General features: G+C 42.0%; 3 protein-coding genes across 4 annotated transcripts in view; 1 reads left to right on the forward strand and 2 right to left on the reverse strand.

Moving 5' to 3' along the window:
* plvapa (plasmalemma vesicle associated protein a) overlaps positions 1-5,588 on the reverse strand; it is a 6,655-nt gene extending 1,067 nt beyond the window's left edge. Inside the window, 7 exon segments of the mRNA XM_078263957.1 lie at positions 345-402; positions 1,074-1,308; positions 1,310-1,978; positions 3,436-4,154; positions 4,322-4,379; positions 4,895-5,381; positions 5,500-5,588. Of these exon segments, the coding sequence (XP_078120083.1) occupies positions 345-402; positions 1,074-1,308; positions 1,310-1,978; positions 3,436-4,154; positions 4,322-4,379; positions 4,895-5,272 (2,117 nt within the window). The 5' untranslated portion in view covers positions 5,273-5,381; positions 5,500-5,588.
* Positions 5,589-20,181: 14,593 nt separating this feature from the next.
* nr2f6a (nuclear receptor subfamily 2, group F, member 6a) lies at positions 20,182-30,515 on the forward strand. 2 transcript variants are annotated; one of them, XM_078263531.1, is made up of 6 exons: positions 20,182-21,010; positions 21,321-22,136; positions 24,027-24,121; positions 25,663-26,000; positions 26,713-26,959; positions 28,020-30,515. In XM_078263531.1, the coding sequence occupies exons 2-6, from the start codon at positions 21,868-21,870 to the stop codon at positions 28,292-28,294; spliced, it is 1,224 nt and encodes a 407-aa protein (XP_078119657.1). In that variant the 5' UTR covers positions 20,182-21,010; positions 21,321-21,867; the 3' UTR covers positions 28,295-30,515. The 2 variants fall into 2 exon arrangements, with proteins under 2 accessions (XP_078119657.1, XP_078119659.1); XM_078263533.1 differs by having other exon boundaries at positions 25,666-26,000.
* Positions 30,516-30,948: 433 nt separating this feature from the next.
* On the reverse strand, positions 30,949-60,575 carry ocln1 (occludin1). Its single transcript, XM_078264275.1, has 16 exons — positions 60,438-60,575; positions 54,572-54,606; positions 50,870-51,851; positions 50,086-50,273; positions 49,766-49,937; positions 49,185-49,235; positions 48,724-48,836; positions 47,622-47,631; positions 44,095-44,634; positions 41,800-42,003; positions 41,561-41,722; positions 37,058-37,212; positions 34,528-34,788; positions 33,551-33,722; positions 32,789-32,830; positions 30,949-32,223 (listed from the first exon to the last, which is right to left on the reverse strand). The coding sequence occupies exons 1-16, from the start codon at positions 60,573-60,575 to the stop codon at positions 32,122-32,124; spliced, it is 3,327 nt and encodes a 1,108-aa protein (XP_078120401.1). The 3' UTR covers positions 30,949-32,121.
* Between the last annotated feature and the right edge of the window lie 373 nt (positions 60,576-60,948).

The raw sequence follows: 60,948 nt of genomic DNA on the forward strand, positions 1-60,948 counted from the left end.
ATGCACTATTTAGATCCTGTTGTGTAACATGTGCTAAAAACTACAGTGCCCAGCTGTTTTAGAAAATCTTGAAAAAAATTTAAAAAAATAAAACTATATATTGGTGACCCGTTACGTCATTTACACATTTATGTCTTCAGTGGGAACCAGTGGGTTTGTGGCTGGGTGCCACAGACAGGGTACGGACATCAAAGCATTGAGAGACATTTCAAGGGATTTGCCGACAATATCAAAAATATAGAGAATATCTCTTCTGTGCACCCACTGTTCAGCCTGCAACAAAAACACCAGCAACACTTTAACATTCACTCTCAACCTACAGCTCAAAGACACTTGATACTCACTCTGGGCCAGGGGGGTTGATGAGGCGTTGCAGATCTATAAGGTGCTGAGCGACGCCCACTGTTGGTTAAATACAAGAAGTTTGTCATTACTTAGCCATGATCCAATCAATCAAGCTGCATTTATGCTTAACAATACTACATAAATGCTAACAGTTAGCATTTCTAATCTAAGGCTACAAACATTAGAGCCATTCATTCAAGGCTTGAAGAGGAATTGTTAATAATGGAGTTTGAACCCAAATACATACTTTGAATACAAATGAATGGTTGCAAACTGATTACTCCTGATGTTTGTTTAAAGGGTCAGTTCACCCAAATTGTCAATCTATCTTGCAGATAGTTTTGGGTTTTATCAACCCAGGTTTTGAGATATCTGTCATCCCTGAGAATGGCGATGAATGGAATTTCACTTGTGCTACCTAAAGCATTTTAAAAGATAAATAATCAACAGCAGCTTGAGATGCTTCTGCAGAAATATTTTATTCAAAACTTTCAACGCTTTAAGAACAACAAATACATTTCCATTCGCCTCTGTTGTACTGGGGTGGGAGCAGAATTGGTGGATTTCTCAAAACCTGGGCAAATAAAACCAAATGTATCTGCATGGCTGGATACCACCTGGGGTATGAGGTACGTGAGAAAATATTTTTTGGGGAATCTGGGTAATCCATACCTTTATTTAAAAATGCCCCAGCATAGTAATGATAAACTGCAGGTATATATTCTTACCTGAGCCACCTCCTCCCAGTCCACTCGTTCTTCCTGCACCAAATGACGACCCAGTTCCACCATAACTATTCCCAGTGGATGGTGCTTTCCCTGTTCCACTTCCTGGCTTACTCTGTCCTGAGTTACCGATCGCAAACCAAGCAAATGGGTTGCTGGCTGGCCCACTTTTACTCGTTGCCCCAGTCGCCCCAGAGGACGACCCAGAGGAAGAACCTGAGGAAGAACCAGAGGAAGAAGCCAGAGGATGACCCAGAGGAAGAGCCAGAGGATGACCCGGAAGATGACCCAAAAGGGTTTGAACCTAAGCCTGAGGAGCTTTTCATGCTTGATGTTGGCTTATTCAAGCCTATCCCGCTTGACCCAGAGGATGACCCAAAAGTTGGAGAGCCTCTCCCACTCTGTGCTGGGTTATTGGAACCTGTCCCACTTGGGCTAAGATTTGGATTTGACGCTGAGCCAAAGCTTGGGTATCCTCCCCCAGTATTGAACCCTGACCCGGTGGAGCTACCTGACCCAGGTGACAAGACGGACGAACTTGAAGAGCCTGCCCCGATTGATCCTTGTCCTAGCCTATTAAATCCTGACCCGCTGGAGCTACCTGACCCGGATGACAAGACGGACGAACTTGAAGAGCCCACCCCATTCGATCCTGGCTTATTGAATGCTGACCCAAAGGAGCTACCTGACCCACTTGACAAAACAGATGAGCTTGACGAGCCCGCCCCATTCAATACTGGCTTATTGAAATCTGACCCAAATGAGCTCAATCCCCCTGACCCTGCCCTACTAGGCTGACCCCCAATAGAAGAGCTGGACGAGGCAGAGCTGGATCCACCACCGAAGCTCCACCCAGGCTGGGACTGTGTGCCTGACCGAGAGCCTCCTGCAAATCCACCAAAACCTGTCTGAAATAAAATAAGAGCAATGTTAATATGGGGAAAAACTGATTATAAACCATTTGTTAAAACTAACTGGTTTTTTTTTTTGGTTAAAACTTGTCTACTTTGATCAGACACAAAACGTGATAATATCGACTTACACTACCGGTCAAAAGTTTGGGGTCACTTAGAAATTTCCATTCCACTCCATTACAGACAGAATACCAGCTGAGATCAGTTGCATTGTTTTTTTAACCAGGGCAGCAGTTTTCAGATTACATTACGTGCTTACATAATTGCAAAAGGGTTCTCCAATGTTTTCTCAGTTAGCCTTTTAAAATGATATCAGATCAGTAAACAGAATGTGCCTTTGGAACATTGGATGAATGGTTGCTGATAATGGGCAATGTAGATATTGCATTAAAGATCAGCCACCCACTCAGATCAGCTGGCATTCTGTCTATAATGGAGTGGAATGGAAATATCCAAGTGACCCCAAACGTTTGACCGGTAGTGTACATTTTCGGTTTTAAGATGCAAAACCCCTGACTTAAAGAGCATCATAGAGCTTCTTCATATCTAAGTATAACTGACAGAAATATTTACCCAGTTCTCACCCTTCTGCCCTCTTGTACTTTACTGGCAGACAACTTCCCTCCCCCACCTTCTCCTCTGCACTTAAAGCTGGATCATTTCCAACAACCTGTCAGGCTGCTTTAATCTCATGCATCTTATGCAATATGTTAAGATCTGAAAGCACTGTGATAAGTGCTTTGTTTGTATTGTAGTATTTCTACAGGTGTTACATAAGCAACTCTGTCTTCTGATACTGCAGAGATGGAGATTATTATTGACAACAAAGCTCAAATGTGTGCACAAAAGGATCTAATAGCTGCACAAATGCACGCAGATCATTAAATATGACAGGGGTTTTATACCATGCATGACGATAACCTGTATAGTAAATGACAGTGTACACGTTACATTATATTGTACTATATTAGAGAATCTCCACCAGCATTCCTTTCATGTAACATCTGCTGTTACTAGGGCTGTGCAATTAACCGAATTTTGATCGCGACTTCGCCACCCTAAGATCACAAAAACAATGTTATTGAAAATAGCGATTATTTTGCACATTACGTTTTGCAAGTAAACTCTTATTTTGTCTTGTGTTCTGAAGAGGAATACAAAAAGTAAATGTGTAATCGTGTTAAATAATTTTTTTCATAATCATCGAGCAGCCTGAGCTGTTGCCGTTTACAGCTCGCAGATAGTTTCCTTAATTAAACTCTTATTGTGTTCCCTCCTTTTAACTACCTTCACTGGCAAACAGCTTCACTAAAAAGTTCAGGATGTTTTACAAGATTGTTCTTGGTATCATGGGTCTCATTTGAATAATCAAACGCTGAACGAAGAACACAGAAGAGCTCAGACGGCCCTACAGAGCGTATAACATGCTCATTTAATCAGTCAGGTCTTACCTTAGGTATGCAGGACATGTTGAGCTGCTTGATTTGCTCTGTAAGGTGATCAACCTCTTTACTTTTATATTTGACATTGTTTCTCACGACTTCCAGTTCTCCACTAAGCCTCATCTTGTCCACCAGGAGTCTCTCCTTCTCCTCGTCGTGTTTCTGCTGAAGCTTGCCTAAGTTCTGTCCGTGCTGCAGGATCAGGCCTGTGCGGTTCATGGTGCACCAGCGGTAGTCGTCAGACAGTCGCCAGTTCTCTGCCTTCAGACGGCTGCTTTCTGCCTGGATGGCTGACACCTGTCCTCCCACACTATCCAGGTAACGCTGGAACTTGTCTTCCACTTCCATGGACAGGCTGGTGCAATTGGTGCGGATCTGCTCCAGGTGGTCCCTCTGTTTGGGACAGGTGAGCTGGAAGGCGATGTGCGAAGGGAAGAGGGAACTGATCTTCTCTAGGAAAGCCTTGGAGACATTGGAAATGCCACTCAAGGACTGGGCGAAGTCATCTTTGCATTTCTGCCTAAAGAACTCCACCTCCTTTTCATGCGTGGATTTGTCCCTCCGCAGACGGATGGCCTCCAAGCTAATGGTGTCTCTCTCTTTGGCCGTCTGGTCCATTTCCATCCTCATCCTCTGCGTTGTTTGTGTGAAGTTGGACTCCACAAGGTCAAGCCTGGCTTTCAGTCGTTCACTCTGCAGCCCACAGTTGCAGTTATCTGTAGATTTAACTGCTTAGAAAAAACAATAATGACAGAAGAGAACAGAAGTAGACAGATCTATCTTTCTCTAAGTGGCAGTTTTTGAACTGCAGGTGAGAAATAGGGACAATAGCTCAATAGTCTCATTTAAGTATTTGATTATTTTTGGGATTGCATTGAAGAAATGTCATACTTACATGTGGTTGGGAGTCGGGCGATGTTCTTGTAATAGTTCAAATCTTTATTGCAGTCTAGCTGTTCATATCAGTGAAAGAAAAGGTGTTTTAGGGATTTGTTCTAGACCAGTTGCAAAATGTAGACAAACAGGAAAAACTATTTAGAATGTACAGTTTACCTTAGTCATTATTAACCAAAATGATTATGTTTTTTAATGTCTTACAAATACTCTGACATGTGGGTTCAACACTTAAGTGCTACATGTAATAATTATAATAGAAAATAATCTGTTGGGTTGCCGCTTGTTCTGAAAACTATAAAGGAATATCTCAAAACTACATTTTACAATCCTATTTATTGAAATACAAATACAATTACATTTAGACAGTAATTAGTGGTGCTGAGGCTCAACTTGACTAAAGCATTGCAGGTATATTGATTGCTATTTTCCTTTCATCTGTAACTTAGCTTTCATTGACACACCTTATTTCTATGGCTGTTGAAAGGGTACGAGTTCAATTCCAAATAAGACGTCAAAGTTAAAATACTCCAGACAGTAATGTGCATATAGAATATAATCAAAAGTTTCTCACCAGGTTTTTGTCGAGTTCTTGGATAAAGATCACTGAGAGGTTTGAGAAGTGGCGGAGTCTGACCAGGTCCCAGTCGTTGCGGGCCTTCTCCGTCAGGGTGGTGTTGAGTAAGTTTGTCAGGTTCTTCCTCTGCAGCCTCAGGGCCACATTCTCTATGGAGAGCCGGCTGAAGCTCTCCTCCAGGTCCTGGATGCGTGTCGTGGACGCCGAGTCCTGCGTCTTACCGTAGACCAGGAAGAGCACGAGGCTAACTATGATCAGAGACTGAATGAGCGAAGAGAAGAAGAAGACAATGCGCATGTAGTAGCCGCAGCCCTTGCCCTTTGAGTGGTACTGCATCTTCTTCTGCGGGCTGGACTTGGACACCCTGCTGTACATGGATGCTGATGGCTAAAGGAGGCTCAGAGAGAAGTGGTAAGGCTCGAGGATTACCATGAGTGGCCAGCCAAGTTCAAACAAGGCTCATGTCAGCTGCCTACTCAGCACTCTGCAAGCCAAATGAACAATAACACAATGTTGAGTTATTTCAGACCAGTCGGTGGATTTCACAGTCCATCTCCTGCAAAGCTCACGCCCCTTCCTCTGACAAAGCCAAACACACTTACAGACATGGACCAGACGTTTCCTCTCAGCAGTGTTGATAGCATGAGAATTGATCAGATTGGGAGTGAGGTGTAAACATGCATAGGAATTTATAAACTCCTCTGGCTACACACTCCCCATGATGGGAGGTCGTCCTGGCCTCAGTCCCCTCCCTCCATGGACCATCTGCCCCTCCCTATGCAGAGGTTATTCTCTCACACACACACACACACACAAATGTATGTAGAGTACGAGCCGTGCCACAACACCCCCCCCCCCCCGACACACACGTGTTGAACCCATTTCAGTGTTGAAAATGTTCCCAGTCACAGCAAAAAGAAAACATTTTTGATTTTTGGAATCAGCATCATTTCATAAGCATTTGGTGTTGAGCAAATTAGTATGAACCTTTATAGCGAGAATGCAAAACAACACCTCCTGTTTTCTATTGTAAAAACCAACAGGCCATAAAGACCCTTTAGCAGACTAACTGTGCCAAACTTATTTTTAATGGGATCATGAGCAGTGTTTTCCGGTGCACAGCATGTCGGAGGACAATGGCTCATGTTGTTCTTGTGACGTTGTCTTGGATGCCACGAGTCTCAGTCCAACATAATGACGTGGGTAACCTGCCCTTTGTCGCGCTGGACGGACACACACGGGCACACACACACACGCACGCACACACATGCATGCATGCACACAGACGCACGCACACACACACACACACACACACACAGACACACAGAGACAGAGACACATACTTATAATGAAATACAAGAGCCTGACAGTAAGAGCCACAACTTTTTCCCTGCCAGGCATTGTTGACGTGCCAGGCCTCATCTTGACAGGAAACAGTAATTCATAGAGGAACTGTTGATGGCCAAACCTGCAGCAACCTTTTAGACGAGATCATAGATTAAAGGCCCTGAGAAACGCAGGATATCAGAGACAAATATAAGAGATAAACAGTCAGTGTTGATTCAATTGAGGTTGAAGTGGATTGTTTTTATCGTCACTGCTTGGAAATATTTTAGATGTGTTTACATTTTGGATCCATTCATGGGATGTTGCCAACCTGGCTGACACAGCACTCTCAAATCATTAACAGAGGCTTGTTTTTAATTCAGACGCCTCACTAATGCCTTGTATATCAGCTAGCTCTCAAGCAATGAAATAAATACAACTTTTATAAAAAGAGAGAGGGCATTCCACTCAGCTTTTCTAATTTGTGTCCAGCAGAAATAACACTAAGCATGAAATAAAAGTAAATAAAGTTGGACCAGGAGCTGACAGTCATACACTGAAACAGAGGTTCAGTTACGTATCATGAGATTTTTAGGCCAACATAAATCATGAGAAATTCAATATTTTCAGTCATTTGCATTTTTTGCTGAGTTAGAGGAGACGATTGATACCACTCTCATGTCTGTACGCTAAACATGAAGCTACAGCCAGTTAGCTTAGCTTAGCATAAAGACTGGAAAAAGACGCCTCGCCTGGTTCTGTCCAAAAGTAACAAAATTCACCTGCACCCCTAAAGCTAATCATCTCTTTACTTATCTAGATCTCTGCAAGAAAGTGAATAAACATATTTCCCCAAATGTTGAACTATACCTTAAAAAGTAACTAATAGTTATATTGTTAGCTGACAATACAAATCTATTAAAATAAAAGTGGAGAACAAATTCAGGTTTGTTTCACTGCGAAGAGCAAAGATGTAGTCATTAAATCAATTAGGGCTGCACATTATATCGTTTCTCTTTTCATCGTCATCGTGATATCAACTGGCGCAATAAAATCGTGAAAGGCTGCGTCATATCGCGAAAGACACTGAGATTTTGTGTTAGTTGAAAGAATAATATCAGTAGAAAAACTACACTTTAAAATGTAACTCACTTTTTTTGTGGTGCCCTTTTATATTCAATTCAGTGTTCAATTTGTTCAATAAAAGAATGTTGGAAATGATTTCCTTTCATCCATCCATCCATCCATCTTCGTCCGCTTATCCAATATCGGGTCGCGGGGGTAGCAGCTCCAGCAGGGGACCCCAAACTTCCCTTTCCCGAGCCACATTACCCAGCTCCGACTGGGGGATCCCGAGGCGTTCCCAGGCCAGGTTGGAGATATAATCCCTCCACCTAGTGCTGGGTCTTCCCTGAGGCCTCCTCCCAGCTGGACGTGCCTGGAACACCTCCCTATGTAGGCGCCCAGGGGGCATCCTAGACTCCCAAACCACCTCAACTGGCTCCTTTCGACGCAAAGGAGCAGCGGCTCTACTCCGAGCTCCTCGCGGATGACTGAGCTTCTCACCCTCTCTCTAAGGGAGACGCCAGCTACCCTCCTGAGGAAACCCATTTCGGCCGTTTGTACCCTGGATCTTGTTCTTTCGGTCATGACCCAGCCTTCATGACCATAGGTGAGGGTAGGAACAAAAACTGACCGGTAGATTGAGAGCTTTGCCTTCTGGCTCAGCTCTCTTTCCTTTCATTTGTTTTAAATTCAACATGCAAAAGTAAAGTTAATAAAAATGTTGTTTCACTTCTTCAGAACATGGCAGCAGTGAGATCCTATCAGCTTCCTATCAAACATTCAAACGATTAAATATGATTTTTAGAGGCTCTAGTCGAACCGTTTGTGACAAAAAAAAATGTAAGTTCCAGTGAAAACAGTTTATCCAAACCACCAAAAATACTCAGTACATTTCTTCCCCGAAAAGCTAAATCAAAAGCTGCCATGTTGGTGTGAAACAGCCCAACTTGGCAGCACCTCATGGGGAACAGGCCAAAGCTGCACACATCCCACACAGCAGCCAGTTACTGGGGTGGGGTGTAGCATCTGCTCCTGTCGCTGACCTTACACAGTTTTAACAGTACTGTATGTACAGTTTTTGGATGGGCTCTGTGTGTCACAGATTACCATCTTTACTGGGTCAGGCAGTGAGGGAACAGATCTCCATTGTGTTGGCGGTGTTTAGTGTATGAAATGTTCTGTCAGACACAAAGCAAACTCAAGTGTTTACAGCACGTGTCAAACTCAAGGCCCGCGGGCCAAATCCGGCCCCTCGCACATTCTGATCCGGCCCCATCAATTAAGGTTAACAATACATTTTGGCCCACCTAGTTGTGCGCCAAACCAAAAACATGGGAAAACTGTTTTTCAACTTGCAATTATGCGACACTCAAAGCAGAATTTTGGCAAATTTGCTGACTTTGAGACTCAGAAATTCCCACAGAAGCAGAAAGTTTGCATGTTCAGGCTGTGAAAGAGGTTGTGAGTCGGCTGTGTAGTAACCTACTTAGAAAATGTAATCATTGTTTTGCTCGATTCGAATTTTGCTAAATTCTAGAAAGGCTTTGGAACTTTTTTGCTCACTTTTTCAGGGCTTTATGTGGACCAAGCTGTAAGTGAGAAAGACTATATGAGACATGCAATAACTGAGTCAAAGATATTTTACTTTTTCGATGAAATAAAAGCATGTCAATAAACTAAACATGTCTGGCCCTTGGTGCGATTCTCTTTTTCCAGTGTGGCCCTTAGTGAAAAAGAGTTTGACACCCCTGATTTACAGGGATGATTTCCTGTCAGCTGTTGAGATTTTATTGCCTTGGTTTTGGGGCGCTTTGTACAGTAGATGTCCCTGACATTACTATTACACCCCCGGCTCGTGTCGTCATGCAGCAAAAAATAAAAAATAAATAAAAAAAAGGCCAGTGTTTAACAAGAATTAGAAAATAAATTGGTTAAAAAGCTGCTTTAACAAAAGTCATCTGCGCTGTAAAACTCACCAGTCAGTTATCCCTCGAGTGAACCGCACACTCAACTCTCATTAAGTTTCTTGAATTTAAATACATCCACCCAACACCCACTGAGGTTCCACTGAGATCAGCTTGGCGTAACATGGAGAATACTCCTGCTTAAAACATGATAGGACTTTTTTTTTTTTTTTCTTTAATTTCTCATTGACACAAATAAGCCTTACTGGCATAATACATACAAACTTTATTCTTGATTTATGTGAATTTCATGAAGAACACGACAAACATGCATTCATCATTTTCTTATGAATTCATTGTGATTAGACATGACGGAATCTCCTGAGTTAACACTTTTAAAAAACACATGGCAGTGACAAAGCATCTGGCTCTTTTCCACACACTTCACATCACACAGCTACAAAACTGCATGTAGCTGGTGAAACATGCATACTGTACATACTAAATATAGGAATTATGGCACTTTTGTATTTATTGGTACATGTTTAAACATAAGCTTACATTCTTTTTTATTAAACAAATACTTTAAATTAAACAAGTGAAAGCTGTTGATATATTGAACGACTAGATGAGCTTATAATGGCTTTACTGTATTTTAACTGATGTTAAAAATGCTACACATAGGCCTACACATATGTACACTATATAAACTAACATAACACAAATATTTACATGCAGCTGGTCATTAATAGATAAAGATTAGATTATTATTATTATTTAGAAATAATTGTATATATAATTGCTATTTAAAATAAGACAAGCGTATTTTTTGTCATGATGGTGGTATAGTGATATAGTATTTGGACTGATGGCACAGGGAGAGGTCAGTCTCAATATGAAAGTAACAGTATGAATTGTCATGGAACACTGCCACCTAGTGGGGGGCCCATATAGCTGCAGCTGAAGACTTCCCCCATGCTCCGTTTAGCAATACATGTAGTGAATGAAGATTTTAGAAATAAATGATCAGTGAAAATATGGCAGCACATGGGGGAAACAGCTGTGTCTTGTATACATCATGTTAGAAACGTGTACTTTACTTATTCATGGCTTTTACTGTTTAGATCTGATTATTTGTGTTCAATATTTGATGGGCCGAGTCCCACATTCAGCCTATGCTCCTGAATTGTTAAACTTATAACAGTCCTCCCAGTATGAAAAATGTAAACTAACCTAGAATCTTGCTGAATAACCTTTTTAGTTTCTAGCTGTAAAAGAATTTCTAGTTTCAGACCATGGTTAACGAATGCTCAGCGAAGTCAATTCTATTTCTCAAAGAGATAGTTTGACATTTTGGGAAATACCCTTACTCACATACTTGCCAAGAGCTAGATGAGAAGATAGAGATAGTTAGCTTAGCTTAGCACAACAGCTAGCCTGGCTCTGTCCACAGGTAACAAAATCACCTCCACAGCTCACTAATTAACATGTTATGTCTTGTTCTTTGTACAAAAACAGAAGTGCAATTGCTGTGCATGGTCGAGATTACTTGTTACCTTGGCTGTGAGCCAAGCTAGCTATTTCCTAGCTAGCTTCATGAGTTTTCTATATCAGATATGACAGTGGTATTGCTCTTCTCGCCTAACTCTTGGCTCTCATAATTTATTAATCTGTATGAATACAGAGTTGTAAAAAATATGCTGTTTTTTCATGCTTCAAAAGAGACTATCAGTATACTCTGCAGAGTGTTGAACTACATTCTATTGGCACAAATAAGACACAGACTGGCTATGCCAGGCTGCCATACAGGGGATCAAGTCCTCATCAACAGCTTTTAAAGTTAGCCATCACACAGAGCACAGTCATTTTCTCAGTAATATTAAGACATCAAATGTGAGGGTCACGCATCAACAAACCAGACTGGGTGGAACTATGGAAGTTTGTTTATTTCTGATCTTTGAGTGTAAAGCGGGATTTATGGTTCTGCGGGAGCTCTACGCAGAGCTTACGCCGTAGCCTACGTACGTGGCCTGAGGTTTATACTTGTGCGCTGGTGTCTGCGTCGTTCTAGCGTATCTCTTTAAGAGAACAGCAGACCCGGTGTGTGTGGAGTGTGTGGTAGAGCGAGTGAGAGAGTGACGGTGATTAGCTTCGGAGCGAGTAGCGACTCTAGAGGCATAGTGGGAGAAACAAAGTGTCTCCCCTGTGCTTTCTGACCACGGTGGGAAAAGTTAACACTCTCCTTGATTTCATCTTGTTTATGGAGAAGGAGAACCAGGAAATGAGTCGGGGGGGGAAATGCAACGCTACCAAGCCACGGCCGAGCGGACCATTAACAGTTTTTGCAGTCTGCGACATGTAGTTTAATTTTGTTAGTATCTACATGTACCTACATACGTACCTACGCCGTGGATTTAACGCAGAAGCATAAATTGTACTTAAGTAAGTGAAGTTTTCGATATTGCACCACCAAGCTTTGATTGTGATGGCAAGATCAGCATTAGAGGATGGATACCTGAACCGAGCCCGTCGGCACCTGACGGTACCCAACGGGCCGGGCCGGGTTCGGACAGAGATTTAGAAATGATGTTCTGGTTCGGATCGGGCTCGGTCACATCAGCACGATAAGGCATTGAACATTTTAAATTGTTGTTGTTATGTAGGTGCATGCCTGTGTTAGTGCGCTTGTTGCCCCGTGTGCGCTGATGTGCTCATCTGTTGACATTTCCGAATGTCTTCCTACAAACGTACATGTGTCATTAGTAGGGCTGTCAAACCATTACGTTTTAGTTAATCGCGATTAATCACATATTTTATCACATGATTCAAAAAAAAAAAAAAAGTTTTTAAGTACATATTAACAATCGAAAGCAATTTTTACCAGTGTATCTTGATTGGGAATCAAATGAATGCAAAGAAAGTTACTTTATGAACTTGATTTTAAGATTTGTAATTATTTATTTACTGTAAACAAAAGAAAAATGTGTGAATCTGTCATTATTGCACAATTCCTCCAAGTACCTAACTAAAAAAGTAAAAATCCCTATCCTTACTAGAGTCAATATAGTGTTTAGTAACTCCTAAATAATGTTGATTACTCACTGACGTCCAGTGATCACCGGTTTGCAGCCCCATGCAGCTGTTCCAGTGTGGCTGCTTTCTCCGTGTCGTACAGGCTGTGTATCCGTGAAAACCGCTGTCCCCCTTGACAGTAATGAGACAGGTCAGAACATGCCAACCGTAGTACGTCTTTAAGACCCGAGTCCTCTACGATGCTGACAGGTCCGCAGTTAGTTGCCACCCATTTTGCAAGAGCTGTAGTAATTTTTTGGGATTTGGTTTCATCCACAGGTCGGCAAGTAGCACTCTCCAAAACAGTGCTTTGCCTGAGTGGGTAGCATCACGTTAACTGTACTACTATGCTTAGCTCCGTAAGTGGTAGCTCAAGCTTGACGTGCTTCGGTGATATTTTAATTCGGCTTTACACAATGTGCATATGGCTTTCGACTTGTCTACGAGCCGTTCGAGGGTTTGGAAAATAAAAAGCTCCATTCAGGATTTCATTGCTGCTGTCTTTCTCCATCATGCCTGCAGCCTGCAGCAGCAGGATGTGATACAAGGAAGTGGCAGCTTGATGATAAGTAACGGTGCTGCAAAGGGTCAAAATAGTAGCCTGTTAGGCACGACACAAAGCCGAGTGAAGTGTAAAATAAATTAATAAATGCCGGCATGCGATTAAAAAAAATTAATCGCATTGCGTCGGCCTTTAATCGAAAAAAAAGATTTTAACTGTGTCGGGCAAGGACATAAATGCGCACTCTAATCAGCATGCATGCCGGTATCTTTATCAAAGTGAATAAGTGATGAGTCACCCTCATTCATGAATCATACATCAATGATATCCTAATTTTACACGTTCCATGATGATGAGGATACAGAAAAATAGAAATGCATGGCAAAAATAACAGTCAATATTTTAGAGACCCCACAAAATGACCCAAACAATGTTTACAGGGGAGCTTATGTGTTATTAAGAAGAGCCAAGCAACCCCCTTGCTCCCCGACTATCCCTTGCATGGAAAATAATCACATTTCTCTTTTTTTTCCCTTTTTACTCCAGCACTTCTCACTCCATCTACACGCTGTATTGTATTACCCATACCCTGACAGAACAACAAGCTTCCTGATGATGATGCCTGGATGAGACTAGTAGAATCACACCATGAGGTATCCCTCCAGAGATGTTTGTCTAATTGGTAACTGGCTCTGAAGGATCTGGTTACCCATATCACAGCCGCGTGGCATATCAGATGGCTAGCCTGAAGAAAGAGGTCTCTGTTACTGATGAGAGATACAGAGGGGACAGAGTGGTAAATACCTCAGTTCACCAGACAGAACAGAGACAAATAAACAATATGGTGCTAAATAGCGGCATGGGCTTTTTGTCGTCTCCGCTCCAGCTCCTGAAGGGGCAACACCCCCGTCGGCCAAATTTAAATGATACTGGAGCGCTTCAGTGGGGTTAAAAAAACTAAATAATCAGACGCTCACTTATCATGACAATGCATGATGATATCAAAGCCAGAATTGTTCAAATGATTTTTTCTCAACGGGCACTATGATGTGCAGTCCTCTCAGATCATTTATTCAGGCTCAAATTCAATCTAAAAAAATGAAAGGCTGACTGTGACTAGTGGCTCCTGTGGTGATGTGATAAGAAAGACTCCAGGATTCACGTCAAAGAAATTCTCATTCATATTGTATTCATCTGCTCTTTTTTTCTTTTTAACCAATTTTTCCTGCTGAGCCAAGAGGCAGCTGGGGGCATTAATGGGTAAAATGAGGGGGATTTAGGGTCATAATGATGCGATGTACAGTGGCTTTCTGCATGCTTCCTCTCTGAAGAGGTGGCTGATGATAAATCCCTGTGAGCTAATCCCCCCTCTTCTCACCGTGTCTTCGGCCCAGCAGATGTTTTCCCTTTGACATGCACAAAAGGCCTGTGTTTTTGTTTCCAGGCTCGTCCATTCCTCAAAGGTCACAGGTCACTCTGGTCTCAGGGTGAAGCTGTCACTGCACGTCTAAACATTTGACAGCCATCAGAGCGTGCTGAAAAACGCAGTCGCCGCGAGAAGGCTGCCTCATGATTACTTTAAGTAAAGACCTACTTTCCATATGCTGATGCAGTTGAGAGAACACACTAACACCCTGAGATTGAATTACAGTGGTCGCTGGGGATGCCTCAGGGAAAGGCCGGGCCTAACTTTAGACACTTGACACATAGGGGGTGGGGGGTGTGGCGGGGTCGTGTTTGTTATGGGACGGTCCTCTGTAACAGACCTTAAAAGGTTAACTCAAATGGTTGAAATGTTAACTGAATCAATAGCTGAGGGATTCGTGTTTGGGCCTGTCCAGAAATACCAAAGGGTGGGGTTTAATGAGCCATCCTGTAATCCTAACTTTAACCCTTGTGTTGTCTTCCCGTCGACCATGCAACCGTTTGTTTTTCTCGGTCAAAATGTTTTCAACGTTCTTTTATAATACAATTTTTTTCAAATTGAATACAACTTGTGAAGAGCGTTGTAAGGGTGCCATCCACGTTATTTCTTTTGAAAATTTGGTTGAAAGAAACCCAAATTAGGAAGGTTAAAAGAAGTCTGACAATTTGAAGACAAACAAATCTAAGGATCAGTATGTATTTGACCGACAGGGCAACTGATACGATTTTTAAACATTATTGCACACAACTGAACAAAACTTTGTTATTAATGTGTTTCATGCCATAAAGATTCAGATTTGTTGAATAATCTAGAAAACCCAGAACCTACTTCAACTGAAACAAAACCAAAAATATATTTATATGATCAAAATTTTGTGGAAATTAGAAATGTAGACACATCTATTAAAAAAATTTTTAATAATAAATGTATCCGCGTGGATCAAACACTACATGCACATTTGCTAAAGTTGTAGGACTTGTGAAGAAAGACATTTTTTTTAAATGTATGGGCTAGCTCATTGGACTGTGTCATCATATGGGTCACAAAGGCCAAAAAGCCCTTTTAGACTGCAAGGTTATCCATTGAACTCAGTAAACCAGCTGCTTGACACCCATTTTCAGATTTGAAAAAGGAAAGTCAATTTATAGATTCACAGCAGCAGTTCACATGCCATGATCCCAATCAGGCATGCTCAAACTCAAAAAAAGTGTTTCAAATTACAGCCACGACTTCTTCATTCTTTTCCTCCCGTCAACAACAGGGAGACTTTTCACCCCAATAAAGCAAGACGCTGCCAGCTGAACAAAGACAAAGTCTGGACAATGACATTGTCTTCTAAAGGCCCTGACACACCAACCCGACGGCTAACCGTCGGCAGAAAAGGCAGTTGGACTGATCAGTCGGCTCCCCGAGGTCCAAAAAGTGCCTCGGAACACACCGAAGTGACGCCGACTTGAGCGTACGTTCTGCGCGTGCGCGAGACGTAATACAAAAATGAAAACCGGAAATGACGAACGCGTCACGTGGGTCTGGCTTCTCCAGATGACCGATAATGGCGGCTTGGTCGAAATACGAGCTCGTATTTTACGAAAATAATTCGCTGAAACGTGTTTCTGAAAACATTTGAAGCGAGAAATAGGCCATGCAGTTGCTGAATCTGTCTTCATTTCAGATCGACAAAGGTCAGCTTAAAGATTTTTGTCAGATTTTGAGAGGCGTTCGACACTCGCCCCGCTCGCCATTTCCGGGTTAGAAATCCACCAATCACATTGGTCATTGAGCCCGACTGCCCGCCCTCCGACCCAGCAAGTCAGGTCGGCCAAAATGAAGGCCGACGGCTACTCCGACGGACGACGGCACAGAACACACCAAACAGACTTGAGTCACCGACCTCGCCAGATTGTCCGACGGCTGATTATCGGGTTGTTGCGTCAGGGCCTTTAGTGCTCTGAAAACATCAGAGGGCCGATGCTGCTCCAGTTACAAGCGGTTGGCAACATTTTATTTTCAGAAGGTTTCATATGAACAATACCATCAAGGCAACATCATGAAGCTGAAGGGAGACAACCAAATAATTCAGACCTTCTGGCAGAGACATGGTGGTGGGTACAAATGTGTGATACTGCGGTAGAGTAGAATTGTTTATTTACACTCACTGCTGGCGGTGCGAGAAGACTCGACAGGTGTGTGCAACCCCGGAAAACCAGAAATAGAAGGGACTTCAAATGGCTGCAGTAAAAAAAAAAAAAAAAGCCAGCAGGGCAGTGAGAGGATTTAGATTTGGACACAACAAAAAGGTACGCCGTTTAGTGTTTCAAGTATGTCTTCATTCATGAATATGTCCTCATTGGTGTAAAATGACCTCTGCCAATGATCCGACTTATCCTCGTAAGCGAGGAATTTCTGATCTGTATTTACATTGGACGGGCAAGTCCAAGGAGACTTCCATGTCGTTCCGCCATTTTGAAAAACTATAAAATCGCTGAGAGGGACATAAAGCACTAGCCTAGCTGTCTAGCTAATCCACAACGCATTTTTGTTCAGAGCCGGCGTCACGTGACTGAAACCAGCTGAAACGGAGAAGGAGATCAGTGAGAGGCGCTTGTCAAATTTGAAAGCCTGCACTGCACTTCAGTTCATAATGGAGGATCAGTTATGCCGAGCCACAGGAGAAGGAATCCTCGTCGCCAAAAAAGCAAAAATTGGAAGACATGTTGTCATAGTTTCTTGGTACATAACGGCTACCGTAGTTGCAACACGCATTTGAACAAGCGAGGCGCTAGAGAGCACTAGTCGTTTGAATGCTGAATACAATTTCACCGCTAGATGGGAGAAATTCCTACACAGTGTACCTTTAAAAAAAAAACACGAGCAAGCCTTGCTTTGTCACTGGGTATAATGCAGTGCAAAATACACCTGTCAGGTCATGGGCATTTTGATTTTAGATGTGAAATACATAGATACACTTTAGGTTTTGGCTGTTCCACACAAAGCTGTTTGCTTTGACATCTATTAATTTGAGGGTACCGGTTATTTATTTAACATGAACACTACTGATGTGTGTGTCATCTGAGAATTTGATGGTAGTAAAATTATAAGTGGCAGGGTCAGCCACCATGCCAATTTCCACTAGTGGCCAAGTGTGGTACTGCAGCTATTACTGCACCGCGAACAGCACACAATGTACATTTTTACTTTCAGTACTAGTGTGATGTTTAGCCTGGTCGACTCTGGTACATTTCATTTGTACAGAGAGTCTGGCCACTCTCCATTGACAAGTGTTAACTTCCTTGAAGGCGGGTGCTCTGTTGAAGTTTAAAACTATTGGATCTGCCCAGAGCCGCTCTGGATCTGCCATAACCAATCTCTAACGTTTGGTCGTGACGTCGGCTTAGCATCGCTAGCGTTCGCCTTAGCCAACTAATTCACCACTAACGGAGCGAGCTGGAAAATCAAACCTTTCCCGAACCCCGTGGGGAGGAGGGCCACATCATCATGGCCACCAACACAACTCAGCAAAGATTGTTCTTGCTCAGGCTTTAACTTCTGGATATTCGGCAGTGTTGCCACAACGGACTGAATGGCTTCGCTCGCATCTTTCTCCGCCGCCATTACGAAACTACAACTCTCAAACTAGTGCACGACCTCAACGTCATCGTTCTCAGCCACTCCCTCTGTTCACTGATTGGACCGCCAACTATTTGGCCTGAGAAAACCCAAGAATATACCTCAAACCCAGACGGTGTACTGAAGGAAAATGGAAATTGAGCGGAAGTACGTAGGAGGGCGGAGCCAGGCTAGTGTGATTTGGGAAACCTGAAAGTTGCTATTAAGTTAGACTGCTTTACTGTCAAATGTTTGTGTGTGTGTAATACTGTATATCTGTGGGGTGGCAGAAGTTTTTTTTTTTGCAGTCTTGCATTTCTTCTGGATTCCTCGTTGGGTGGTGCAAACACATTCCTGACAGTCGGTTCAAAAGTCACATCACTCCTGCCCTGCCCCCCCCCGTGGTATCTCTCACACGCAGGTTGGGTTTAGGAAAAGAAGAACTGGAAAACATGACACGTGGGACACGATCCCCAGTCTCCTGGGTGAAAGTCCTGTGTTTTACCCATCCCCCACCCCGACCAACCTCCCTACGCGGATTTTCACCCTTTCATACTACTCGCTACGGCGTCAATACACACGCAATAGCAAGGTAATGTAAGTCAATGGAGGCCAAACGGCGTTGATAAACACGCTAAAAAGCGAGTATGCGTCTCGATAACACGCCAATAATGGCATACGAATTGGCGTGTCATACATAGGCCACTTCATGAGATCAGTCTGATCCAGGGGTTGAAATCCACAGGAGCAGAGTTGGGATAAGATCAGGCCAGCCTGCTGTTGCTGGGTAGCAAAAAAAAATAAAATAAAATAAACGTGACCGAAATAAAGGTCAATGTGGATGTTACCGCTAGTTTGATGGCGTTGCTTTTCACACAGCCATCAGTGACCAGTAAAACTAGGTAATGTGATTACATATGCATTAACACAGAAAAGTAACTCAAGAAGTAAGAGTGGAATTAACGCTGAGATGACATCTACTAATTAACAATAAACAAAAACACGTTACTCAAATTTACTATCTCTTATGTACAAAACCATGGATTAACAGCTCTGTGGATATCTCAATCACACACACACACACAAACCTTTACAAGCACCCTTTATTTGACAAGCCTAATCTTCCCCAACACAAGACGTGACAATAAGCAGGCACAGTGGCCTAATTAAAAGGGACTTTCATTCAAATTAACACACACTGTCTCTCACACACACAAAAACCCTCTGATGACCCATTAGCCACACAATGGGCAGGACACACACACACACACGGGGGGGGGGGGTAAAGCTGGGTTTAGATTTAGGAATGCCATAAAAGTGTTTGTTGTGGTGCAAGGCGGGGACAAAGAATGCCTGTAAACGCTCTCTAGATAAGACAACAAGTTGCCTATAGTGAATCTCTCAGGGGACTGACACTTTCATCTTGCCATATCTGCAACTGCAACCCCCACTTAAACCCCAACGAGCTGCACATTTACAAGCAGATTCGTCACTTATCTCTTTGAGCTCTTATCCGCGGCTGCTGTGCATCCTCTTCTTTATCTGCATTTGACCCTGGGCTTTTTAGCGTGCCAGGGGTGTGAAAGTCGGTTTGACCTCTCTGGGTAACTTCGAACACAAATCACTGTGTGCTCCACAAAGCGCTGAGAGACAGAGGTTCCTTGCGCAAATGAGCCATGACTAAAAAACGGTAACCTTTATTTCCAGCACAATAAGCCGTTCTTAAGCGGGCTGCTCACACGTAAGCGAGATCAAAGTGTGTTATTCGAGTGGGAATGATATATCCTCCCTTTGAGAAATAAAGCACACCTCTCTGTTGCTTCGCACAGCTTCTTTAATTGTGTACTGCAATGTTGAAACTTTCAACCCAACATTTAATTGCTTTTTAAAAGACAAAGGCCAGGCAGGGGCTTGGATTGCTTGCATTTGTTGCAGGGCTTCAGGGTAATCTGGTATTGTCGGGGTGTTTTTTGAAGCCATGGGGTCATGCTCTCTGCATCTCTGAGGAGAGAGATCCTCCACATCCTCCCTGTGTGTGTGTGTGTGTGTGTGTGTGTGTGTGTGTGTGTGTGTGTGTGTGTATGTGTTGCCCCAAACAGCCCACTCTCTTTGCTCTTTGACTCCATTGGCCATATAAGGCAGCCGGCACCATGGAAACCGCAGGGCTTGAATAGCAGTGTCAAATCCCTGGGAACACACACTCACACATATATACACAGGCTGCCCCCTCCCCCTCTGCACACATACTCACTCCCTCCCTCTCTCTCTCCCTCTCTCCCTCTCTCTCTCCCCCCCTTGCTTTGCTTGATCTCTCTCTCTCTCTCTCAAACACACACAAATAGGTTGGATGAAAACAGACAAGGGGAAAGAGGGGCGAGGAGGGTAAAAAAAAAAGAAAAAAAAAGAAGAAAAAAAAAGAGAGCCAACGCTGAGAAATCCAGCCTGTCTCCGTCTGTGACCATTTTCTTCAATCATAATTTGATTTGTGGACTCTGAAGCCTGAGAGAGAGAGAAAGAGGGGGGGGGGGGAAGAGCAGCACCCGTCCCTTCCACCCCCACTTCGCCTGAGCCATAGGAAAAGGCTTTAGACAGACACACACGGACGAAAAGCAGCACACAGGGCTAGGCCACAAGTCATTAGTTCTTGGTGGGCAAGCACTGACAAAAGGCTGGAGGAGAGAAGACCGCATGAGTGCCTGGAGAGCGACCATAGGAACTATGGAGGGCTGAGCACACGGATGCTCTCCTGCTTTCTTGATTTTTTTTTTTTTGGTTTCGTTTCGGGAAGGAAGCAGCACGCAGGATATCGTCACAACCGAGCACTCGTGCTACAACAAACAGGGAAGAGAGAGAGAGAGATCACTTCCTCGTGTTGAGGATCTACTCGCGTTTGTGTATTTTGGAGGGGACCGCAGGCGGCCCGCGTCGCCTCGTCTGCTGCCTCTGCAGCCTGGCGGTGCCTCAAAGAAAGAAGCCCCCACAGCCACATAAAAGTGATGCTGCTGTTGTGTGGACGTCAACTTGTTTCGGCACGATGTGGAATGTCTTCATTGTGGGTCAAAATGCTGCAGCAGCCACTGAGAGGATTACAGCAGAATAGGAGAGCTGTGTCTGCACTCTCAGCCTCGCTGGATGGAAGGAAGGTCTAGAGCTAGAAAAAGGATTTATTTTCCAGCGAGGGAAGCCATAGACACAGCACATTTAACACTGAGGTAAGCTTGACATCATTTCTAGGAGGTAAATCTTTTTGACAGCTGCCTTATATGAAGGAGAACTAGTGTCGAGCAAAGACAAATTCAGTGTAAGGGGTGCTTTAAGAGGGGTGGTCATAGCCTCTCCAGGCATGTGCTAAGGCGAGCTACACCGAGGGTCCTTTTTCAGCCATTACTGTTGCTACAGAGACAGTGCTGGGAGAGTGGAGCTGTGTGGTAGAGATTTTTTTGCTTGCTAATCTTTTCTGCCATTGCTCTCTTTTAGGAGAATGTGCACTGTATGTTTGACTCATTGTGTTTCCTGTGAAAGGTTCCCTGGCTAAAACGTGAAGCGCAGGCTCCCCTTTATCCATCTCAGGAATCGGTCTAAATAAAAACAGGACACAAAAAAAAAGAAAAGAAAACAACAACACAAGGAGGCTACGAGTTGGAGAAGAGAAGAAAGGGGGGGGAATTGAAATCCACAGGCATGCAAAACTAAAAAGTTGCCACTGAGACTGTTTCCAGGTCATAGTGGAGTGGGAGGAGACTGAACTGCTCTTGTTTTTTTCTGCACAAACACCCTCCTCCTCGATGCTGTAGCCTATTTTTCGTTCTCATTGACATCTGCTTGTTTAGCCTGAGGACTTTTTATTTTCTCAGTTGTGCTATTACATGCTCTAAAATCATCCAAGGGTCATTTTTAAACACATGAGAGCACAGGCAAGCAGAAACTACTAATTCTCTCCAGGCGAGGGAGAAACTATAGACTTTATTTTTTTTTATATAAATATATATATATTTATGTTACCTTGACAGCAGCCAGACATCTTGGCTGCCTGTCCCGTTTTCTTCTGCCGTGGTTCGGTAACCAAGCGATGGCCATGGTGAGTGGGGGCTGGGGAGATCCCAATGGGGGCACCAACGGGCTGGGGGACAAGAACTACCTGAGGGGGGAGGAGGAAGACGGCTCTCCCCAGGCGGGAGGCAGCGACATGGAGGCCGGAGACGATGACAAGTCGTGCGTGGTGGACTGCGTGGTGTGCGGGGACAAGTCCAGCGGGAAACATTACGGCGTGTTCACGTGCGAGGGCTGCAAGAGCTTCTTCAAGAGGAGCGTCAGACGCAACCTCAGCTACACTTGCAGGTGAGCGGGGCATTATGGGTAATTGTTTTTTAGTCTGAAAGTCTAAAAATCCTGCTGAAAACTGAACATGTATAATGTTACTTCGTTTATTGCGACACATTGTTATATATATATATATATATATATATATATATATATATATATATATATATATATAATATGCTATATGCGTAAAATGCGTTGCTGTTTCCATAAGACACAAATATAGCTGCTGTAGTTCTAACGTAGTTCTAAGAAAGTAGTTGAGTTTCGTGTCAGTGCTATTGCACTTTTTCCACACGATTTATTTCTGCCATTTTTTCGTTTTCGTTTCTATCTGAAAGTTATTTTTCAAACAAAATGTTCCTGAATTTAACTTTGCTGCTGTTACACAACGCAACGTGTCTTTGTGTGGGGGGGAAATCATACGGGAACCACACGCATAACATTTAAACTACAATAAAGGCGTCTCTATTATAGAGCTGAAACAACGAACCGATTAGTCGATTAAAAACAATTCATAGGCTATTTATAACTATTTTGATAATCACTTGACTATTTTTTTCTAGGTGAAATGAAGTATGCATACACATAAAGGTGTCTATAATAGGCTATATCCAACATCCAAAAAGGTAAACAAACACTGTTGTATGACTCTATTTACTGTTAATGACTCACCACATACAGGTTTAGTTCCCGTAACTGTGATGAGTGTAGAACTGCAGCTAACAATTATTTTCATTAGGCCTATTCATTTAATTATTTCTACAGTTAATTGATTGTTTAAGCCTTTACAATTTCTCAGAGCCCATGGTGATGCCTTCGCATTGCTTGTTGTGTCTGACCAAAGTCCAAAATGTAATCATGTTCAATTTAAAAATCTAAATTAAATGAAAAGCAGCAAGTCATCGCATTTGGGACAATGCAACGCAGTGAATGGAACGTTTTGCTAAAAATAAGGACTGAAACAATGAACTGATTCTCAAAAATGTTCTGTCGATGCATTCATTGATTAATCGACTAACCTTTTCAGCTCTAAAAGAGTATGTTGTACAGTACACATAAGAACAGTGGAGAGATGAGAAGTAACAATGAATGATACAATCATCTGCTTCCCAAGCATGCTAACGTTGCCTGTAGCCTTATGGTAAATCTGATGCAATATTAATGTTCAGGAGCACTTTAAATCATGCCGGAGATACTTATATAATCAACAGATCAGCTTTTTACATCCTTTCAAATGGTTTGCATAGACTTTGGATCACTGAGCACTGAAGTAGGATTGGCTACACATTTGTCATTAGGTTTGGATAGGTTTGTTTTCTGCGTGAAAACTAGGGCTGCACAATATATCTTTTTTTTTTTTTATTGTCATTGCAATATTAACTGGTGCATTACACATATTGCGAAAGACACAAGAGATTTTTTTATCAGTAGAAAACTGGACTTTAAAATGTAATTGTTATTCTTTGCTCAGTGGTGCCTTTTATATTCAATTCAATGTTCAACTAAATCCTGTTCACTAAAAGAATGTTGGAAATTATTTCCTTTCATTTGTTTTAAATACAAAAAGCAACTGTTGTATTTTAGCAGAATACTGAAAGCAGCAGAAATGCTGAACTGAGTACATTTCAATCTCTGTTGATTTATCGCAAGTAATATTATCGGGATATTCAACAACGTTATTGCATATCGCACATTTTTCTCATATTTTGCAGCGCTAGTGAAAACCGAAGTAAAATCAGAAACCCACTTGTTGAGGTGAAAGCAGATCACACAGTCCGACACCTGCACTGAATCAGACTGTTACTGCACTGGTGCAAAATGGTTCATTTCAGTTGCTAAAACTCAAAAGAAGGTTGGTAATAATCAATCACCTATAATCCCATCATCATGTGTTTATGTTCTCAGGTCAAACAGAGAGTGCCAGATTGACCAGCACCACAGGAACCAGTGCCAGTACTGTCGACTGAAGAAGTGTTTCCGTGTTGGCATGCGCAAAGAAGGTATCTGTCCACCCTGACCCATAAATCTGTCATCCATTTTGATACCTTGGAAAGGTTCGGAGACACTGTGGGACGCACTGTCATTGTACATGTGCAATATTGCAAATACCGCAACTGAATTGGTATTAAAAAAATGAAAAAAAATGATATTTCCTTCAGTGAAGAGCCTCAGAGAGTTGTCCCATTACTTCAATAAGCTGCTCTTAGGACATAAAATCACAAAATCAATCCTAGTTAAATTAGCCTTTGTCATTATCTCGCCGTTTCTGCTCCATGAGTTCCATGGTGCAGAGAACGGCCCTATCATGGCTAGGCAAGCCATGCGTGTCAGCTCAATGCCATGTATTAAGTGGCTTAATCTAGTGCTTGTGTAAGAGTGACTGAGAGGGATACAGTGCTAAGACACCTGCGCCCCAGAGCCTTAAGCCTCCGGTTGAAGCTGCAGAAACCCTCTGCATGGTAGCTTGATCAGGCAGAATCCAATATGGGATTTCACCTTAAGTGTCGGAGCCTATAGCGGAGCATCATTCAACGTCATGCCGACAGATCCAAAGAAACAAATCCCTGTAGTTTAGACGTAGAGTAGTCGGGGCTGCACTGTACAAATATATTTTTTCTCAATATCAACTGGCGCAATAAATGCATCGCTGCTTTTTTTAATCCGTTAACGGAACGTTATTGCGTATGTTCCTCATATCGTGCAGCCCTACTCTGAGTTGTTTTTCCCTTCATAATCACAGATGGTAAAACATGCTAATGAGACACATTATGGTTCCCTGCAGAGACATTGCCTCTGCTTGACCACCTCCGCAGAGAGGTCAGAGGTCAGGGTCAGCTACGAAGCAGCATTCCTGGGGATGGAGTGGACTCAGTGTCTTGCTCAAGGACACGTCATCAGAACAGATGCTTACCACATGAATTAATATCCCCAAATGAACGTGTATCTCTGTTCAGTAGTCTGCCCTGCTGTCTCGGTTTTGGCAGTAATGCTGTCTGTCACGGCTACGGTGCTTTCTCTACACTAAGTGATGTTCTTTTCTCAAAGGGTGATTTGGAGTGCAGAATAAATCTGTGTGTGTGTGAGTGAAGATTGGGGTACAGTAAGGTTACGGCAACAGTATGTTGTAATTCCCTTCCAGAATGAATATTTAAAATTTTTAATGGAGAGTAAACAACTCTTTTCTCTCAGAGGCTTTGTTTTAGTTCCATAGATAACCTTCATCTAGCCTGAAGAGCACAAGCACAAGAATATTTTCTCCTCACTTACACGCTGTTCTTGAGGAATCAGTCTGGGCTTGATTGTGCCTCCTTTAATCTTGGGGAATAGTTTCCTAATTGTGCCAAGCCGGTCTGCTGATAATCTGACATACAACGCTGGCTGTACTCAGTTTTAAGTTTTTTTTTTTTCTCTCCGTTTTCTTCACCAAATCCCTTCCTAAACCTCCCCCTTCACCTATTTCTCCTCTCTTTATCTGCTCCTCTCCTCTCCTCTCCTCTCCTCTCCTCTCCTCTCCCCCCCCTGTACCCCAACCAAACTACAGCAGTTCAACGCGGTCGTATCCCCCCTCAGCCGAGCCTCAGCCCCTCTATAACGCCCATAGGTGGCGCGAGCGGCCTCGGAGGCGGCGACTTCTATAACAACAACAACAACAACGGGGGAAGTAGCGGAGGTCAGCCGGTGTCCGAGCTGATTTCACAGCTGCTGCGAGCCGAACCGTACCCCAGCAGTCGGTTTGGACACCAGTACAACCAACAGGCGGGCCCCGATAACGCCATGGGGATCGATAACATCTGTGAACTGGCTGCCAGGCTACTCTTCAGCACCGTGGAGTGGGCCAGAAGCATCCCCTATTTCCCTGAGCTGCCTGTGTCAGACCAGGTTAGCAGATTAGATTTGATGTGTTTGGATGCATAATTTGCAGTTATTCCCTTGTTATCAGATGGAATTCTTGGAAATGTAGGAGAGTTACAGGCAGTGATGGAATGTAGCTAAGTACATTCACTCAAGTACTGTACATAAGTACAAATTTGAGTTACTTGAGTCTTTTCTTTTCATGCCACTTTCTACTTCTACTCCGCTACATTTCAGAGAGAAATATTGTACTTTTCACTCCACTACATTCATAGCTTTAGTTACTAGTTACTTCACAAATTGAGATGTTTGCACAGAAAACACATGTAGTTTATAAAATACGATGTTTTATTATAAATGAAACTACCCAACAACATAATAGCCTACAAGTCCAGCTGAAATGATTAGACCATTAAACACACAAATGTTTGGATCGTTTGGAGTTTTCTGCATTAAGTACTTTTACTTTTAATGCTTTAAAGTATATTTTCCTGATGATACTTACATACTTTTACTTAAGTATCATTTTCAATGCAGGACTTTTACTCGTAACGGAGTGTTTTTACAGTGTGGTAGTAGTACTTTTACTTACGTAAAGGATCTAAATACTTCTTCCACCGCTGGAAACAGGATAGGTTGCCTACATCAAAACATAAATATACAATGAATACAGTGAACATTAAAAATGGATGGTGACAGTTAAGGTCAATCGGATTAACACGCTCAACAAAATCCGCAGGTGGCCCTGCTGAGGCTGAGCTGGAGCGAGTTGTTCATCCTCAACGCGGCGCAGTCGGCCCTGCCGCTCCACATGGCTCCCCTGTTGGCCGCGGCCGGCTTCCACTCCTCGCCCATGTCTGCGGAGCGCGTGGTGTCCTTCATGGACCAGGTGAGGGTGTTTCAGGACCAGGTGGACAAGCTGACCCGGCTGCAGGTGGACTCGGCTGAGTACAGCTGTCTCAAGGCCATCGCGCTGTTCTCACCAGGTGATTGTTACTGCTCTTCTGTTTTATCTGCTGTTATTGTAACACAATGTTCTGCAGAACCACCGAATCGCTGGGGCACCCCAGCCATTAAGTGTTGCCCGTAAAGTTGTTGGACTTGAGAGAGACAGATTAAAATGAGTGCTGCAGTAGCTCAGGTATTCTGACTTTTACTCTCTAGCATCTTCCAAAACACTGGATCGTACATTTCCCATAATGCAACTTAATAACGTCTTTCATCAGACCCTCTCTGCCTGGTAAACACAAGCTTTCGTTTAGAAATCTGTAGTCTCCAAGCCTAAACTGAGATAATGTCATCAGGGTTACTTTTTTCAGACTTAACAAAGCTTCTGTAGAGCCACAGAAGACACTAAACAACTGTTTCCACTTGCTGAGGAGGACTAAGCACGACTAGGAAACTGATCTTCATGTGCACAATAGTTGGGGTGCCCCTCTAATAGATAACCATGAATAGGAATTGAACACACACAAAATAAGAGTCTGGAAGCACATCACAGGCCCACAGCAGTAAAACTGTAGCTCTTAAGATTGAAAGCTTCACCATTTGTAAAGTGTCTGGAGAACTGCAGGTACACTTGCAACCCTAATCTGGGAATTCACCGACTATGGCACCATCTCCTGGCTTATTCATGAAAATGCAATGATGCACTATGTGCTGTATAATTTAGTGCTGTCACTGATCATTATGCAGCACCGTGCATTTTAAGACTTTTTTTTAAAAAAGTGGCTTCCTTTAACAAATTGCTTAGTGGGTATGCCTTATTCAAAAGCATTCAAATCTTTTTAAAACTAAATGACCCCATCCTGCTGTTTCTTTAAAGCTATGATCAGGGTTTATAGGTTTTAAATGTGTTCTTTTTATAGTGTAGACATGCTGAGGCAAGGTATTTGTGTATTTTGTGTTCCCCTTAGGGGCATTTTATCCCATTATCTGCTGGGATTTCAACCTTCCTCTCGGCTCATCACGACTCTTTATGTAACCAGCCCACACTATTAAGTAACTACCTCCTCCTTCCTCCCTCCCTCCCTCCCTCCCTCTCAGACGCCTGTGGTCTAACAGACCCAGTCCATGTGGAGTCTCTGCAGGAGAAGGCTCAGGTGGCTCTGACAGAGTACGAGAGGATGCAGTACCCGAGTCAGCCTCAGCGCTTCGGGCGCCTGCTCCTGCGCCTCCCCGCCCTGCGCGCCGTTCCCGCCAGCCTCATCTCGCAGCTCTTTTTCATGCGCCTGGTAGGAAAGACACCCATCGAGACGCTGATCCGTGACATGCAGCTCTCCGGAAGCTCCATCAGCTGGCCGTATGTCCCGGGACAGTAGCCCCTTTAGGGACGAGGTCTCCGTTTGGGATTTGTGACGACAAGGACCCACAGGAAACCTCCTGACTCATCACTATCCATCTGTGTGGTTGTCAAACTGCAGTGCCAGCTGGCCGTCATATGTACTGTACTGTAAGCGCTCTATTTCCCCTCATGAAACGAGCTCTGTGTCTCCACACGGGCCTCCAGTGGAGAGACGAGCCAGCGCCAGGCTGGATCTGTCTTGTTGCCAACCCAGTCGTTCTGGTGCCAGGTCGCAGGCCAGAGACCAGCTTTTCATGCTGGGCTCCGATATGGCCACCACAGCCAGTCATGTCACCACCCACATGCCCTAGTGACTAAAGACGCTGCAGTTTCATGTAGAGGGCAGCAGCACCCTGCTACAAATACATCCAGAGGACAAAACTGTCCCACGGCTGAAAGTCAGCAGAACAATTTTCCCCCACACTGGGTTCATTTTCCATGGCTCACCATTTGTGATACAGTGACCTTTTTATCCACACAACTGATAACATTACAATACGGTATCATGATGAGAAATGACCGAATGGAACAGCGGTGAACTCAATATAAGAGAAAGTAAAGGCCTCGTTGTTGAAGAGAAACTTTTGAATTCACCGCTCTCTCAGCTCGACGCTGAGGACGAAGCCAACAAGCTGATCAAATGGAAAAGAGAGAAAATAAAACCAAGGGAAAAAAAAAATCACCAAAGTCTAACATATCATCCTCAGAGATGGTTTCTAAATAGAATAATTAGTACACAAAGCAGAGAGAAAGAGATGAACGGACTCTTGTGACTGCCTGACCATCAAAGTGAACGATGCATTTACATTCATTCACTACACTGTTGCTGTAGTTGAAGATTTTTCACAGAAAAAAAAGCCACAGTTACATGAGTGGACTAATACCTCGCGAGACATCAGAATGCTTCAGTCTGATATTTCCAAAACACAAACCTCTGTAAATGTTGTTCACCAGAAACCGCCTTCTTTTTTGACAATTGCCTTGTTATTCATTATAAATTTGGGACACGTATGAAATGGGCATCGCAAACATTCGTCTTGTATCTTTTTAAAAAGGATCTCCAAAGTGATTTTCACTTGTGTTTCGGATATGAGTTTTAACTGACTGAATAAGGTGAATTCAGCTATTAGACATTTTTGGATCAAGCTTTTTTTAATTATTATTATTATTATTATTATGAAACGGCAGGCTGACATTAACTTGGGTTCTCGTAAAACAAACGACTCAAGATTCAAGAATTAGTCATAGTTGGTGGTGAGAGAATTTATAACCAACACTACTAATTAAATACCAGTTTACGTCGATCAATGCTGTTTCTGGGGTTAATTGAAATGTATATATTGAGGCCAACTTTGTCTTTTTGCATGTTCAAATGTTGTTTTGGATCTCTGCTAAGTGGAGACTGTTTAATTCTTTTACGTTATGTAATTCAAGGTTCATTTAAACATTAAAGTATTGCTTTCACTGTTAGCTCCTAGATGTTTTTTTTTCTATATGTATTTACATGAAAATACCTCTGTCATCTGTTTAAATGTCAAAACAGCAAGCTTATCTTCATGCCATTACAGCTGATATGACATAGAGATGCTCTTGAGTCAGTCTCTACTGTTGTGGATGACGTGAGACGATACTGTAAAGGATGGAAATCCGGTGGGGGAAAAAAAACTGCACTTGGGAGGACGTTCGATGCCAAAACATCTAGCTAAAAGTTAAAAGAAGACGGGCCCTGATTCGCTGGTCCACCAGGATTTACCTCGCAGTGGTATTTCAAAAGGGCGAGTTTACAAGATCACAAGTAAAATATTTGAAAGAAAAGAACAAGGTTAACCCTAAATGCTGAAGTCGGTTGTATTTAGTTTTCAAACACAAAAGTAGAAGGATGTAACTCTGCTTCTTGATCTAGCGCAGGGCCTTTTTGAAAGTTGTTTGGCTATTCTTCTTTTAGGCAACAGCTCACACGACCACATCATCGAAAAAAAAACAACAAAAAAAAAAACATAAATATGATATTAATGTTTTCTTATCTTTGTGTTACTGAGTTCTTACGTTTTTAAAATGTCACGTGTATGGCAACATTATTAAAAGAATCAAAAGTTGACAGTGTGTCTTTTGTTATGTTTTGTGTTTTTTCAAACTACTTGAAAAAGTGTTGTAATTACATCTGTATGAAGAATGCCAAATAAACACTGCAACATGTACCCTAAACGTATAAGTGTATTAATGAAAGTGAATTCATATGCCAAAAACTGAGGTGTCTGAACTGCTGATTTATTTAAAGGTCCCATATTGTAAAAAGTGGCATGTCATGTCTTTTTTGATTATAAAGCAATATTTCAAGACTGTGAACGTATCAAAGCACTCAATCGCACAGAGAAATACACACAGCCCGTATTCAGAAACGGTGCCTTTAAACGAGCCGTGCAGTTATGATGTCACAACTATACTATATAAAAAGGGTTGGGTATTGTTTTTTTGCTTTTAAAACGGTGCCAGAACCAATACTTTAAAAAAGAAAAAAGGAAGAGCACAAGACAACAGTCGGTGACATTAAGGAACGGCTTGTTTATTGCTTTTTAATGACTTATTAAAAATGTACTAACAATAACTTATTTCACCAGTAAATTGCTGTTGAACGACAAAACCAACCACTAGATGGGAAAAGGGTATTTTACAATAACTTTGAATGCACCATGAGGCTTACCAGTTTCAAGTAAACGCACCGTCTGTGTTGTCTTTCCGACAACGGCAGCTGCAGACTGTTGTACGTCCTGCTGTTGGAATCCTCTACAGTGAAATACAGACACATGTTAGACCTTTTAGCTGTCAGCATTTTAACCGTGTTTAATCCAGCTACTAGCTAACGGTAGGCTAATGTTACCTGCTGTCAAGTGTAGGGTTAACTTGTTAGCGTCGTGTGCAGTGATGCTTCTGTTGTCTCTAACGTCTGTTTCAGAGCATCAGAGGGCAGCGCAGGCATTTAAGTGACACCGAAATGAGAGATACCGGTCGTTTAGGCATCTGTGCCATAGTAGCACCGGGTTTAGGTACCCAACCCCAACTATATCTAGGTAGAAAGTGCCGCTAAAGTGCTGTTACAGTCATTCCCTGGCTGCAATGACGGTGCAGAGACGCAAAGAGCGCAGATGCAGAAGACAGGAAAACGCTGACCAATCAGAGAAGACTGGGCTTTCTTTTGACAGGTGCTAAAACTGATCATTTCAGACAGAGGGTGAAAACAGGTATACAGACACTATGAGAAAAATAATGTTTCTTGAACATTAAAGCATGTTCTAATAGAAAACCAAAATACAAGTATGAACCTGATAAATATATTTTTTTCTCCCATTTCTGTTGCTATATCTTAAGTCATGACATTCTTTCTGTATAAAAGCTGGCATTCATTAATTCCCATACTACAACATTCTGGAACAATTAAGCAGTATTAAATTCAAATTGCCACTGAAAGTAAAATCCAACACAAGGTACAACAAAATAAAATTTTAACAGTGCCATGTTGTTACAGCAAAGCAGAGAAAAGTCTACCAGTAACTCTGTTCTGCTAGTAATCCACTCTCACAGCTGCAAAATCAATACAGAAGTTGTAAACATTCGGGTCAAAAACATTCAAGGTTCAGTGACTGAGGCCAGCATGAGGGTCATGTTGTGCTGAACCGTTACTATTCAAACAGCAAAGCAGTAAAACTGGAGAGAAAATGGAGGATCAATCCTTGTTTCTTTAGCCAGGTCACACATCTGTCAGTGTTCATCATCAGCCGTTTGGATAGATTATTAAGACACACTATACTAACAAAGACCTTGGTCAAAGATTTTCACCAGACGTTTGATGTGGAAAAGTTTTTCCCGAAGTTCTTTGCACTGCTTCTTCTTTGCTTGATAGTCTGACATCTAGAAGAAAGAGAAATGTAAGTAAGCGGATATTAAACAATCCAAATTATTAGTAGTAGCAATACCAGTAGAAGAATAGTTTGATGTTTTGAGAAATTCGCCCATTCACTGTTTTTGTAGAAAGTTAGATGAGAAGATTGATACCGCTGATATGTTAAATATGAAGCTACAGCCAGGAGATGGTTAGCTTAGCTTAGCATAAAGGCTGGAAACAGCTAGCCTGCCCAGTTTTATGGGTTTTATGTGCTAAACTAGACTACTTACTTTCAGTTGCAATTTAAATTTGGCAACTTGGTAACTGGGTAATAGCTGAGACTAAAGGAAGTCACTGCACCCGGCCAAGAAATGTTCCTTTTGGACGGAGCCAGGCTAGCTGTTTCTCCCTGCTTCCAGTCTTTATGCTAAGCTAAGACAGCTGATGGCTGTAGCTTCCATATTAACTCTACAAACATGAGAGTGGTAATAATCTCATCTAACTCTCGGCAAGAAAGGGAAATAAGCATATTCCCCAAAAGGCTATTCCTTTAATTTCACATTATGAGACCACTGATCTAATTTCACTCACCCTTTTCAGGTCTTTGAGTCGGTTATACTCGTCTGCCACACCCTGAAAATGAATACAAATCCTCTCACTGAATTGTACTGACTTTTCACATAGTTTCTGCAGGTTTCACCGAGTCAAATTTGAGACTTTTAAAGACCTTTTTCAGATAATTATGAATTAAATTTAAGACCTTTATCACAACATCAACTGAGCCCTAAATTTAGTATATTTCAAGCCAAGTATCGCTAAACTTGCACTTCCCCAAAGCTGAAGAATAGAATCGGTTTTATGTCTGTGGTACAATCCGAAAGAGACTCGCACCAATAACACGAAAGCTGATTGGCTGCAGTATAAGTTGCATGTTGGTCTCATTTGTAGTCGTAATACAGCAAAATTATATTTGGACTAGTGAAAGAATGAACTACAACACCACGGAATAAATAAAAAAAAGCATAAGAGGTAGAGTTACATGGACGTAGGAAAATAAAGACCCGTTTCAAATTATTTAAGACCTAGAACACAATACTTCAGCAAATTTAAGACTTTTTATAGCCTAACATTTTTATTTTGAAATTTTAGACTTTTTAAGGCCCTGTGGTTTCAAGACAATTCTGAAATTGTATCTGGCTTGGTGCGACTTCAGTGCTTTGTGTTTCTATGGCAGTCCAACGGACTCACACTGAGGATGATCTAAGCTCTTATAATTAAAAGGCACAGCTATGACTCCTGGCAGTCGGTCCTGGATTTTTCCACTCTGCACTCCTCCCTCCTGTTTTTCTCTACCTGGTACTTAATGGAGCCCTGGTCCAACATGTCCAGTTCTCGGCTCAGCTTGTGCATCTGGTCACTGATGTCATCCATTTCGGCACAGAGGCTCTTATAGCGGGCCAGATCCAAGTCAAACTCCTTCTTGTACTGGCGGCGCTGCTCGTCTGAAATTATCTCTGGGTACAGCCTCGAGTGGGAGATTAACATGAAGACATGAAATGATTATTACATTCAAACTATTATTGAGGCAGAGGCAAAAAGAGAAGGGAATGAGCATTGTTTTACTTGTTTTCCTACTACTGTTACGTTAAAAATAATTGAAAGCGTTGGCCAAATTGCCTTGAAGACAGTAGTGATGCTGGCCAGTATTTGTAGTATTACAGCATTTTCTTCTAAAAAATAACATTAATACTTTTTCAGGACATGGCACATTCTTTCCATTAATACTGTGATTAATTAGAAAAAGAATGGTCCTAAATACTTTAATTTGGATTCAACTAAGAGGTTTTTAAAACTGACACTGAGTTTGTCTCGCTTCATGCTGCTGATAGCCAGCATTTAAGATGATATTCAGCATCTTTAAACTCAGCCTTTTCCTGCCTTGTACTACAAAACAATATAAAAATAATATTCTGTTATTTTACAGGGAGGATCTGAATGAGCTTTTAGACGGTACAGCCCTTCAGTGAAACTCATTGAAATAAAGGTCTTTCAGTTGGATTACAGTCACTAAACTTAAGTATCATAGTCGCCCCAATTTTTAGCTGTGACACTATGATACTTTTTTAAAATCACAAAAATGGCTTCTACAATTTTAGTTTGTATTTGAATGCTTTGGGTTGTATTTCCTGTATTTTGCTTTAATGAATTATGAAAAAACACTTTGAACTGCCCCCGCGTAGTATGTGCTGTACAAATAAACGTGCTTTCCTCAGATGACAAGCACACCAAGATTGCAGTATTAAGTGGCAGGCAGCAGAGAAGCGGCCCACCTGTAAAGGTTAGCTGTGTGGTCCCGGTCCAGCTCATTGCCAGTGTCCCCGGTGGTGTAACCGGTTTCACACGGGGACTCCATCCTCTCCCGAGCAGCAGGCCTGGGCTCTCGGCCCTTCCTCCTTTCCTTCTCCATGTGATAAGGAGGAGGTTTCCTCATGCTGTCAGTCTCCTCTGAGGAGCTGTTGGAGCCAACTGTGACCCTGCTGTTCTGGCACAGTGGCTCAGCACCCTGACCATTACTGTTGTCAGCAGAGAAACTATGGAAAAGCAAGACAGGTATTAGATGATTGATTGTGTATTTGTGCTAGAATGTCTACAGCCACATTCATATATGTTGCATTTATTTATTTTATTTATTACAGTTTAAGCTCACGTTCACACCACAAGTCTTAATGCTTAATTCGGATTCTTTTGCTCAGATCCGATTTTATGTTTGGCTGTTCACATTACCTTTTAAGATGTGGCCTATATCAGATTCCAGTGTGAACTGTTTGCAGTTTCGAACTGACCCGCATGCGCAAAAGAACAATAACAATGACATCAGACGCAGCACGCTGTTGCACTAAAGTTAGGGAGGTTATGGAGGATGTAAGCATTTGGGCTTTTATTTCAAAATGTTTGTGTAATGGCAGCCGTAACATTAATGAGCAGGTGCTGAGGAGGAGAAGAATGAAGAGAAAGAGAGCCAAATTGGCTATTTTGGCCTTTTTGCGGGGTTATGGCTCCCTCCATTGACTTGCTCCATCACGGTTCTCCATTTTGTAGGCCTAGTCAAGTTTTTAATTTTACTGTCTGTGTCTAACACAAAATTGGTAAAATTGTGACAAATGTCGATGTAGATTGACGTAAAAGTTGCATCAAATCCGCCTTGGTTGTTCACACTGCGGCCACATTGAAAAAATAAAATCAGACCTGGGTCTGATTCAGGACCACATATGGAAGTGGTCTAACTCAGAACGTAGCCTTAGTATATCTGGGCCTGGACCTCTAATATCAAGTACTTTGAGTTTCAGTAGGGTTTTTAAAGAGCCCCTATTTTACTCCTCTTCAGCATCACATTTGTTCTCTTGGGGTCTACTAGAATAGGTTTACATGCTTTGATGTTCAAAAAACGTATTGTGTTTCTCTCACTGCCCATCGCTGCAGCTCCTCTGCCTGAAACATTAGGCTCATTCGCGATGAGCTGCGCCTCGCCTGTAAAGTGAACGAGAGCAGCAGCAGGGGGTGGTGACAAAAAGCTGCAGTCAAGTCGGACAGTTAATAGCCGTTTCCGGCAGCATTCAGGCTGCACAGGAAGTCACAGAAACACTCACATCCCGTTAGGGCAGATTCCGATTTAAAAAATGTTATCAGACCCATATATCAGCTTGTACACAGTCTCCAGTTGTTATTATGACAGAGTAGGTGTTAAAATGCTCTGCTGCTGACAGACTGTAGATGATCCGCAATCTGAACGGATTTAGTCTCTCTGACTTCTAAACATAACTATCAGCCGCACAACACGTGTTCTGTACACAATAAGCCATTAAATCAGACAAATAGCAAGTAAAATCCCTCCAATTCAAAAACAATAAAAGGTTTTTTTCAAATGAAAATGTCTTAACATGAATCCAACATATTATTAGCAAATATAAATCCCCACTGATGATAGGCTTACTGGCCTATAGTTAAGGTAGTCACTAAGGTAGTCATCCACACATCCAGTTCACCCTAAGGATTCACTGTGCCACATGTATGGTTAACATTAAAACATGATTTATAAAATCATACCAACAATTATTAATAGCTTAGTATTCTATGCACTGAAACGGTATGTATAAAGGCCTTAGGCCGCTCTACACTTTATTGTAGGCCCAGTCTAATATGCAACTTCATTTTCTACAATATATGTAGTAGGGGGTCCCTGCTCTGTCTCTTTTTCAGTTAAGGGGTCCTTGGTTTAAAGTGCTCATATTATGCTCATTTTCAGGTTCATAATTGTATCTAGAGGTTGTACCATAATAGGTTTATGTGGTTTAATTTTCAGAAAAACACCATATATTTGTTGTACTGCACATTGCTACAGCTCCTCTTTTCACCCTGTGTGTTGAGCTCTCTGTTTTAGCTACAGAGTGAGGCATCTCACTTCTGTTCCATCTTTGTTGGGAGTCGCACATGGGTAACGGCCACTGTACTTCCAATAGGTAAGGACTACTAGCCAGTCAGAAGCAGAGTATGAGGTCGTGCCACGCTAGCAGCTAGGCGAGCATTATAACGTGTGTTACAAAGTGACGAGCGTTCATCACGGAAGTAAAGGCTGGACTACAATAGAGCTGTTTGGAGCAGTTTGTGAACAGTGTTTTCTGTTGGAGATGGTAAGTCCCTTTGGGGTGGACTTTGGGCTTTTTCACTTTGTAAACCTATAACGTGCACAAAAAGATATATAACACAATAAAGGTTTTAAAAAACATGTTTTTCTGATGTGTCCTGTGTTTTGAGCACGGTGGTGTTCTGGTGTCAGACTCATCAGCTGTGACCATCACTCACCTGTTGCTTTTATAATTTCCCTCACTGTGGATGCTGACTGTTCCGTTGCCGTAGGAGACCACATTGTACTCTGCCCTCAGGTCAGGTGCTGCTCTCTCTGATACGACAACAGTCGGTGCTTGTTGGGTGCTGCGCACCTCTCCAACATGGTTCACCTAAGACAATATCAGGAGACTGAAATCAGAATGCCTTCATTTAATGTCGAGGTTTGTTCCACCGCAGTGCAGATCATTAGATTGAGATGTAATAGAGACAGAAAATCTTTAGTAAACAGAAAATACACATTATATTGTCAGGCTTTTCCCTACAGCTATAAGGCTTACGGGCAGCACCCAAGTCGTTTTGGGCAGCACCTAAGGCGAATGAATGTAAAATCAATGTGAGCATAAAAACTAAATCACTTTTCTCAGATCTAATGATTGTAGTCGGTCCGCAGTCGACTTCTCTAGCAAGTTTTGTCTTTAAGCTGTGAAATTTGATTTTGTTTTTACTGAAAAACGTAAAAAATTTAAGGGAGGACCCCTAAACCCCCCACCAAATACTTGCACCTTTAATTGATCGGACAGCTGAGATGTAAAAGGGGAGAGAGAGAGCGAGAGAGAGAGAGAGAGAGAGGGGGGAAGACATGCAGGAAACTGTCACAGGTCGGACTCGAACCCTGGACTTTCTCTGTCGAGGAATAAACCTCTATATATGTGCGCCCGCTCTACCAAATGAGCTAACCCGGCCACGTCAGATGCATTTTTTATGCTGGAAAGAAAGAAAAAAAAAACCTTTCTGCACTAAATCTGTCACATAAGCAACGAAGTACAGAAGTGGATCAAAAACACTCGTATGAGAGAGGCTGTGTCACTGCCAGACATGCATGCTAGACAGATACAGGACACACACACACACACACACACACACCACAACTATCAGAACTAATTAATTTAAAGGGAACACACAAAAACAATTTTCTGAACTGGGTCTGACAGGAGTGCATGCGTGTGTGTGTGTGTGTGTGTGTGTGTGCACACTGAGAAAGGTTGAGACAGGAGTGAAATCGGTGGAACAAACATTTCTGCTGTTCCATCTTCCTGAACTATCAGGTAAACTGCTGTGAAGCAGCCGAGCACCTCTTTTGCAGAAAAAAAAACAGCACGATGTGCTTATCAAACAGACAATTTTAACACCTACAGCACAACACAGCACTGTTACAACCCTTTACAGCCACAGAAGTGTGAGGGGGGGGGGGAGCATCACCAAAATAAAACGCATGGTCATAAGAAAACAAATGATGTAGTAGTATAGCAAAAAACAAAAGCTGTATTATGTCTCATGTAATCTACTGTTTTACTGTATAATGCACCATTAATGACTTCCAGTCTTTGACCTATTTCTCCAGTGAGCTGATGCGAACGTCTGGAGAAAGAAAAGCAGCCTGTGAAATAGATCTGATGAATGTGGAGTCGGAAGATGATCCTCTATGTGGAGAGAAAGTCCCAGAAAGCTGCGTGGACTGTGACAGTCCGGTCAGTGTTTGTGTGAAACTGACACTTTCTGCTGATAATCCAAAGAACTGGGACAAGGAAATCTGGATGTGCTCTAAAGATGGCGAGAGGGAGCTTTCAGTTTCTCTTTTCATTACAGATTAATCTGCTGATTATTCTCATTCATAATGGTATCACAATTTTCCAGAGCCCATTTATAATAAGCGACTCAAACTGTTAATTGTCTGTTGTTAAATACCATTAAACTCACCTATTGAGTTTGTTTTTATCTAGTTATCCTACAATCTTTTCTCTCAAGTTCTGTTAAATAAAAATGTAGCACAAAACACAGGAAAATGACTTCTCTGCCAGGAGTCTAATCTGCAGCAGTCCCTTTGCATACTGAATCATTTAGCGCCACCACGCACTGAAGGGATTCACAGAGCAACACTGAGGCAACTCAACCTTTTTTATACATTATACATGCCACATACATTATATATGCCTCCCTGCAAGGCAAGCATCTTCACTGCAATACAAGAGTGCCCCAGAATAAGGCCTGCATCTCGATAAAGTGCCTCGCTGCACCCTTTGCAGTGATAGGCGGTATGTAGGCCAGGGCCCCGCTGGATAAACTGATTGAGTAGCTGTCTTCCCTTTTCATAATGAGTCATGGTGGACATGATACACTGTGACTGTAGTAGATTAATCACTGCTAAATACCACATGAAGCTACCGCTGTGAAGTACAAACAGCACAGCTTTCACAGGGCTCCACAGCAGCAGGAATACCTGCTAAATGCTGGAGCACTGACGGTCTGAGACAGCGGCTCTAAAACTGTTGCCAGATATTTCTGCTTTGTACACCCATACTTCACCCATACATAGGGGTATCGAGAAACGGTTCCAAATTGGAATCGTTACAAAAATTACGATTCCGGAATCGTTTCTTTATTGGAATCTGTTTGACTCGTTTCGAATCCGATCGGTTCCAAATTTACGTGCCCCCCTGGTTTCCGTAGCGGCCACTGTACTTCCAAAATCTTGATGCGTTGCAGCCATGAAGCACAGTAAGCGGCGCTCTAAAGTGTGGCTTTATTTTACGTTGAAAAAGCCAGATAAAACTGTAAATCACCACTGAATCAAAATGTTTTAAAATGGTTCAACTCCAACCCTCAAAGAATCAGCATAGAGAATCGATAAGAACCGGAATCGATAGGAAGAATTGGGATTGGAATCAGAATTGTTAAAATCAAAACGATGCCCAACCCTACCCATACCCATCCACAGTATAACAGCATCACTAAGCTACCAAAGCTGCCAAAAGTAGGGATGGGTATCGAGAACCGATACTAAACTGGTAGCGGTTCCGGACTTGTCAGTACCGAAGTATTGATAAGCATCTGTACAAACAGATACTGCTATCTGTTTTTATGTGGCCCACTGGGCATCCAGGAATGATTATTTAAACGAAAATGTGTTAGGCTCCACAACAAGTAGCAATGACTTCTCCCTTATTACATATACAGGAAACTCAGAAAACTATTTAATTTATTTTTGCAAAAGAGTAAAAATAAAATAACTGTTGAGTCTTTATTTTTTGCACCAAATTATAGATAAATAGTAGTATTGGTAATCATAAGCAGTATTGATATCCACATGGGTATCGATAAAATCCTAACGATACCCATCCCTAGTCAAAAGTCTGTAATAGTCATCAAAACATGGGTCAAGTATTTGACCAGTGCTTTCATTTTATGATGAAGAGTCTTTGTGTGTAAAAGTTATCTTTTTTTATGAGGTCATACCTGCCAGTTCCCACTGTTAGGCCTGCTGCTCCTAGGTAGCTTCTCTGTCTCTCCTCTCACCCTCCCTCTGTCTGTGTCTAATTGCAGGAGTAGAGTCTGGTGTGTGGGAGTCAGGGTTCCAGCTGCCTCTCATCTACCACAATCAACCTCTGCTTCATATACCCGGTCATTCCTTCACGCTGCATCAGATCATAGTTAAGACGACCATAGTTAGGCTCGTGCCAGATGAACTGGTGCCGGTCTGTTTAGTCTAATGGTATGTTTGCCTGTCCTGATGACTTCTCTTGTGCCTCAGCTGCCATTGGAACCTGACTCCTGCTACCACTTCACTCCTGCCATCCACTGAAACAGAACCACCACCACTGGACCCCACCACTAGCCGACCTACTGTCTCTCTCTGACGGACCCGCTCCTTCCTGGAATTCACCTGACCTGATCTCTACCCTGGAAACCTGGACTTGCCTCTCCCCCAGGAAACCTGGACTTGACACCTGAATACTTTTCCCTTAATTATATAGAGAATAGTGTCTGCACTGACGTCCCCATTGATACGGACACTTCATTAGTAATTGTGTGAATGGTTCTGTTTAAGAAAAACATACATTTTTAAGCAAATGTCTTTAAAACGTCCTTTGACCACTTTCAAATGATTCAGTCCATCCTGAAAACGTGTGCTCATGACTGTGTGCAGGAAAAACACCTGTGCCAATATCTGCTCAAACAACCTGAAACTCAAAACCTGGCTCTTAATTCCTCCTGACCAGTTTCCTTTAACAGGAAATTGTATAACATTGCTGCTTTTTTTTTTTTAATATTTGGTTTCTATGCAGCTGTTATCACTGGTCTGGTTAATGATCAGACAGAGTGAAACCTGGGTGTGCTGAAGATAAACCGCAGTGTTCTGAGTCAACAGCAGCGGGTTCATGTGAGTCTACAAAACCAAGTGGTCACTAGGTAAGAGCTGAGAGACTTTACGATGCGTATATATCGCCCTTGAACGTGCAGGTAACTTGAAAAGAGCAAACATCAGATTGTAAGCGTGCGTTTGGTTGTCTGGCTGAAGAAGGAAAAATAGAAATAAACGTAAACTGCCTTTTGTCGTCTTTCGTGGACTTGCTGTAAGTAGTATATCATCAAAACTCACTTGTACATAAACAAAATCCCCCATTCATCCTGTTAAAATATATGAAGAAATAAATGATTAAAAAAAGGGACGTTGCTCACCCAGTCCTGTACATCCTGGCTCTCTGACGACCTGAGCAGCGACTCGTCCCAGTAAATGTTAGCTTTGCCATGGCGCCAAATCTTGCTGCGGGTCTTGTAAGCGAAGTAAGCAGACAGGGACAGGGCCAACACCACCATCAGCCCCAACACTAATGCAACCGCCTGAGGAAAGAGTAAATCCTAGATCAGGATGGAATGAAATAGAAAAGATTAAAACAAAATGGAATATTCCCACTAACCTCCTCGGGATCCATGTAGCAGTAGTGGTGCAGGTATTGATTGTACATGGGGAACCCCCCAGGAAAACCGGCCCCAATGCTGCCGCTGAGGCTGGGACTGCCCTGGATGTTCTGGCACATCATCAGCATGGGATTGTACAGCATGCTCTGTGAGCTCTGAGACATCGGGTTCACCCCGATCACAAAGATGATGTCGATGATGCCCTTGAAGTCAAAAGAGAAGCATGTTTAATCACAGTAATGATTTAAATGCATTCCATGTTATCTTTGAATGAAGATAGAATGAAAAACTGTTTTTCAGAAGGGTAGTTGCCGTTTTTCAGAAGGGTAGTTGCCGTTTTTCATTTTCGACTAATCATTCGTTACCCTTCTGAAAAACGGTAACTACCCTTCTGAAATAGGGTAACTAATCATTCATTACCCTTCTGAAAAACAGTAACTACCCTTCTGAAATAGGGTAACTAATCATTCGTTACCCTTCTGAAAAACGGTAACTACCCTTCTGAAAAACGGTAACTACCCTTCTGAAAAAGGGTAACTAATCATTCATTACCCTTCTGAAAAACAATAACTACCCTTCTGAAAAACAGTAACTACCCTTCTGAAAAAGGGTAACTAATCATTCGTTACCCTTCTGAAAAACAATAACTACCCTTCTGAAAAACAGTAACTACCCTTCTGAAAAAGGGTAACTAATCATTCGTTACCCTTCTGAAAAACAGTAACTACCCTTCTGAAAAAGGGTAACTACCCTTCTGAAAAACAGTAACTACCCTTCTGAAACGGTAACTAATCATTCATTACCCTTCTGAAAAAAGGGTAACTACCCTTCTGAAAAACAGTAACTACCCTTCTGAAAAAGGGTAACTAACTACCCTTCTGAAAAACAGTAACTACCCTTCTGAAAAACGGTAACTACCCTTCTGAAAAAGGGTAACTAATCATTCGTTACCCTTCTGAAAAACAATAACTACCCTTCTGAAAAACGGTAACTACCCTTCTGAAAAAGGGTAACTAATCATTCGTTACCCTTCTGAAAAACAATAACTACCCTTCTGAAAAAGGGTAACTACCCTTCTGAAAAAGAGTAACTAATCATTAACTACCTATTTTTTTGTGTACCTTATTGTAAAGTGTTAGCGGCAAGTCCCCCAATATTTTTTTTTTTTCTCTCTCTCCACCCCCGCCTACTTTGCGCACGTCCAAAGAAAACAGACACAGTGTAGCTTACCGGCTGGTAGCATGCAGCTAAAGACACACAGGAACGTTAGCTTAGCGGTAGCCTGCAGCTGTCTGAGGTCTGAGGTAACGAAGAAACAGAACTGGAAAATCCTCCTGCTTCCCTGAAGTCACCGGTGTGGCAACATTTTGCCTACCCCGTGAGTGAGTTATGGAAACAAACAACGAAGGTAAAGCATGTGGGCTCCAACGGGACTCCATTGTGCGTTCATGTTCACCTCGTTAAACTAATTTTAAGAAATTTTTAGTTAATTTTGAGAAAGAAACTTTTGTTGTAAAGTACCCTCCTGCCATCTCAAGGCACTTATTGTGGCATTGCCGTCACTGCTGAAAAGAAAATATTGAAATTGAAAATGTAATTGAATCGTGACTTTAAAATCGAAAGTCAAATTGAATTGTGGATTTGGAGAATCGTGACACCACTAATAGTGAGACATCAAGCTTAAAGTTGTGCTAATCAATCTTTTTACATAGGCTACATAAACAATGGATCAAATGTGTAATGGGAAAGAGGTCACTTGTAGTGATGAACCCCAAGATAACAATCACCTTAATCTGTAGTTCCCCTCAGCACTGCGGAGCTCGTTAGCCTCTTTTAGCTCATAGTTTTAAATTTTCTGGCCTCAACTTTATTGTTTTGGTTTATTCTCACCATTTTTATCGACTTCGTTTCCAGACAGCAAGCAGCTATCTGCAAAAAAAGCTCTTATAAACCGACTTTACGCTACCTGCTCAGGATTAAACAGCAGACAGACAGTTAACGACTAGCTGGTGAACATAGTGCAGCATTTAGCATCTGGAGAGACAGATATTTCCCTCTGGAGCTGGTGGAGACCAAAATGGAGCTAAAAGGAGAGTGAATATTAGAATCAAATTCATCAGATGGCCAGAAATATGACTCCAAATGCATATTTTCTTCATGTGCTGGATGTGTAATAAGCAACTGTTTGCTGTTCCCACCTACTTAACCCTCACCTAACTGCAGTGTGTTGCAGTGTGTGTGATGTTTAAAGTCACCCTGACAAGAGAAGGGAATCAACATTTGGTGAGACTCACCTGAAGGACAGCTAAGATGATATCACAAATGAACACGGTGAGGTAGAACCTGCATCCCCTCATGATCCGTGACCGTGAGAAACTCCCCACCAGGAAGCCCAGTGAAACCAGGAAGTTAATGGCCACCATGGAAATCATGGCCGCCTTGGCAGACTGTGGCGTCATGTAGGAGCTACCATAGCCGTAGCTGCCTCCATAATATCCCGACTCCACCCCCGTGATACTCCCTGTAGCCCCGACACCGTAGCCCCCGTACCCAAATCCATTCATGTCCCACACCAAGGTGGAAGCCACGCAGGCGAAGATGAGGAAACACATGAGGACTGTAGCTCCTTGGAAGGTTTTGACGAAACCAGGAGGAGAAAACCAGCGGTAGAAGTGTTGAGGCTTTTCCTCAATGTAGTTGGAGCCCGGAGGGACATCGTAGGTGTAGGGGACATACTGGCTCTGGGGGGAGTGGACGCTCCTTGGGGGATAGAAGCTGTGGGAGTGAGTGCTGTAAGGCGGGCTGTACACAGGGGGGCTATCGTAGTACCGAGACTCGTACATGATTTAGAGGATATCACTGCAATTTCACCTAGAGGAGGGAGGGACAATAGGATTACATTTATTTATGGTAAAAGCAACGTCCTTGTCATCACTTTAATTCACTTATACATGTTTGACCACTTCAAAGTGAAGTATTTAACAGCAGTTTTGAAGGTGACACATAGTCGTATTCTAACATTGAGTTATCTCAATCCTCTGGAGTGATGCCTTGATAAGTAAACTGACTCTTGAAATTGAAAATGTGAATGCAGGAAATAAAATACTCTAAATGCCTGTTGCTTAGACCTTTCAGCACTTTTTGCTGTCCAGCATCTGTGGTGGAATGAAACATTAAAAGTACATTTACTCAAGTAGTGTACTTAAGTACCAATTTGAGGTACTTGTACTTTACTTGAGTCTTTTCTTGTCATGCCACTTTCTGCTTCTACTCGGCTAGATTTCAGAGAGCAATATTGTACTTTTTACTCTACTACATTCATCTGACAGCTTTAGTTACTATTTACTTCACACATTAAGATTTTTTGCACACAAACTAGATGTAGTTTCAACAATATACAGGCCTACAAGTCCAGCTGAAATGATTAGCTGATTAAACACTGACTGACAGAACAGTTTGGATCGTTTCCAGTTTCTGAAATGTGAGGTTTTTTCTGCATTGAGTACTTTTACTTTTAAAACTTTGACTATCCTACATTTTCCTGATGATAGTTACATACTTTTACTTAGGTAACAATTTAAATGCAAGGACGTTTACTTAGTAGTTTTACAGTGTGGTATCAGTACTTTTACTGAAGTAAAGGATCTGGATACTTCTTCCACCAGTGTCCAGCATGCACCTCTCTGCCCTTCATTCACCTCAGCCCATCCCTGAACCCTCTCTCTCTCTCTCTCTCTCTCTCTCTCTCTCTCCCTCCGGTAGTGCAGACTCACGCTTCATCACTCCAGAGGAACACAACCCAACAGGCTTCAATAATTCAGACAGACAGCAGATCAGAGGCAGCCATGCATGGAGGAGAAGCATAGCCCTGTTCCTTCCCCTGCTCTGTGTTACCTGTGCTGTGGACACCTGCTCACTCAGAGAAAAGGGGAAGCTCCAAAATAAGACCAGTCATGTGTGGCAGAACTGTTTGTTTGTTTGTTTGTTTTAATCATTGGCATGGTTGAATTACTTTTCTTAACTTACTTTTTTCTTACTTTTTCTTTTCTTCTTTCTGAGAGCAAAATTGCTCTCAGAAAGTCAGAATAAACTAAACAGAACTTTTCTTTCTTGATAACTTCAAAATTCAAAAACCTTTATCAATCCCACAATGGGGAAATGTCACACTGTTGCAGCGGCAAGGAATATGGGAAAAGTACAAGACACTAAGGATAAACAAACAATAAATAAGTATAAGTAAAGAGAATAAATAGTAACATGTAAGTTGTAACTTTCCTCTCTTTGTTCTTTAATCGTAATTCATCTAAACTAGACAAAATACAGTACATGAAAACAAGATTAAATTCAACTTCAGACTAAATATTGAGCTTCTGTCCACTCTCTATTCATTTAGTCATTTCCAACATAGATATAAAACTGTTTCATATCTACAGAATGCTTTAACTTCCATTATTATTACTTCTGCAAACATCCAACAGGTCAGATAATTGGTCAACAATAAAACAAAAATGACACGTTTATTTGAACCTTCTAACAACTTAAACAATGAAATGATCAGTTATAGGAGTATAAACTTACCCAGGTAGGCTACTATAGAAAACCTTCCCCTAAACTTGGCACCCGTCCCGCTCAGCTGATCTGATGTCGAGTCATTCATGTGAGTCTCCTCTTTAACAGCACACTGTCGTTTTTATTCCTCAGCGACGATCGTAAATCGAGTCATTTCCCATGATGGATACTTATTCTTAACAAAAAGCCGTTAAATGAAAGCTGCAGAGGGACAGTGTGTCTCAGCGGGAGCACAGTTCACCCGGTAATGACCCGGCAGCGTCACGTGGTCTCTTATGGAGCCTCTATAGGCTACAGCTAGCTAGACTACTCTCAGTCCAGTTCATTTAGGAAGGTTTTGACAAACCATAACATAATGTATACTTTTTAAAGATATTGAAATGTATTCTTGGGTGAATGTTGTTCAGACAAAAATGAAGAATTTGAAGATGTCACCTTAGTTTGTTTTTTTTTTCTCTGAACTTTTATAGTGTATATAGGTACGGAAGAGGATTAGGGCCACATGTGAAAAATGTATTTTGAGTTCTGAGTTTGTCAGTCAGAATTCTGGTGGGGGGAGTCAGACTTTTGATTCTCAAGTCACAATTCTGAGAAAAAACAACACATTCTCACACTCATCTCGTAAAATATGGACCGTTGGTCAGGTGCCTCTGTCGTTCTTATTGACACTAAAAGTCTCCTTTAGCGCTATAAGTAAACGTGCTTGGTCGGGACTATTGCCGTCCCTTTAGCGCTATAAGTAAACGCGCTTGGTCGGGACTATTGCCGTACCTTTTGAAGCAGTTATGTTAAGGAAAAGGTCGTGGGTGGGCTTACGGTTCCGTGACACGCGGGTACTACGGGAAGGTTGGGTTTAGGAAAGGGTCGTGGGTGGGCGTACGATTCCGTTACACGCGGGAAGAACGGGACGGTTGGGTTTAGGAAGGGGTCGTGGGTGGGCGTACGGTTCTGTGTCATGCAACTATAGCAAGCGGGACAAGCGGGACGCGAACCCTCGCTCTCCTGTTATTTTACGAGTTCGGAATGAGAACGGATTGGAAAAAAAAGTCATAATTCTGAGAATAAAGTCTGACTTTTTTCACTGAATTCTGACTTTAAACTCAAAAGTGAAATACATTTTTCCCATGTGACCCTAATCCCCCCTAACAATTAATTGAGAAAATTAATTTCATTAATAATTACAAAAATAATCGTTAGTTGCAGTCCTGAAGGCAGTTCCATACATTTTGTAGTGTTAATGCAATACTGAAACAGTTATGAGTCTGCAGTAAACATCATTGTCCTTAAAACTAAACCAACCACATGACCAAAAAAAAGCCAGAATCACTGTCCACACAACAGAGCAGTAAAGAGAAAAAACACGTTGATAACGTTATTTAGGCACTCAGGTGGCTAACACTGCTATATCCACACAGAAAGTCAGAGTACAGCACTCATGATAAGGCACACAGAAAATGTCATGAACAGTCAGTTCATGTGGGGGAGTTCAGCCTAATAGCAGTTGACTGCATAAGATAACAAAAATATATATATACTGTATGCATCCACATTACCAAGGTGTTTTCAATAACTGTCTGTAACAAATCCTGTCTGGGAGCGTATCAAACTAATCAAAAACACTCTGTTATCTATGTACAATCAAACAAAAAAAACAAAATACTTTCCTCTGCAATTAAAATGACCTGCGTGAGTGGCCGGGTTGACTCAGTGGGTAGAGCAGGCGCACGTATACTTTGAGGCTTATGCCTCGACGCAGAGGTCCAGGGTTCGAGTCTGACCTGAGACGATTTCCTGCATGTCTTCCCCCCCTTTCTCATTTAATTGTCCTATCAATTAAAGGTGGAAAAGCCCAAAAAATAATCTTTAAAAAATGACTTGTTGGAGGGGTTTAATAAGTTGTAGAGGAAAAATAAAATGGCAGTGCAAATAAGAAACAGCATACAATACACAACTATCATACAAACGTTCACGGATTTATTTTATTTTATAAAAATTGCAATCACTGGCAGAACTTTCATTTACACTAGAATCAACATGTTACAAACAAGGAAAATTAAACATGACATGAACGCCGTACAAAAGGAATGTATCATTTATCTCTTATAATGTTAGAATTGTAAGAATAGTGTTATAAAAGCCATGTTTCATGTCGATGCTATACAAACATGTCCAATAATCTATTTAGTCCATCCTGAGTAAAAAACATGGTTTCCATTCAAAATATAATACATTCAATGCGATCAATGTACGGAAGCAACAAATCACAAAAAAGAGACAAAGAATCAATGACAAAAAGGTTATTTGTTTTTTTCACTCATCCGGCGCTGCGGACATTTCTCTCTGTTCTTCTTCACGTCCGACCGTTTTCCATGGCTTCCTGGTCAAAAGTGCGGATTCTGTTTTTGATGTGGCTTAATTTAGCTTTCAAATATTCACAGCGTTCCCTTTTCTCGAGGAAGCCGGGGTCCTGTGAAAACACACGCACATTAAATAATCTGTTGATTAATGGCCGCAACCTCTCTATTACCTAAATCTGTCTTCTTCTTTCCTCTGCTAACTGTCGTTTCGCCTGATTCATTCTGTAATGTATCTGCGTTAAATTAAAAATTTTTCATGGTGGAAGCAATATCATTTGCATCAGTGCACAGCTTTATTAAAGAAAAGCAAATATGACCTAGGTGTTTACACAACAGTGAGCAATTCTAGCACATCTCTGGGTTAAATGTTATAATTGCCAAATTATTTTTCAAATGTTTGAGAGTGAACAGACGGGAAACATGAGGGGAATAGTGTCCTCACTTTTTAACAAACTTACCCTCTTTTTCTGTTGATACTTCTTCAAAATGCTTTGAATCCTCTGCTGATCCTAAAAGATAAATAGAAATGAAAACCAAATGGTTTGCACAAAACATGACATAAAACAGTCATCCAGAAAAAAAGATATATTTAGCATGTCTGTACAATAAGAAGGCCTGATTAGGACCTTTTCAAGTTAAATCGTGGAAGCCAATCACAGAAATGGTTTTTACAGTTAATGAAATGGTTAAATAAATAATAATAATGTATACTTTATTAATCCCGCAAGGGGAAATGACAATGTTTTTCACTCTGTTGTTATTACACACATTACACACAGGCCTGAATTACACACACATGCTCAGTACCTATACATGCACTAATGGAGAGATGTCAGAGTGAGGGAGCTGCCCAGTTGGGGGTTCGGTGCCTTGCTCAAGAGCACCTTGGCAGTGCCCAGGAGGTGAACTGGCACCTCTCCAGCGCCATACCACCACCATACTTTGGTCCATATGGGGACTTGAACCTCCGGTTCCCAACCCACCTCCTTACTGACTGAGCTACTGCCACCCCATAAAGGTTGTTTTACATCCTTCTCACCTCTTGGCTTTTTCCCTCTTTGAGGAGTCGTGCCATCGTGGCATCCAGCTCTCTGAACTTATTTAGGGTGGTGCTCATTTCTCTGTGAAGGTCCTTGTATTCCTGATACTGGTCGTTGAAAACGGCTTTGTACTTTTCCCTTTCTTCCACACAGCTGATCTCCGGATACTTTCTATAGGGAAGGATTTTAGGGAAGATTAATACGTGGCTCGACATCTAGCATGTATGACTAATATATAGAGAGAAATATTTTGTGGGAAAAAAAAAAGTCGTAATATTTATACAACCCTTTAACATGCATAGTTTAAATGTTCACTCACATGATGTAGTCTGCGATGATGTGTACTTTGGGGGTGTATTCAGGCGCTGTGGCTCTGCACAGGCTGACTGGGTTCTTATGGAGCTCAGTGGTGAGTGCATTTGGATTGATACGATCTTTATCGTTTTCATCCTTGAATGATATGTGCTTTGTTTTTTGAAGGGTGAGTGGGATGGACTGGTGAAACTCCTCCTGGGGCTTAAAGTAAAAGACAAAAAAAAAGCATTAGCCTATTAAAAGAATTTGAGTCCAGCAAATTAAATTATGTGACTGTACACCACTGTGTGCAGGCCTGTCTCACCATTATTATAAGGCCTAGGTGCAATATTTGGGTTAAGCTACATGGCAGAGAACTCATAATAATAAAAAAAGAACAGCCAGAGAAAAGAACTGCCCCATTCTTTTGCTTCGACAAGCTAAGCTTCTAAAGTTGCATTCCCTCAGCTGGGAGACAGAATTATTATGTTCACTCCTGGCCTCTCACCCTTTCTTATTTGACATCAAATATATTAGCTGTCCATGCTGTTTCTTACTCGTAGGTGGTGGCTGTGAGGCTCGATAACATGGACTCTATTTGCAAACAGTAAAGAGTTTGGTAGCTGTTGAAGGCCATGCACACATTTTGTGTTTGAATATCTCAGCCATCTGTGTTGATTTACATTACTAAAAATGAACTTAGCACAACAATAATGCATTACAGTGCGTTACTTTTCGTTGCTTTATGTGCGAATGGTTCATGAGTCTGTCTGGACATCTAAAATCTCCATGGGTTTAATGACCTGTACCTTGCTCTCAAAGTACTCCCGCTCCCTACGTGCGGCCTCATGCCTCCACATCTTCAGACACACCAGGAAGCTTCCCAGATACATTGCCATGTTGATAAATATGAAAGCTGTTCCCGCCATCTGGCCCCCATCAACCCGACACAGATTGGCCATAATGGGATTAACGCCGATTGTCGTGTAGCACAGCCCCCCGCGGTTCAAGTCATTCAGGTAGACAATCCCCGCTGCCATGTAGAGCAGGAACAGCGCCACGTTAATGAAGCCCTCTGTCAGAGGCCACCAGGGGGCATCAAGGAGTATGGTGCGATAATACATAGTCATTCCTATCACTAAGAGCATGAAGGTTATAATCCAGGAGACCCCAGCCACTGCCAGTATGAAGGGAGTCATAGGGCCTCTGTAGCTGTACCCAGACATGCCTTGCCCATTGTTATATGCACCGTTATAGATTCCGTAGCTGTTGGACCACTCACTGTCTTTGTGTACGTAGGAGATGACACAGGCTATAACCATGCCCCCAAATAGGAGCTGAAGTCCAGCAAGAAGTCTGAGCAACCCTGGCCAGGATTTCAAATAAGAGTACTTCAGGTTATAGACCTCCAGCTTCTTGGCGTAGTACTCTGCAGGGTGGATACTGGTCAGGAGAGATTCCTCTTGCGGGCCCTGATCGAACAGTTCATCAGAAGGGCTCTCCCTTAACAAGGGCTTATGGGAGTTCTGGCTCGAGTTGCCAAGTGATTCCCCCCAGTTCCTGCGCTCCAGCAGGGGACTTACAGGAGGGCTCACCCTGGTCCCATTAGGAAGGATATGGATCCTGCTGGTGCTGGCTTCAGAGGCATTCAAACTGTCATTTACCTTTGTCCATTTATGGACGAAGCCCCCCCATGACTGAAGGATGAGGGATTTCAGCCTGTCCTTCCCTTTTTGCTCCTCCTTTTCCGCATATGGTGTGGTGGTGCTGGATGTGCAGCCGTTGGAGTTTGTATCATCATCATCTGTGATATTATCTGGTGTGGGTGTGTGAGTAACCCACACAGGCACTGGCGGATCACTAATGGAGTTCCTCTTGCTAGAGGAGGACCCGAGCACACTGTCAGGCTCTTGTCTCTTGAATTTCCTGCTCCAGCTTTTCATGCTGCGGGCTGATCTGGGTGATTCATTGAGAAGGAGAAAATCACGCAGTCCTTATGATGCATGGAGAGGGAGAAACTGTGGGGGCAAAACAATAAATCATTTGTTATGTATAATAAGCATGTAAGCATTGCCTATGCCATAATTATATGCTCTAAAATGTATAATTAACACACCTGGGCCTCGTTAGCTCGCATGTTTCTCATTTGATTCAAATCCAAATGACTGTGAATGTGCAAGAGTCATATTTACATGTATTAACTGGTCAGGCTCGCATTGTGATCGGATCGCAGCCATGCTGTCCATACAGCGTGACCACATTCATTTAGACAAAACATGCAGCTACAAGTAGAAGCAGTAGCTAGCAAGTTAGCAAGTCTTCCCTCCAAAAAGTTGTTTAGAAATGAATGACGTTTGTAGAACTGATGATGGGCATCTTACACATAGAGAGACTGAGATATTGAACTGTCTGGCAACCCTCAGAAGTTCTAGAGCACATGGAACCCAGCGCTGAAGCACATCAAGGACCAGAAGAACACACCCTTGTACTAGAGCTGAAGATCTTTGATGGGTTCGGTCTTAATTTCTATCATTTTACACAGGCTCGGGCCCGCCTCGGGCAGGCCTCGGGCTTGCGCTCCGGGTTGCGCGGTAAATGAGCGGTCAGGTGATGCGTTTCGATTAGCACGAAAATGGATGCTGAGGAGGTGAAACGGAGGCTGGCCTCTGGCGATTACGTTTTGGTTGCACCGGCAAAGAAAGCAAAGTCTGAGCCTACGTTAGTCATGAATAAATTATGTTAAACATTTTTTATAAATGACACATTCTTGACAAAAGGCAAACAAGCTGTGTGCGTGCACACATTTGTATAATGTCAGGCTGTAAACGGGTTGGGGCTTTTGAAAAGCTGTCAATCAAAATGTACTTGGGCTCGGGCCTTGTTGGGACTAACTTTTTTAAAGGCCCGATTACAGCTCTACCTTGTACCTTCTTTGAATCCTGAGGATGCTGAAATACTTGACCTGTGAATAATGCCCTGACTAAAGTTTGTTGTTTTTTGTCTTTTTTTTTTTTTTAATTACCTTGTTACTATGTCCATCACTTACTTGAACTTTCTGTTTTGTGATGTATTCATTTTATTTATTTACTTTCTTGGTTTGCTTGTTGGCTTTTGTAGGGAGGGAAAGGGTTGGGGTTTACTGTTGTTGTTAAGTACAGTACTTATCTATGTGATGTAAATGTCTGTGACCTGTATGTGATAAACTGTAAAACCACCAAAGAAAATCTAAAAAAAAAGAAAAAAAAAAAAGAGCAATGAATGATGGTTGCGTCATCGCTTTCCTTGACGTGGGACACGCCATGTCTTTTGACAAGTACGCCAGCCCAGCCTAACTTATTTGCATCTTGATATTCGATCACAATGCATGCAGAATCCAGATAATGAAAATGCCTTTTAATACCAGGTATTACCATACCAGACCTGTGGATCGGAGTCATTATCCATATATCATATCCAGATGCAGATGTTAATACCAGGTGTAAATGTGCCCTGTGAGTTACCATTTTCACATACAAGTAGTCATTTGATCCATTGTTAAAATAAAAATATTGATTATAGCAGCTTTAAACTTTATTGACTTGTGTATAATCCATCACGGTAAACATAAAGGCCTCTTTCTATTTTGTCAGCCTGACATTATCATTTTAACAGTTTAAGTGAGACTTTGACAAAAAAGAAAAAAAAAAGAAAAGCAGATTCAATGTTCATTGGATTGGACAACTCAAGCAAGTTTCAAGAGTCTGCTAATAGATTTTCATATTGAATGGAAATGAAGGAATTGTTGTGAAATGGTAGGGAAAAAATGAAGATTTCTAAAAACACATCTGCTTTGTTTGCAAAATGGTTACCTGTGATGTTAAGCATCACGGTATGTGTGCGACCGCGGACCAAAACAACGTCAGAAAATAGAATAGAAGAAGTAGCGGAATAGACCTTTAAACGCATGAATCAAATAGTGTGGGTTGGTATTAGACATACACCACACTCTGCTTTGGCAGAACAACTCAGAGAGGAACCGCAGCATGACTACAGCACAGCTCAGGCCCGACTAATAACAGAGGAGTTTAAGCTGTGCTGTGATTCACAGCAAGCTGCTGCACGACCTCTTAATACACAGCAACAGTCATGGACACTGCCACAAAGTGGGAACACATTAATAACACAGAGCATGTTTGTTTTTAAGACAATAAACAAAAATCTCAAAACCAACCACTTCTCTCACCTTTTAGACCCCAACTTGTCTCTCTGGTCATGCAGATGGACTTGGAGAGGCTGTTTGTAAGTGAACAGGAACTGATACTTACTGTAATATGGCCACCGTGTCCAGCAGGCCCACTCAGCTCAGCTCAGCCTCTTCAGTCTCTCAGGTGACTCACTCCCGGTGCTCAGTTCCGCACACACAGGGCCATTGGCCAACGTATGTGTGTGTGTGTGTGTGTGTGTGTGTGTGTGTGTGTGTGTGTGGAGAACTGAGGGGGAAGTAAAAGCTTAAACATTAAACCAGAACCGCCCCTGTGCTGCTGCTGACTGGCACTACTAGGTTAATCTGTGGGAGGGGTGAGGGGAGACTGAAACTGTTGACATTCATAAAACTGAGGAGAGGAGAGGAGGTGCTACAGTGTTGGAAGACTTATTCAGATCCTTTACTTAAGTATAAGTACTAATACCACACTGTAAAAATACTCTGTTACAAGTAAAAGTCCTGCATTGAAAATATTACTTAAGTAAAGGTATGTAAGCATCATCAGGAAAATATACTTGAATTATTAAAAGTAAAAGTACTCAATGCAGCAAAATCCTCACTTTTTAGAAACTGGAAACAATCCAAACAGTTCTGTCAATCAACTAAGTGTTTAATGGTCTAATCATTTCAGCTGTAGGCCCGTATATTGTTGGGTAGTTTAATTTATAATAAAACATGGTATTTTATAAACTACATGTGTTTTGTGTGCAAACATTTTAATGTGTAAAGTAACTACAAAGTACAATATTTCTCTCTGAAATGTAGCGGAGTAGAAGTAGAAAGTGGCATGAAAAGAAAAGACTCAAGTAAAGTACAAGTACCTCAAATTTGTACTTAAGTACAGTACTTGAGTACATTCCACCACTGGTGAGCTAACATAAACATATGCATGTAACCCAGGTGCTTTAAAAGGGCCTGATTGACCATTTAGGCTGCTTGTATCACATATATTTGACACAATACATGTGATAATCCTCTCATTAATACTGCTTCTGTGTACATATACAAGCCAAGCATTGTCCTGAAGTATCAAAAACAGTGGCTCGTCATCAAGATTACATTTATTTGTAGAGACAAGCATGTGTTTGATATCAGCCGTGTGGTATCAATTACATCTCATATCTAAGATCTGTGAAATACTGCTTTATCATCCCGTCATTCATGAATAATTCATTCTCTTCTCAACTGTGTCATATTATGTTGTTGCCACGGAGGGAACTGGAGTGTGTGGCACTAGAGGGCAGCATGCTTCTGTGCTTCTCACGTAGATGGTTCATCAGCACCTCTCTCTCCCTTTCGGAGTTTGCTGCGGCTCTCTCAATCCCACCTACTGTCTCTCTCTTTCCCACTTACCTTTCCTCTGCTGCATTTAATGTTTCCAAACCTGGCTAACCCTGTAAACACCAATATCTACGTATGTATTTTTTAACCATGCATCTTCAGTCCTGTGTCAAGAATAGAACTAAATAGCAGCTACATTCTGATGTTGAGATATCATAATGTTTCCAAGTAGCAAAGTGCAGGTGGTTATTTTAATATAACCAGTGTCCAGTCTGTTTTATACTGCAACACTCCCCTTAAGCAGTATGTCTTCTCCTCATTAAGATTTAACCCTCTGTGTCTGACTCCTGCTGTATAATGCGATGTTACTGTGTGCCAGCCATTCTCCCAGAGCAATGCAGATTTTCATGTAGAGAAGGCTCAAGGCAAGGACATCTGTAGTGACCCCCCTCCCCCCCTTACACACACACACACACACACACACACACACACACTGCAGTACTCACAGCCAATACATTACAGTAAACACACAATGCAACCCACTTCCTCAAGTGAGTAGCGATTCCCACCAGTGGCCTTGGCCCGGGGCTAGCTCATCTGTTGTTGCTGTGCATGTCCTCTACTGCCAGCACAGAGGCCTGCTCAGCTGCAAATAATATGCGGAACAATGCAAAGGCTGTGTATATAAAGCCAAGGCCTAACATGTAAAATAGTTAATAAATGAGTGTACCCACAGGTCTCGCTGCCTTGAGTAACATAAATAATAAAATACTAACTACTACTAACTAATAAAAGTAACATGAATATTTGAAATAAGTCATGAATGAATGAATGAAAGTGTTTAAATCAATGTGAAATGTCTATGAGATAGATGATCTGTGCAAAAGATAGAGTGAGTAATGCAAATGTTAAAGGAATTGTTTGAAATTTCTGGAAATATGCTCATTTGCTTTCTTGCTGAAAGTCATGAGAAGATCACCACTGGCACTCTCATGTCTGTACACTAAATATGAAGCTACAACCAGGAGACGGTTAGCTTAGCTTAGCACAAACACTGGAAACGGGGAAAAAGCTAGCCCTGCTCTGCTCAAAGGTAAAACAATATTAATGTTGCGTTCCATTTACCTCGGAAGTCGGAAGCCTGAGCTGGGAATGACTTCACACCCAAGCAAGGTTAGAATATTTTGACCTTTTAAATCTCATTTTAATTTAGTTTTAAGTTAGTTTTCAGAGTGTGTTTGCTAGTTTTAATTTATTTCAGTTTTTCCAGAAAGGTTTAGTTTTATAGATACAATTTTTATACATTTAGTTTTTATACATTTAGCTTTAGTTTGTTTTTGTTAAGGCCAGGTATAATGTCTCAAAAGAATTTAGCTAAATATACATACATACAAAATACATAGTTGGAGAACTGTGAACATGATGTTTAAAGCTATAGTGTGTAATGTTTTTATATTAATGAATGTCCATTACATTCAAGCCATTGTCAAATCAGTTGATACAAAGCTAATTAAGACTATCAGCTTCACACAACTCTCTCTGTATTTCTCAGTATGGCTATGTTTAAAAAATGGTGTAGTCCGGCGACTTTGTAGTCCAGCGACTTTGTAGTCCAGCGACTTTGTAGTCCGGCGACCAAAGCAGAAACTCAATTGACTATAATTACCGGAACCTCTTCTGAAAAGTCCATCAGGTTTCTTTAATCCTCCGTGTCCTCCTTGGCTACTTGCAACTGCGTGGAGGAGGGGTGGGGGGGTACGCAATCATTGAAGGCTTGTATTGTATGTATTGTAGATTTTCAGTCGTCCATGGCACCGGTGAGTGCAGGAGCCATAGTACTTGCTCTGTCTGTTTTTTTACTAAATCTACTAATCTAACCTGAGCTAAGTCATCTACATACGACAAAATAAATATACGGGACTCATGCTGTCTCCCTGAAAGTTTCACTCCCGATCCATCCTGGCCCAGCGAGATTGTGAGGAGAGCCGACAACAACAACAACAACAACAATGGATGCGCTAGCAACAGGTCACGGAGAAAACCAAGAGGTAAACGGGCACGCATTAGAAACAGGCTGAGGAACAGGGCACACCACACACCACTGCCCAGCATCCTGCTAGCTAACGTCCAGTCAATGGAAAACAAGCTGGACGAGCTCAGAGCCAGAATTAACTACCAGAGGGACATGCAAGACTGCAACATCATCTGCCTCACTGAGACATGGCTAACACCCTCGATACTGGACCATGCAATTCAACCAGCGGATCACCTCTCAGTTCCCCGCATAAACAGAACGAGAGAGTCCGGAAAGTTGAGGGGAGGACGCTCTCGTTAACCACCAGGCTGAACATCAGGATGCAGCTGTCATCGTAGCCGGGGATTTTAAGGCCCCTATTTTAACGATCTAAGCGCACAGCGTGAAGCACATGGCGCAGGTGCGTTTAGGGCGTGTCCAAATCCACTTTTGCTAGTTTGACAGTGGAAAAAAGGGTCTGTGTGCCGGGCACATGGTTCAAAAGGGTTGTACTTAGTGTGTTCATTGATTCATAGGTGTGTTTTGGGTGTAACATGCAATAAACCAATCAGAGTGTCATCTCCCATTCCCTTTAAAAGCCAGGCGCGTTTGTACCTTGGCGCATTGCTATTGAGGCGGATTTGCACCGTAATATTTTTATTTGTAATCTTTAGCGTGTTTGTGTGCTGCTGCGTGTCCCTGTGTGTGTGTAACAAGCATAGTGTGCGCACGCTGTGCATAAGTGTAGTCACATTTTACTAATTTGCTGTTAAAATAACAATGAAATGCTGCGTTTTTAGATTTTAGACCAAGTTTTTGTTGGTCAATGGTGCGATCACTTTCCGCTGCCTCAAGATAGCAATACGCAACACACATCCCTGTAAGACCAGCACACCAATGGGCGCAAAGATGGGCGCAGGTGCATTTGCTATTTAAACGAAGTGAGCGCTGGACGGGAAACTGACAACTGCGTCGGTCTTAAACTAGCAAAGACACTAACAGTGCTAACCTGAAGAGAGTCAGACCTGACCTTCGGCAGCACATCACATGCCCCACCAGAGGAGAGAGAACCCTGGATCACTGTTACTCACCCTTCAAGAAGGAGCTTCTTCCCTCAGGCTGTCCGTCTGCTCAATGAGAACTGTGACTAGCCCCCCCCCACCCACCATCTCATTTTCTCATGTTGTATATATTACTATTTTTATGGATTTTTATTGAGACGGAACAGGTACACAATGATTTTCACTTCACATTGTGCTGTATATGATTGTGTATTTGACAAATAAATAACTTGGATTTGAATTTGATATCATGTGGATGCTCCGACAGTTTTGTTGTCATTAATTAGAATTCCTCATGGGGGCAACAGAAACTACGAGCTATTGCTTTAGGGTTTAATCTTCGTGCAACTTTAGTGTCGGATGTGAAGCAATTGCGACACAGCGCCATCTCCTGGAATGTCAAGTCCGTTGATGAAAATGAATGCATTCTCCTTTTTTTTCGGTAGTGAAATATTATAGCTAAAAAACTAAAACTGAAAATGTACGTTCATTTTTATTTTAAATGATTTTTTTAACCAAGATTTTATTATCAGTTCACTAAGAATATTTTTCACAGCTTATTTTCATTTGTTTCAGTTTTAGTGTAAAACAGTATATTACTACAGCTTTGAGTTTCAATAATGGAGGAGGTGATTTTATTTTCCTTTTGTTATACAGGAATCCTTCATTGAAACTCATCGAACTTTACTTTCCTTTATTGAATTTGGGGCAACTCACTTTATTTGATATTTGTCTGTGTGCCATTCCATTTTAATTTAGTTTCTTTTTGTTTTTGTTTAAATGTTGTTCTAATGCCTTGTCTTTGCCTTATGTAAAGCACTTTGAATTGCCTGCGTGTTCAAAAGGTGCTATTCAATCAAACTTGCCTTGACTTGCCTTTATTGTAATGTTTTTTATTGAGCTCTATGCGTTTCTTTTCTTTTCATTTTACAGTGGCTTTACAATGTTTTGCTTTTGCTACAGTGTATGTGGTGTGTTGGCAGGAAATATCTTATGTCCCTTTCAAAGTGGTCAAAGGTATCTATCAATAGCCTGTCTTTGAGTGCATCATTAAATAGTGATGTACTGGGTGATCAAGCATTAACAGACGAGGCAGTGAGTGATGTAAGTATCCGTGGCTGTATAGAGAAAGTTCATCTTTTTAACGGACAAAAACAGTGACGTTAGATGGGATCATAGATCTGGGTTTCTAGCCTTGGCTGAAATGATTCTGTCAAATGGAGGACAAATGGGATGTCTACATTATGTGTGTGTACCAGAGGGTGCACATGCACACTGTAGATACATACATGTACACTTTCATGCTCGAAGTCCTGACACATTGCTCGAGGGCTCAGAAAAAGGCTCTTTTCTTCCTTCAGAGTTAAATGAAGCAGGGAAGCTACAGCAGCCTCCAACAGACAACCTCATTTGTATCCGTTCATTCTGCCTCAGATCTCTCGGAGAGAAAGAGAGACAGATAGGTAGAGATAGAAAGATAGATCTTGAAATCAATGACACTCAAAAACATTCGTTGGAATGAAAAGGCCCTTCACACCCACTCTCACTCACTATAGCATTGTGCATTAAAAAAGGCCAAAAACCAAGATCAATATTCCTATTCTCCCTGATTTTCCCAAGTGTATGCCAAACCACGTTAGCTGGAAATGATAGGGAGGGCATTAAGCATAATGCAGCTTCTAGCTATTAGCTCCCAGGGCAGACGGGGAGAAAAGTGGGGCCTGTAATAAATTCAATAAATGACTTCCCGTGCCTGCCTCAAGCTGTCCCCGAAGGACCTTTTCACACTCTGGGATGATCCTCAACACCCTGCAAGCCCATTCCTCCCTCTTGTTCTTCCCCAGTCCGAGGGTCATGTTCAGCCCTCTGCAACCTGCTTCCTTCTCTTCTCTTGTCTTTCCTTGCTGTGGACTCATCTTCAATACCCTCTAGGGGAGAGCTCTGGTAATTTGATGCCTCTTTTCTTGCCTTTCATGTGCTCATTAAGACACTGACATTATTACAGAAGGAAATACTGGAAACCTTACCTGCTAAGGTCATTAACTAAGCTGGGTATCTGTGGCTGAGTTGGTCCTAATGTAGCCAATTGTCCACTTTGGCTTGCACTATGAAACAAGATTGTGATCTATTAGTGCATGTTTGAAATCACACAGTATCCTTATCACGGTGTTGTAGTCGAGTCACCAGTGACGAGTCCGAGTTAAATCTTGAGTCCCCAGTGATTGAGTGTGATTCCAAGTCTGAGTTATACATTACCTGAGTTCGAGTCAAAGTCAAGTCCAGAAAATA

The sequence above is a fragment of the Sander vitreus genome, chromosome 12 (assembly GCF_031162955.1).
Source record: "Sander vitreus isolate 19-12246 chromosome 12, sanVit1, whole genome shotgun sequence".
NCBI lineage: Eukaryota > Metazoa > Chordata > Actinopteri > Perciformes > Percidae > Sander > Sander vitreus.

Excerpts from the sequence above, each read along its gene's own strand:
- nr2f6a (XM_078263531.1), top strand. The coding sequence starts at position 21,868 with ATGGCCATGGTGAGTGGGGGCTGGGGAGATCCCAATGGGGGCACCAAC. Across the intron at positions 24,122-25,662 it reads TGTTGGCATGCGCAAAGAAG|CAGTTCAACGCGGTCGTATC; the intron begins GTATCTGTCCAC and ends ACCAAACTACAG. Across the intron at positions 26,001-26,712 it reads AGCTGCCTGTGTCAGACCAG|GTGGCCCTGCTGAGGCTGAG; the intron begins GTTAGCAGATTA and ends CAAAATCCGCAG.
- ocln1 (XM_078264275.1), bottom strand. The coding sequence starts at position 60,575 with ATGAGTCCACAGCAAGGAAAGACAAGAGAAGAGAAGGAAGCAGGTTGC. Across the intron at positions 34,789-37,057 it reads GGAAATTATAAAAGCAACAG|TTTCTCTGCTGACAACAGTA; the intron begins GTGAGTGATGGT and ends GCTTTTCCATAG. Across the intron at positions 33,723-34,527 it reads CACACAGCTAACCTTTACAG|GCTGTACCCAGAGATAATTT; the intron begins GTGGGCCGCTTC and ends CTCCCACTCGAG.